The 57,835-nt window shown below is 54.4% G+C and overlaps 2 long non-coding RNA genes across 2 annotated transcripts in view; both read left to right on the top strand.

Annotated features, from left to right (window-relative positions):
* The first annotated feature begins 12,775 nt into the window (after nt 1-12,775).
* Nucleotides 12,776-17,524, top strand: LOC112130506 (uncharacterized). Its single transcript, XR_002912764.2, has 2 exons — nt 12,776-12,941; nt 17,235-17,524. It is a non-coding gene; the product is annotated as an uncharacterized LOC112130506 (long non-coding RNA).
* A 39,513-nt stretch (nt 17,525-57,037) lies between these two features.
* The window catches only part of LOC103888915 (putative uncharacterized protein encoded by LINC00205), a 1,248-nt gene continuing 450 nt past the window's right edge, over nt 57,038-57,835 (top strand). Inside the window, exons 1-2 of the long non-coding RNA XR_010138814.1 lie at nt 57,038-57,221; nt 57,779-57,835. The exon at nt 57,779-57,835 is cut by the window's right edge and continues 450 nt beyond it. This is a non-coding gene — a long non-coding RNA (putative uncharacterized protein encoded by LINC00205). The remainder of the gene's footprint in view (nt 57,222-57,778) is intronic.

The raw sequence follows: 57,835 nt of genomic DNA, 5'->3' as shown, positions 1-57,835 counted from the left end.
TTGCATAAGGTCGGCATTCCACCATCACATCTGATTTTAGCTGTAGGCTCCTCATACGTGGCCCATATCATATGGAGAAAGTTTCACTTTGTTCTTAGCCTGTCTCGAGTTCTTATCTGTGATAATGGGTGTTGCTTTTTTGTTGAATGATTTCTCTGCATTTATTGAGATGATCATGTTTTCTGCTTCTGTGAATGATACTGATTGATGCTCAAATAGTAAACGGCTCTTGCATTTCTGGCGGAAGCACATTTGGTCGTGGTGCACCATTTACTTCCCTTGCTGGCGGTGATTGCTAACATCTGGTTGAGTGTTTTGTGTCTGTGCTGATGCGCAGGACGTTCTCCAATTGTGTTTTATCACAATGTCTTTGTCAGGTGTCCTCTCAGGCTTACATCCGCCTGGTACAATGCACTGGGGATTTTATTAGTTTGTTTGGGCTGCCTTAAGAATACGCATAACGGGTGGCTCAAACAACAGACACTTCCTTCTCACAGTCCCGGAGCCTGGGGTCTGAGATCAAGGAGGGTCAGGGCTGGTGCCTGGGGTCTCTCCTTGGCTTGCAGACGCCATCTTCTCCCTGTGTCCTCACAGGGCCGTCCCTCTGTGTGTGTCCGTGCCCTCATCTGCTCTTCTTATGAGGACCCCGGGAGACTGGGCCAGGACAACCCTAATGACCACATTTTAACTTAATTACCTCTGTAAAGATCCCCTCTCCAAATACAGTCACCTTCTGAGATGCTAGGGTTAGGATATGAATTCTGGCAGCAGTGAGAGGGACAAATTCAGGCCATGGCAGAAGTTCTCCCTTCTTCTGTTTTCTGAATGAGTTTGTGAAAGATCGGCATTATTTCTTCACTATGTATTTGATACAACTCACCATAAAACCACCAGGGCGTGCAGTTTTCTTTGTGGAAGGCGTTTGATAACAAATTCAGTTATTAAAAGTAGACATAAGGCTATCCAGATTTTCTATTTCATTTCATGCTGATTTTGGTAAGTTGTGTTTTTCAGAAATTTGTGTCACCCATGTTGTTAAATTTACTGACATAAAGTTGCTCATAAAGTTTTATTATTATCCTGTATTGATATTCTTTCTTTCAGTCTAGATATTGGCAATTTGTGTCTTCTCTCTTTTAAATCAATCTTGCTTGAGAGTTAACAATTTTAACTAAAAAAATCAATTTTGGGTTTGTTGATCTTTTTATCTGTTTTGTATTTCAATAATTTCTGCTACTACTTTCATTATTTATTTTCTACTTTTTGGGTTTAATTTGCTTATCTCTTTTATGCTACTTATATTGGAAACTTATATTATTGATGTTAAGCCTTTCTTTTGTTTCTAATCTAAGCATTTAAAGCTATAAATTTCCCTCTAAGCACCCTTTGCCTGCATTCTACAAATTCTTACATTCTGCATTTTCATGATCATTCAATTCAAAATATTTTCTTGAAGATTTCTTCTTTAAAAAATTTTTTTTGTGGCTGAGTCTTGCTACATTGCCCAGGCTGATGGACTCCTGGGTTCAAGCAGTCCTCCCACCTCAGCCTCCCGAGTAGCTGGGACGATGGGCGAGAGCCACCTTGCCTGGCCTGCGATTTCTTCTTGACCCACACATTATTTAGACGTGTGTTGTTTAGTGTACAAATAGTTGAGACTTTCAAAAATATTTAAAGCACGTATAGGAGACACTGCAGCCCCTCATGCCAAACCCAGGGCAAAATGTCCCGGCTTCTTGCAACAACCCTGGAAGAAGAAACTATTATGATTCCTAGTTTTCGGGTGAGAAAACTGAAGCTCAGAATCATTAAATTACCTTTTCAAGGTCAAACAGGTGGAATATGGTCCAGCCAGGTCCTGAGCCCTGCTATGCTGGACTTCAAAGTTGGTGCTACTGACTACCTGCGAGTTGTGTGCACCTGTGTTCCTGTGCCTGTGCGCCTGTGCCTGTGTCTGTGTGCCTGTGCCTGTGTGCATGTGTCTGTGTGCCTGTACCTGTGTGCCTGTACCTGTGTGCCTGTGCCTGTGTGCGTGTGCCTGTGTCTGTGTGCATGTGTCTGTGTGCCTGTGCCTGTGTGCATGTGTCTGTGTGCCTGTGCCTGTGTGCATGTGTCTGTGTGCCTGTACCTGTGTGCCTGTACCTGTGTGCCTGTGCCTGTGTGCGTGTGCCTGTGTCTGTGTGCATGTGTCTGTGTGCCTGTGCCTGTGTGCCTGTGTCTGTGTGCCTGTACCTGTGTGTCTGTGTGCCTGTACCTGTGTGCCTATGCCTGTGTGCCTGTGCCTGTGTGCCTGTGTCTGTGTGCCTGTGCCTGTGTGCCTGTGTCTGTGTGCACAGTTTGCTAGGTCTGTCATAAGAAGCCACCACATACTTGGGGCTTAAACAACAGACATTTATTATCTCACAGCAGGCTGGTTCCTCCTGAGGCTGTGAGGGAGAGGCTGCTCCAGGTCTCCCCCAGCTTCTGGGCATCCCACAGCCATCGTGGCTCCTCAGCTTGCAGATGCATCTCACAGCTGCCTTCACACTGTGTCCAGACCTCCCCCTTTAAAAGACACACAAACACACCCTAATTACCTCATTTGTACTTGATTAGCTGCAGACCCTATCTCCAGATAAGTTTATTCACAGATCCTGGGGGTTAGGACTCCAACATATGACTTTGGGAGAGACACAATTCAATCTATAATGGCACGTATATGTATATGCTTGCCTGTGCATGTGTGTGCACATACGTGTGTATACCAGCGTGTGTGTGTTTGTGTGTAAACTGCATGACTCCGCATAAAATCCTACCCTGAGGTTGACAGGTGGTGAAACCGGGCCCAGAGCAGGGCCAGGACCTGCCGGGATCATAGGAGGCTGGGCAGTTGCCTCCCCCGAACCCTCCCGGCTGACTCACCCTGTGCTGTGAGGTCAGGCTGCCCCCACCATGAGCACAGGAATGGGCAGCAGGTTACCAAGCCAAGGGTCTGCACGGGTCCTCCAGCCGTCTGTGGAGGGGCCCCACAGGCAGAGGGGGGAACGAGGGCTGTGTGTGCCTGGATGGAGGTAACTGCTGAGCGGGGGGCTGATTGTGGGCACCAGGGATAAAGCCTTGAAGCCAGAGCTGGAGGAGGCCGAGGAGGGGCTGGTGGGGTGAGCACAGAGCTGCCGCAGGAGCCCTCGGGACTCGGTGTCTGGGTCTTTGGGAGGGACAGGGAGCAGGACAGCATGGCCTGGGCGCCGGGTCCAGGCAACTGTCCAGTCTCTGGGGGCCAGGCCGAGGAGCTGGACTTCTTCTCCCATGAGATCCCTTGTGTGGTGTGGATTTCTGGCTTCTCTTTCTTTTTTCTTTTCTTTCTTTCTTTCTTTTTTTTTTTTTTGAGATGGAGTTTTGCTCTTTTTGCCCAGGCCGGAGTGCAATGGCACGATCTCGGCTCACCGCAACCTCCGCCTCCAGGTTCAAGTGATTCTCCTTCCTCAGCCTCCCAAGTAGCTGGGATTACAGGCACCTGCCACCACGCCCGGCTAATTTTTGTATTTTTAGTAGAGACCAGGTTTCACCTTGTTGGCCAGGCTGGTCTCGAACTCCTGACCTCAGGTGATCCACTCGCCCTCGCCTCCCAAAGTGCTGGGATTACAGGCTTGAGCCACTGTGCCTGGCCCTCCTGGCTTCTCAAGTCTGGCAGATCCTCCCCAGATGCCTAGGCCCCCACAGCTCCCCGCATGCTGAGGTCCAAGCTGGAGGCAGCGTGGTTTCTGTGTGGGCTGCTGGCTGCAGGGCTGACCAATGGCCGGGGCTGCCCTGGACCTGCCAGCAGTGGCAGCCGGCAGGAAGTGGGTCCCAGGTGCAGGCTAGTGGAAAGAGGAGGTTGAACCACAGCCAAGCTGCTCAGATTTTCCAGGGTTGGACCCCCAGGTCATCCACGTGGGAGGAAGGAAGTGGTCCTGGGAGAGGCAGAGGAGCCCTCTGGCCCCCACAGGAAGGGTGGGCTCTACATCCTCAGCCCGTGCCTCTCTTTCCTGGAAACTATGGGCCCAGGTTAACCCCAGGGGCCTGTGGGGGCTGGTGCAGAGCTGAGGATGAACACATCCCCACGGCAGGGGCTCCCCACTCAGACCTCGGAGCCAGAGGGGAAACTAGGGATGCCTCCCCATTCCACTGCCAGTGCCCAGGCCATGCTGTCGGTGGACAAGTGGACAGGCAAGTGGGCAGGCAGGTGGGTAGGCAGCAAGGCCAGGCCTCTGCTGGCCTCAAACCCAAGGTGTCCAGGAGGCCCTCAGCGGAGCGGAACGCCTGTGCAGCATGAGGTTCTAGTACTACATGTGCCAGGGCGCGGGCATCTTTACCCACCACGCAGAGAGGTTATTTGCTGAGTTTCTTCTATTTTGTAGCAGCAGGACATTTCCTCGTTCTGCGAAGAGCTGGTGCAGAACCTCCCTGATCCACACTCTCCGTCAGTCTTGCCCTGTTTTTGGGGTCCATCCGGCCACCACCATGTCCTGGTCCCTGCGGAGCCCCAGGTGTGCAGAGGCCCTTCCCCCATCCTGGGATCCGGCCACCACCATGTCCTTGTCCCCGCAGAGCTGCAGGTGTGCAGAGGCCCTTCCCCCTTATCCTGGGATCCGGCCGCCACCACATCCTGGTCCCCGCGGAGCCCCAGGTGTGCGGAGGCCCTTCCCCCATCCTGGGTCTTGTCATTGCAGGGAAACTCTGAGGCCCCCCAGCCTCGTGGTCCTGCCGCCCTCCCTGGCAGGTTCTTGTTGACTCAAGCCCAGTGAACAAGGCAGCTGGAGGACAGAGTCGCGGTCAGCGCTGGGACCGAGCAGCCCTGGAGGGCTGTGCTGCCCACCTCAGCTTTGCCTCCAGCATCAGCTGCTCGGCTTGCCCCTCACCCTGGGGTCCTCTGTAAGTCCCAAGCACTGCAGCCCGTGGAAGGGGGCTTTCTCCCGGCCCCAATCCATCTCCTGATCACCACACTTCTCTCACAACAGCTTCTGGGTTCTGAGATTTTCATTTTCACACCTGGTTTCTATGGCAGGTATATATGTAAATGCAGGTTTATGTGCAGATATGTGTACATACGAATCGTGTGTGTACATAGCTATGGTATATGTGAGTGCATGCACCTACGCACAGGTACATGGTGTGTGTATGTGTGTGGCATGCACCTATGCACATGTATGTGGTATATGTGGTACATGTGCACATGTATGCAACACACATGTCTATGTGGCAGTGTGTGTGATGCATGTGGGTATATAAATGTATGTGGTGTGTGGGAATGCATTGCACATGTATAAGTCTGTGTGATATGTATACACATGTGTGTGATGTGGTGTGTGGTGCATGTCTATATGCACATGTGCTGTGTGATGCAGCTCTGTGTGCACGTAAATGTGGTGTGGCATGTGGCGCATGTCTGTATGCATATGTGTGGTGTGGTGTGTGGTGCATGTTTATATGCATGTGTGTTGTGTGATACGTTTGTGTGCACAGGCATGTAATGTGTGTGGTGCATGTGTCTACACATGTGCTGTGTGATGCAGCTCTCTGTGTACATACATGTGGTGTGTGCCTGTGTGAATGCATGTACATGTGCAATATATAGCATGTGAGGATGTGTGCCTACGGACATGCATGTGGTGTGTACACACGTGAATGCATGACATGCGCATATACGTGTGTGGCCCATATGCATGTGTGAATGCTTGTGCATGTGTACATGTGCCTCTTTAAATTCAGGAGCTGCTCACTTGAATGATGTAGGAATGAGCAGAGGCAGGAGCTCTGGAGTGTCCCTGAAGGCAGTAAGTTCTTCCAGTTCTGGAGCAGAGCTGTCGGCGAGGGAGCCCAGCCCTGCTTTCTCCTTCCTCCAGGGCGATAATGTTCCCATGAGGCTCATTAAAGAAGATGGATGAATGCTGGCAGCTTGAAGCCTTCCAGAGTCACGAGCGTGCACACACACACACACGCACGGCCCCACCAGTCTCATTACCAGCAGTTACGTAAAGCACGCTTCCTGGGAACAGCTCGCCTCATTAGTCCACCGGGTTGATTAAGCTGCAGAAAGAAGCCTCTCTTCCCAGAGTGGGGCACACCGTGCCCAGTTGGTGCAGCGCAAACCACACTTCGTTCCCAAAGGCTGGAAGCAATTTTCCAGCTCTGAGGGAATTTCCATGGACTTTTTGTTCATTTGTTTTGTTTTTAGAGACAGAGTCTTGCTCTGTCATCCAGGCTGGAGTGTGGTGGCACGATCATATCTCACTGCAGCCTCGAACTCCTGGCCTTAAACAATCTTCTTGCCTCAGCCTCCTGAGTAGCTGGGACTACAGGCAAGTGCCACCACCCTCAGCTACTTGTTTTTTGTATTTTTTGTAGAGATGGGGTATCACTATGTTGCTTGCGCTGGTCTCAAACTCAGGGGCTCAAGCAATCCTTCCACTTGGCCTTCCAGAGTGCTGGGATTGTAGGCGTGAAGCTTCCGCTGAATTCCCATGGATTTTATGCCAATTGGTGTTGAGGACTTTGAGGCCGATGCCAGTGGTGATTCCTGGAATGTGGTGACCACCCACCTTGGGGATGATGATCCCAGGTCCCCTCCCCCAGCCCTAATTAGAGCAGAAGCACCAAGGATTCTGCCTGGGAAATGGCTGGGAATACTCCTCCTCCCCAGCCCCTGAGGCTGGTGTACAGCACGGGCATGGGGGCTGTGGGGACCCAGACATGGCCTGACTCTGGCCTGCGGGGGACCTGGGCAGTCTGTCTCCCAGAGACTGGTGGTTCCGGCTGCCAGACCCCTGGTTAATGTGGAATTGGCTTCCAGCGACCCTGGATCGATGCACTGGGCAAATGCTGCCGGCCGGCAGTGCTCCCATTGGTTCCTCACATCCACAGCATGACGCTCGTCTTACAGGTGAGGACTTTGAAGTCCAGCAAGGTCACTAACTTGCCCAGGGTTGCACAGCAGGAAGGGGAGAGAAGAGGTTGGGAGTGAGGCAGCCTGGCCCCAGACACAGGCCCCAGACACAGGCCCTCACCCACTGTTCTGTCCTGCCTTGGCCTAAGCGTTCATAGGAAGCCGATGATGGGAGGGCCTGGTGTCCCGACGATGCCCTGGGCCCAACTCCTCGGCCCCAAGGAGAACCCAGAGGAGGGCTGGGCCCTCCCACTCCAGATCCTGGGATCCTGGCTGACAGGATGCTAGGACCCCTCTAGCCTGTGCTGCTGCAGAGGGTCACCCCGCAGAGGGGGTCTGCAGACCGCCTTGGAGCCCCCGCCCTCAGCCCTCGGAGCCTGCGACTCTCAGCACCCTGACCTATGACCTTCAGTAACGATGATGTATCAGCTGGAATCAGACAGACCACCCAGGGACTCCGTCAGTAAGGAGATTTCCTTTTACTTCCTTTGTTTAATGTCCTTCTTTTATCCACTCTTACATAATTTTATAACTTTTTATTAGGAAAATAAATCCATTAATGCATCACCAAGCTTCAGTGATAGCCAGCCTCCCTCTAGCCTCATAAATCCTCCCGTGGGGTATTTGAAATCAAATGAAGACGTCCTATCACCGCGTCCATAATACTGTGGTATGTGCCCCCAGCAGATAAAATCTCTCCTTTTTAGAAAACATAGTCACAATGTAATCATCACAATTGATCCCTAAGTATTCAGCCTGTTCACATTTGCCTGACTGAAAACGGCTGTTGTCACGTCTTTTCCTTGCTGCCCCGGCCGAGGCGCGTCTTCCGGCCCCGCGCCCTCTGTCCTCTCGCTTTCTGGGCATCTGTATGTGGATCCCGGGCCGTTCGTCCCGTGGGATGCCCACTCTCGGGCTGCTGCTGCTTCTGCCTGGCCGGATTTGACAAGCTCCTCCATCCCCGCATTTCCTCCAGCCTTGGGGTTGCCAGGCAGTGCCGGCCTCTGCCCTTGGCATCTTGTGGGGGCAGAGGGCGTCCTGGTGCCTCTCTTCTGGGGATGGTCAGCCTGGTCGCATAGGCCCCCAGAGGAGGACTGGGTACTCCTGCCCCTGGTCCTGGGATCCTGGAGGGCAGGATGCTGGCACCCCCTCCAGCCTGTGCTGCTGCAGAGGGTGGCCCCGCAGAGGGAGTTTTTGGACCGCCTTAGAGCTCAATACAGCGGAAGGCTGCCTCGGCTCAGGCCCTAACTGTGGTCTCAAGCTGGCTCTCTCCTCGTAGGGACTCAGTTTCCCTGTGTTATCCTGCTCCCCGCCTGACAGCTCAGACCCTCTCGTGGCAGTGGCTCACCTCTGGTGTTTCCCGAAGGTTTGCAAAACGGCGATCTTCGTATCCCATCACTCTTTCTGCGTTTACTCTCTGGATATCCTCTGGAAAGAGCTTTCTCCCGTGAGCTGCTCGGCTGGGTGAGAAAGTTCCTGCAGGAAAGCCGGGACACGTGCTTGCTCCGTCCCCCTATTTGCCGGTTCTCAGCATCATGGCTTGGTGCCCTAACAGCAACCCAGGGGGACAGGGGGGTTTGAAAGTGGTTTGATAAATTCACGGAGTTTTAAGCATTTGATGTTTTCTACCATCACTACGATTAGTTTGTTCAATGCCTGTAGTGCCCCAGCGGGCGCTGGGAGCCCTTCAAGCTAGGGGCTGCCCTCTCGACAGGGGGACGCCGGCGTGGCAGGTGACACTGCACTTGCTGGTGCCTCCTGGGCTTCCGGCTGCTCCCTGTGCCCCTGCCCAGCCTGTGCTCAGTCACTTCCCAGAGTCCTGGTTCAGGTGAGTGGGGAGAGGTGCTCAGAGCCAGCCTGGGTGCTGGGGACTGTGGCTCCTGAGTCGTCTTTGCTGCGGGGCAATTCCAGATGACACAGCGGAAAAAATGTATTTTTATGAAAGAAACATATAGCATGAGTTCAAGAGCTTACATGGATGCCTTCCATTCAAACTGGAGAGTTTCTTCAACTTCTTTGACTTTATACTTGTATGCTTTTTTCTCTAACCCCGAAAATCTTGGCCCCTGATGGTATTAACATGTTTTGTCTTCATTTGCTTTATTTGAAACTGTATATATTCTAGTTTAAAATAAGAATACCAATATTATGGCCAAGTGCAGTGGCTCACACCTGTAACTCCAACACTTTGGGAGGCCGAGGCAGGAGGATCACTTGAGCCCAGGAGTTGGAGACCAGCCTGGGCAACATAGTGAGACCCCATCTCTACAAAAAATCAAAAATTAGCTGGGCATGGTGGTGCACACTTGTAGTTCCAGTTATTTGGAAGACTGAGGCAGGAGGATCTCTTGAACCCGGGAGTTACAGGTTGCAGTGAGCTGTGACTGCACCACTGCACTGCAGTCTGGCCGACAGAGTGAGACCCTGTCTCAAAAACAAACCAACAGGCCTGGCACGGTGGCTCATGCCTGTAATGCCAGCACTTTGGGAGGCTGAGGCGAGTGGATCACATGAGGTCAAGAGTTCGAGACTTGCCTGGTCAACATGGTGAAACCCTGTCTCCACTAAAAATACACAGATTAGCCAGGCATGGTGGCGGGTGCCTGTAATCCCAGCTTTTGGGGAGGCTGAGGCACGAGAATGGCTTGAACCTGGGAGGCGGAGACTGCAGTGAGCTGAGACTGCGCTGCTGCACTCCAGCCTGGGCGACACAGCGAGGCTCTGTCTCAAAAACAAAAACAAAAAACAACAACAACGGCCAAAAAAAAAAAAAAGGGAATACAAATATTATTATCAGCAACCCAATTAGAGACTGCAGCCCGATATTTCTGTGTGGGTGTGGCTCCTCTAATCCTGCAACACACCCCGCCAGGGATGTCTAACCAATTCCTTGTGTTTAAAATCCAGTTGGAATCCTTCTCCAAGCGGTTAGGCCACCAATAGGACATGAAATTCTGCCTGTTGGTCATTTGTCTCCCATCTTCAGGGACTTCCCTGTTTGAGTCTTCCTTGTGCCTGCTTTGTTTTGTTGCTGAATGACGCACACGATTCCTGAGGCAAAACCGTCAACCACAGCTGCTTGGCTTAGCTGGGCTTTCGGGCAAGGGGGCAGGTTCGGCACTGGGGACCAAGGCACTATGAAACCACCACGTGGTCCCGCTGATAGGCACCTGCTCTGAAGGCGGCTGGAGGCCGTCTCGCCTGAGACCCTAACTGTCATCTCAAGCCAGTTGTCCCTTGCAGGGACTCGCCTTTTCTATGCTCTCCTATTTAAACAGACATAGTATCTGTGCTATGCTGGGCCCCAAGGGTAAGTCACAGAGGCCTGAAATCGAGGATGAGGCCGAGTGGAGCCTGGGCAATGTGGGCACAGCCTAGAGGGCTGCGCTGCGCTGTGTTGGACGTGGCCTGCAGCGCCATGAGCGATGCCTGTGCTCTCACTCCCACGGGGCAGGTGGAATCCCAGGGACAGAGTCTCCTCACCCGGCCTCCCTGCAGCTGTGTGCCCGGGGCCCACAGGCATCAGTTGGACCAGCTGAGCTGGTGTTTGTTGACCAGGAGCAGCTTTAGTTTGCTCTGGGTAGAGCCCAACTTGTCTCATCCACCTCTAAAGCCAAACTTCATCCGATTGACCAACGATGAGCTGGAATTCCACAGGACAGTCCGTGGCCATCAGAGAAGCCTCCGTGGCCTCTGCCACAGGCTCTGTCTGACTGTGGAGCAGATGGATGTTTCCGTGAGCACAGGTCAGAGTCCTGCCTCCCGGCCAGCCCTCCTCATCACAGCCCTGGCACTTCATCCAACTCCCTCTGTCCTCCGAGTTGTGGCAGGGGCAGAAAACCCCACCGTGGAGTGCTGAGCCAAGACTGGGTTCGCGGATGGGTCCCGGCCACTGGCTGCTACACCACGCTGCCTTTCCACCCTCTGCAGCACTGCGTGGAACGCGCACATCCTCTCACATTCACACGGACACACCCAGCGCCACTCCCGGTGTGGTTCCTTCCACATTCCAAACTCATTCGGACCTTTATTTTATTTTATTCATTTTTGTTTTATTTATTTATTTATTTTTGAGACTGAGTCTCACTCTGTCACCCAGGCTGGAGTGCAGTGGCGTGATCTCAGCTCACCGCAACCTCCACCTCCCAGGTTCAAGCAATTCACCTGCCTCAGCCTCCCGAGTAGCTGTGACTAAAGGCGTGTCCCATCATGCCCAGATAATTTTTGTATTTTTAGTAGAGACAGGGTTTCTACTAAACCAGGCTGGTCTCAAACTTCCGACCTTGTGATCCGCCCGCCTCGGCCTCCCAAAGTGCTGGGATTACAGGCATGAGCCACTGCACCTGGCCAGATAGACCTTTATTTTAACAGCTGCACATCATCCCACTGCCTGGATAAGCCAACGTCTATTGGTTAACGTGATTGCTGTTGCCCAGCTTTGCTTTGCAGATCGACATTTGGTGTCCTTGCACACATGTGCCTGCCAGTGTTCCCCACCTTGGCCTATGGGAGCGCCCACTTCCGAGCTCCCTGTTTCACTCGCTTGCTTGGTTTTTTTTGGTTCTGCACCCCCTCCGCACCCCCAAATGAAACCCCATCCGGACAGGGACCCTGTCTTGCTCACCCACGGATCCTGGGCACAGCAGGGAAGATGCTCCCGTGTGATTTCTTCCAGACGTGTTTGTTTCAGCCTCTGTGTTTGCATCTGCAGACTGCATGTGGGAGAACGTGGGGCCCCGGCTTCCTGCATTCCGTATGGATCTGCAACTGAGCTGGCACCACTAGTAAAGAGGTCCCCCGTTCCCTTGATCTGCAATCCCGAATCTGTTGTGAATCAAGCGTCCCGTGTGTGTCTGTTTCTGGATCTTCCATTCCACTTCACTGACCACTGTGTGGCCTGGTCCGGACTCCTGGAGCTTTGTGGTGGGCATTGGGACCTGGGGGCCGATTCCCTCGCTTTGGTCGTCTTCAAGGTCGTCTTGCTGTTCTTGCCCCGTCCATTCCCATGTAAACTTTAGCTTGGCAACCCCCCCACCCCCAACACACACACTCACACACATCGGCCTGGATTTTAATGGGGATTACATGGAATTTATAGATCAATTGTTGTGTTTGTTAACTTGTTTTTAACTTGCTTTTAATCCATAAACATATCATATCCCTTCCTTTATTTTTTTTTTCTGTCACTCAGGCTGGTATGCTGTGGTGAGATCTCCGCTCACTGCAACCTCCACCTCCCAGGTTCAAGCGATTCTCCTGCCTCAGCCTCCCAAGTACCTGGGATTACCGGTGCACACCTCCACGCCTGGCTAATTTTTGTATTTTTAGTAGAGATGAGGTTTCACCATGTTGGCCCAGCTGGTCGCGAACTCCTGACCTCAGGTGATCCGCCCACCTAGGACTCCTAAAGTGTTGGGATTACAGGATTGAGCCCCCATGCCTGGGCTATTTAAATCTTCTTTAATGTACCTTAGTAAATGTTTTGCTGTTTTTGGAATATTTCACTAGAACAATTACTAGGTGGTTGACGGGTTTTGATACTACTAAAATGGTATCATTTAAAAATTCTCATTTTCTAATTATTAGTTGCTGGTCTGTATAAAGACAATTAATTTCTGTATATTTAGCTTGTATCCAGTGTTGTTGCTAAATTTGCTTTTTAGAAATAACAGCTTTATTAAAATATAATTCACACACCATACAGTTCACCTATTTAAAGTGTAGAGTTCAGTGCTTGTTAGTATATTCACAGAATTTCACAACCATCATCGCAATCAATTTTGGAACATTTTTATCACCCTCCCCCACAAAAAGTACAACAAACAAAAACCTGTACCAACACTGAATTCATTTTTCATCCTAACACTCACCTAGAGATTATTTTGGATTTTCTACAAACACAATGCAGTTCCTGCTGTGCTTGTGTTGGGAAATCTACCGGAACCCACAGGAGGGAAAGTTTAATGAAAGCACGCGCCTGCTGGAGAACGAACTGGGCTTTTGAAAAGAGAGGGGCTGTGTTTGTGCTGACACGAACAAGGTACAGAGAGATCTAAATGCATGGTATAGTGCGTGTGTGTGTTGTCCAGAATGGCTAATTCAAATGTTCATTCTAACCTTAGACGTGGATTGAGAATTAGGCAGATGTACATAGAAATGAATTAGGACACTCAGGCTACTTGGGAATTTTGAGTGATTCCAGTACAAGCTCCTGAGGGCCTCATCAGCAGAGGCATTTCTGAATGCATCCTCTTCCCCTCCCCAAAGAAGAAGATTAAATGTGCCAGGTCTGTAGGGAAGGTCAGCAGGGGTGCTTGTGGCCAAGCCTGCGTCCCCTCACCTGTGCTGCTGGCAGGCTGGGTCCCCAGGCAAACCCTAGCATCCGACTGGATCAACTGAGCAGAACAACCCTGAATTAAGCTTCTGCCCTGAGCTGGGGAGAGCCAGCCACAGAGACCCCGGGTGGGAAAGCTGGACCAGGCACGAGCCTCCTTCTGTGGGGGGCACAGTGGTGGCTGCAGGGGTCATTCCCAGGGGTCGGAGGCATCCACCCCAGGCAGGAGCTGCCTCCAGGTGACTTGAGCAATGAAGAGAAAAAATTCTTTCTGTGTCAAAATATGTTTCTGTGTTAGCCTAAGGTAAACTGAGAAAAAGAATCCCAGTTTAAGAGAATTTCTGCATAAGTAAGGTTCACAAGTGTATCTCAGAGCTTGTGATTCTCTGGAGGAAAATGTCATAACAATGTAGGAATCTTCGTTTAGACAAGTTTGCCCATTTTATAACTTTGGTACACATACTACTATAAAATGTCAAGTTTTAACACTGAAAATTAAATTTCCGAGGGTGGCACGTGAACAATTTCCTCTGAGGAGAGGGAAGAGCCACACTCGATAATTTCTTTTCCACCTTTCTCTCCTTTTCCCTGTCCTGGGACTTCCAGAAACTGCGGGAGGTGGGGCCAGAAGAGAACAAGGATCTGAAAAACGCTCTCACTCTAACTCCCACATGGCATGTGTGAGCCAGTCTTAGCTTTGGTTTGCACTTTCTGAAAGGAAGGAATGATATTGAAACCTTACTTTGAGAGATGATGGATTCCTGGGGAAATGAGCAAATGGAGGGATGGATGGATGGATGGATGGATGGATGGATGGATGGATGGATGGATGGATAAACAGATGGATGGATGGATAGATGGGTGGAAGCTTGGGTGGATGGATGGATGGATGGATGGATGGATGGGTGGATGGTTGGGTGGATGGATGGATGGATGGATGAATGGATGGATAGATGGGTGGATGGTTGGATGGATGGATGGACGGATGAACGGATGGATGGATAGATAGATGGGTGGATGGACGGATGGGTGGAGGGATGGAAGGATGGATGGACAGGTGGGTGGGTGGGTGGATGGATGGGTGAACAGGTGGGTGGGTGGGTGGATGGATGGATAGATGGATGGATGGATGGATGGATAGATGGGTGGATGGTTGGGTAGATGGATGGCTGGATGGATGGATGGATGGATAGATGGGTGGATGGATGGATGGATGGATGGATGGATAGATGGGTGGGTGGTTGAGTGGATGGATGAATGGATGGATGGATGGATGGATAGATAGAGGGGTGGATGGTTGGATGGATGGATGGATGGATGGATGGATGAATGGATGGGTGGTTCGGTGGATGGATGGATGGATGGGTGGGTGGATGGATGGATGGATGGATGGATGGGTGGATGGACGGATAGATGGGTGGGTGGTTGCGTGGATGGATGAATGGGTGGATGGATGGATGGATGGATGGATGGATGGATGGATAGATGGGTGGGTGGTTGGGTGGATGGATGAATGGGTGGATGGATGGATGGGTGGATGGATGAATGGGTGGATGGATGGATGGATGGATGGATGGATGGATGGATGGATGGATGGATAGAGGGGTGGATGGTTGGATAGATGGATGGATGGATGGATGGATGGATGGGTGGGTGGGTGGGTGGATGGATGGATGGATGGACGAGTGGGTGGATGGATGGATGGACGAGTGAGTGGATGGATGGATGGACGGGTGGATGGATGGATGGATGGGTGGACAGATGGATGGATGGGTGGATGGATAGACAGGTGGGTGGATGGATGGATGGGTGGACGGGTGGGTGGATGGATGGATGGATGGCGAGTGGGTGGATGGAAGGATGGACGGATGGATGGGTGGATGGATGGATGGATGGATGCATGGATGGATGGATGGATAGATGGGTGGATGGTTGGGTAGATGGATGGCTGGCTGGATGCATGGATGGATAGATGGGTGGATGGATGGATGGATAGATGGGTGGATGGATGGATGGATAGATGGGTGGATGGATGGATGGATGGATAGATGGGTGGGTGGTTGGGTGGATGGATGGATGGATGGATGGATAGAGGGGTGGATGGTTGGATGGATGGATGGATGGATGGATGGATGGGTGGTTCGGTGGATGGATGGATGGATGGATGGATGGATGAGTGGATGGATGGATGGGTGGATGGATGGATGGACGACTGGGTGGATGGATGGATGGACGAGTGAGTGGGTGGATGGATGGATGGGCGAGTGAGTGGATGGATGGATGGACGGGTGGATGGATGGATGGATGGGTGGATGGATGGACGGATGGGTGGATGGATGGACGGGTGGGTGGATGGATGGATGGGTGGACGGGTGGGTGGATGGATGGATGGATGGACGAGTGGGTGGATGGATGGATGGATGGGTGGATGGATGGACAGGTGGATGGATGGATGGATGGATGGATGGATGGATGTGTGCAGAGGAAAGAGGCACTGTCATCGGTCTCCATGTGAATTCCAGCCAGCAAGACTACAATGCTCCTATGAGACCAAACTGTATTTTGAATTAAAGTTTCCATATTGAGGATAAGCTTATGCTCAGAAGAAAAATCACAGCTTCTGAGCGACTGGTCTGTAAATTGGCAACAGCATGAAGCAGGTAAGAGAATATGCTTGCTATGGACATGTGCCCAGACACAGAACAGTGGCTAATTGTTAAAACATTTCCTTCCAAGGCTAATATTTTCAGAAGGAAAAATATAACAAAGGTGATTACTGCCACATTTAAATTTCCGCAAGGCCCCGTTTTATTTTTAACCTGATAAAAGGGACCAGAACTAGTGGATCCATGTCATGACGCACTTGTCAAAACCCATAAAATGTTTGACACAAGGAATGAACCCTAATGTGAGCTATGTGTTTGCGTGACTGATAATTGTAACAAACGCAGCACAGGAAGCAGGATGTCAGTCGCAGAGGAGCCGAGGCACTGGGGCTCCCTGGACCTGATACTCAGTTTTTCTGTAAACCTAAAACTGCTCTAAGTAACAAAGTCCACTAATTAAAATGTTTAAAAAGGAGCCAAACCATGCTTCTTCTTTAATACATCTTATATGCTTTTCCTAATAATAATATGAATCATTTTAAATGTCCGATTTGGAGATTTTCATATCGTTTTTGAAAGACTGGGCGTTTTGGAAATCCCCTGTTGGGTCATGTCATTACCTGAACAGCTCATTGAACGTTTTGTGAGTGACTCTGACACACACGATGGGTCCCTTGTTGTTGTTCATAAACGGGATTTTATAGAAGCATTGATTATATCATAACATTATAAAGGCCTATAAAATTGCTCCTGAACCTGAATTGCAGGGTGAAATTTAAGGGCAACTATCTCTAATAATAGCAATGTGGAAAGCTATTGTATTTTGATCTTATTTCATTATAGTTTCTGACATTCTCAAATGGCCTTTGCACTTTGTAGGAATAGGGCATTAAGAAATAAATACCTGGCCGGGAGTGGTGGCTCTCGCCTGTAATCCCAGCACTTTGGGAGGCCGAGGCGGGCGGATCATGAGGTCAGGAGATTGAGACCATCCTGGCTAACATGGTGAAACCCCGTCTCTACTAAAAATACAAAAAATTAGCTGGGCGTGGTGGCCGGCGCCTGTAGTCCCAGCTACTCGGGAGGCTGAGGCAGGAGAATGGTGTGAACCCGGGAGGCAGAGCTTGCAGTGAGCCGAGATCACGCCACTGCACTCCAGCCTGGGGGACAGAGCGAGACTCCGTCTCAAATAAATAAATACTTGAGTGTCTTTTAAAAATTAGAATTCAACACCAAATTGTGGGTTATTTTAAAAAAACATGTTAAAGACAAATTCCCTCGACCTGGGCGTGCCCGTTTCTTCCCTATGTTGGTCACTTCACATTAGATGTAAACACCAGCGCCGTTCCCTGACTATTCTGAATATAAAGACACCTTTTTTTTCTCTTCTCAGAGACCTGTATTGCCTTAAAACCACACTCCCAGGAATGACCACCTGCAAGCTTGCGCTATGACTCCCATCCCGAGACATGTGGGCCAGTATGAGCGGAGAGGCTCCCAACACAGTCACAAGACCCTGTGATATTTAGACTCACCTGTGGCTGTTGACAACACCACACACATGAAATGATGCTCACCAGAATCGAAATGTTCAGCTAAACAAAGAATTGTATTGGTCATGAAATTATTAACAGGAGGGATAAAACTCCAGGGTGGGCCATTAAAGAATCTGAATTCAAATCATTCTCATGTAAGATGTTGGAGCTAGATTTACACCTATGCGTGTGCACCCACCAGGTCAAAGTCTCACTTCTGCCCTGTCCCTGCCACACCCAGCCCAGAGCTGTCAGAGGGACAGGCTGGTGGGGACTTGGGTGCGGACAGGAGGTGGTGCCAGTTCAAGGGGTCCCCATGGTCAAGTTGTGGCTACCTGAACACTGAAAGAAAACGAAAATCATAGTTACTTAAAATAAACTTATTATCTAAAAACTGCAAACCCCCAGTGGCACACAAAGACAACTTCCTTTTTTCTTGTCTAATTAATAGTACTAAACAGAGGCCAATTGATTCAGTACAAATGCTGCTCACTTGAGCTGGGTTTTGATTGTCTTTTCTTTTCCTTTTTTTTGAGATGGAGTTTTGGTCTTCTTGCCCAAGCTGGAGTGCAATGGTGCAATTTCGGCTCACTGCAACTTCCGCCTCCTGGGTTCAAGTGATTCTCCTGCCTCAGCCTCCCAAGTAGCTGGGATTACAGGCACCTGCCACCATGCCCAGCTATTTTTTGTATTTTTAGTACAGACGGAGTTTCGCCATGTTGGCCAGCTGGTCTTGAACTCCTGACCTCGGGTGATCCACCTGCCTTGGCCTCCCAAAGTGCTGGGATTACAAGCATGAGCCACCACACTCAACCTGTCTTTGCTCTTAAAAGGTGCAGAAATCTGCATTCGTTTTCTGAGGCTGCTGCAACACTGTTCCACAAACCTGATGGCTAAGAACAGAGGTTCTCTCACAGATCTGGAGCCAGAAGTCCCAGATCAAGGTGTGGGTGCGGCCTCGCCCCTTCCAGAGGCTCTGGGGAGGATCCCTCCTGCCTCTCCCAGCTCCCAGCAGCCCCCAGTGTCCCCTGGCCTGTGCATCACTCCAGTCTCTGCCTCCATCTTCATGTGGCCTCCTCCTTTTGGGTCTGTGTCTGTGTCCACATTTCCTCTTTTGGTGATGACACAGTCACATTGGATTACAGCCCCTCCTAATGAACTCGATTTAACGTGATTAAATCTGCAAAGACCTTATTTCCAAGTAGGGTCACACACACAGGTATGGGGGTGTAGGGCTTCAGTGCATCCTTTTTTGGGGGGAGGGGACAGCACTCAACCCATAACAAAATGTGTCTGTGTGTGAGGCTGACTCCGTCCCTGTAAGCACAGGCTCCCCTGTGAGACTTTCTCCCCAGTTTGGGGGCTCCTGACCGGTCAGTGGTGTATTTGCTATCCGTTGTGTCCTAACAAAGCACCCCAAGTTTAATGGCTTACAATAACCTACAATAAACCTTCCTTATCCTCACAGTTCCTCTGAGCCAGGAAATCCAGCACAGCTTAGCTGGGCGCTGGGGCACAGGGCTCTCACGAGGCTGCAGTTGGATGCCTCTGGGGCCACTGTCATCTGAGAGCCTCCCCAGGGCTGCAGGGGCCAGGTCCAGGCACGTGGCTGGCACACTAGTGCTGCTGGTGGCGGGAGGCCTCTGTTCTCCCTCTGAGACCCGTGGCTGGCCCATGGCTGCCTGGGCTGGCTGGGCTTCCCTCCCACCCCAGGCAATGTCATCAGCGGACCATGAGCTCAGCAGCTGCCGGCTAGGGTTCCTTCATTCTCCTACAGTCTCCTGGAGAGAAGGGGCTGGCGCTTCCTTCTTTGCTCCTTAGAGTCTTCCTGTGACTTCTGCAGCAAGGTTTGTGCAGACAGCAGGGTTTGTAGGTGTACCTGTGGCCAAGCATTTCTCATTTTTCTGGAACTTTGAAGTACCTGGGAGGTTTTCCTTTTCTCTTCCCAGGTGTGGAAACCACAGAATCTTCTGTGCTCTGTGTCTGAAGGGTGGACAGGCTGCGCCGTGGCCCCCAGGGCAGTTTTCCTGGAAACCAAGATGCCGTGTTCCAGATTTCAGTGTGAACCAAGGCAGTGTGCAGGGGCCTTGGATGAAGCTCCCACTCCTGCCCATTATTTTGGGAGTCAAAGGGCCCAAGGCAGGGGCCGGAGATGAATGCTGGTGGCTTACATCCCAGCTCAGGAGCTCCGGAAACCGGAGAGGCGTCGTGGAAACTGTGGGCCACTCGAGGCAGCAGGAAGAGGTGCTCCAGGATCCTGATGAAGTGAAAGCAACTCCATGCTCCCTGCAGACTGGTGGGGAGCACATGGGGGAAGCAGGGACTGTGTACAGCAGGGCAGGTGTCCCCCTCCTGCCCCTCCAGGTGCCCTGGGCACCTCTCCCCACCGCACTCTGCCTAGGCTGACCCTGGGGCTGTCACAGGCTGGGGAGGGTGGGCTTGGCCTCAGGTATGGCAGTCTAAGGTCGGGCGGGGGGCTTCTTCTCGGCGGGTGTACAGGCAGCCTGTCTCCCTGCACTCAGGCCCCAGGGGCCCCGCCCTCACCTCACCCTCCTGGTGCGCTCCAGCCATGGGCTTGCTTTCTCCCTACTGCCTGACCCACTGTTGCCAGTGGTCCCTCCATCGACGTCCCCCTGGGGCTGCCTGAGGTTGCTCTGCTTCCAGGACCCTGGGCTCTCTTTGGGACCCTGCTGGCCCAAGCCAGCCTCCTTTCCACGCTGGGGATGCAGTTACACCTGTTTCTTTGACGGCTGCCTGGTACAGTCACATTCCACCCCCGGCACCCCATGGCGCCTAGGAGGCCCTGCGAGCCCCGTTTGGTGACCCGGGGAGCCTGGGCTTCCGGCTGGGTGGTCTCTGAGGGGAGAAGCCTGGTACACCCTGGATGGAGGGGAGGAAAAGGGGCAGCCTGGACATATCCACCAGGACTGGGCCTGCCTGTGATGCCAGTGTGGCCCTGGTTTTCACCGAGACCCATCTCCCCAGGCCAGGGGTGGGGCCTCCCTGGACTCCCCTCCTCGCCCTTCAGGGACGGGGGCTGACATTCCTCACACACACGTCTACCTCAGAGTGGTTTCCATCCCTCGCACACACTGTAAACCCCCCAGGGTTATAGGACAATTTTGAACCTGTGAGGACCCAGCTTCTCTCCATGGGGTACATTTGGGAAAACACAGGCCCAGAGAGGGGGCACAGGCCCGGGAGGGGGCACAGGTCCAGGGAGAGGGCACAGGCCCGGGGAGGGGGCACAGGTCCGGGGAGGGGGCAGAGGCCCTAGAGGGGGCAAAGGTCTGGGGAGGGGGCACAGATCCAGGGAGGGGGCACAGGTCTAGGGAGGGGCACAGATCCAGGGTGGGGGCACATGTCTGGGGAGGGGGCACAGATCCAGGAAGGGGGCAGAGGCCTGGGGAGGGGGGCACAGATCTGGGGAGGGGGCACAGGCCTGGGGAGGGGGCACATGCCCAGGTAGCACAGGCAGCTGAAGGCCCAGTGGGCCCCTGACACCTGATAGCAGAAAACATGAGGGTGACAGGCTGGCATCATGGCCCAGAAGGGCCCCCGGCCCTGCCTTCACCTGCAGGCCTGACTAGCCACCCCCACAGGCCTTTTGGCTGGTGTGGGACACAGAACAGAGTGTTGACAAAAACCAACACAAAGGCAGCAAAGCTGCCGGCCAAGTCTCAGTGACTGTGAACGGATACCGGGGTAACGGTGAGATGTATCCACACTGAAGGGGCTCGGGAGTGGGAGTGGAGCCCTGGAGGCCCCATCTCTGCTGGGAAGGGCACGGGGGAGCATGGCCCCCATCGTGAGCAGAGACGGAGAGGAGAGCTTGGACTCCTCACTCCAGGGAAGGCACATGGTGCCCCACACTGCACCTGCGGGACTCGGCCACACCAGGAAGACCAGATGCATTTACCTAGAAATCAAGAAAGGTTCACATTCAATCAACCAGACACATCATTTGAAAATTTGGGGGAAAATACTAAAAGGAACCCAAAGATAGATAAAGAACAGCACTAGTGAAGACAGTGGGAGGTGGGGACTTGGTCAGATGAAGGCCTGGCTCTGAGGCCAGCGCAGTGCAGGGTGAGGCAGCCCAGAAACGCCCGGGAGCCCCCACGGGCAGACACCGAGGGAGGGAACCGTCCACAGCCACGGCTTTCTTGGCACAACATAAACCAAGAAGCTTTTGAAGCCTGCAAGACCCACGACCTTCTCCAGTCAAAGGCCGCTGACATCTGCTCCGTGCATGGAGGAACCAGACCCACAGGTCACAGAAACCGTGGCCGAGCATTTGAAATGATGAAACTCTTCCCCACCAGTTAATTGTTTCTCCAGGGCAGGGGCCTAGAAGTAGAATTTCTTGGTTGAAAAGATGGCATCTTTAAAAACTATCACATAAGAACAACCCTAACTGTCTTCCCTGCGCCAGCAGCCGCCTGCCTCACTCACTCATCCCCACACTGAAGGCTTCCGAGCTCCTTCTCATTGGAAGCAGTTCCAGACGCTGGGGATCCATCACCACAAAGCAGGGGGAAAATCCCTGCCGTGCAAACACATTCCAGTAAGAGACAATGAGACAGGCTGCTGGGTGCTGGTTAGGAATGTGAACGGGGTTGTCAGAGGGGCCTCGCTGAGAAGACCCCGAGAAAAGACTGGAGGAGGCCAGGAGCCAGGGAGGCCTGCGTGGTTGGGGGAACAGCATCGCAGGCAGAGGGAACGGCGAGGCAAAGGCGAGTCAGGTGCGTGTCCGGTGTTCCAGGATGGAGAGTCCATGTAGCCAGAGGGTGTGGAGGAAGGAGAGGACCTCAGGGTGGGAAGTGGGTGAGTTGGGAGCCACCCTGGTGGGTCTGCCAGATCCTAACAGGGTCACCAGGCTTCTGGCTCAAAAGCAAGTTGTCGGCCAGAGAGCAAGCTTTGGGGGCTTCAAAAGGGGTGACATTGGTGTCTCAGCCCAGCTCAGGTGGGACAGGCCGGCCTGGCTGACCCTGGGGTGTCTTGTCTGTCTGAGCCTCGTCCCCGCCGCCACCTTACATGTCGGATGCACGTGTGGACAGTGATGACTGATGGGCCTTTGTGGAGTCTGGGCTCTGCACAGGGGCTTCGTGGTGAGGGAAGATGCGGGGATGGAAGGGAACCTGCTCTTGGTGAGAATGCGCCTGGGTCTCGTGATAGTCTCTCATCTTAGTCCCGCTGAGCCACCCCTCCTGCCTGCTCCCATGCACTGCAGGGCCCCTGGGCTCATGTAGACAGGAAGACGGGGGCACCCGCCACGGAGAGGAATGGCCCAGGTCTGTCAATGCTCTCCAGGTAGCAACACGTTGATGGGAGGGCGGGCTCCTCAGCCCCACTCACGGCTGACCCAGCAAAGCAGTGGCAGAAGCCAGTGGCTGAGGGCTTGTCTCAGGTGTGCATGCACTGGCTGGGAACTGGTTTTTGTTCCTCTAGGGGCCCCGCGGGCTGGTTTCCAGTCTCTGAAACACCTGGGACTCCAGACTCCTCTTACAGCATAGGTGGACGCTAAGCGGGTTGTGGGAGGCTTGAGAGACGCAGAGGAGGGAGCCTGCCGGACCCAGAATCCCCACTGTGTCTCCTCCTCAGTGTCAGAGGATCAGCTGTGTGCGTACACAGACACATATGCACAGACACACGGATGCACAGACACACGGATGCACAGACACAGTGACAGACACACAAGCACACAGACACATTGACACACATACACAGACATACAGATGCACCAACACACAGATACAGACACACTGACACACACACACACTGACACAGACACACATATACAGAGACACACGGATGCACCGACACACGGACACACATAGTGACAGACATGCAAGCACACAGACACATAGACACACACACAGACACACAGATGCACCAACACACAGATACACAGACACACTGAGACACACACAGAGACACTGACACACACAGACACACAGATGCACAGACACACAGACACATAGATGCACCCACACATAGACACACACACACAGTGACAGACACACACACAGGCACACAGACACAGACACATTGACACACACAGACACAGAGATGCACCGACACACAGATACAGACACACAGACTCACAGACACACAGACTCACAGACACAGACACACTGACACAGATGCACAGATGCACACACACAAATACCACACATGGGCACACACATGGCCCTGAACTTTAGGGAATTCTAAGAAAGATTTTTAAATGTTTATTTTATTATTTTCTTTTCTCAAATAGATTTTTGTTCCTGTAAAACCTGGAAATGGCTTTAAAGCGATTTGGGTTTTATAAATAATCCTCATTGTAAATAGTTCAAGGACAACATGAAACGTTTCCAGGAGGCAGCAGCCCCTGCCCTGGCCCTCCCTTTGCCTGCTCTCAGCCCCTGCTCCAGCCCTCCCCCTGCCTGCTCTCTGGATAGTCGGTCCCCGAGGGTGGGTGCCTGGCCTGCCAGCGCTTCCTCCTTCACTTAGGTCCCTCCTGATGTCCTGTGGGGGCCACCCCCCACCCTATCCACCATGTGTGTCCCCTCCCTCATTGCTCACTCTTGGCTAAAACCACAGTCACTTCTTGTCACAGCTGGGCCCCGTAAACACAGCATTCCCCTAATCTTCCAGCCCAACTCAGCTCTCTGGAGGCTCAGCCTCCTCCTTCCAGGACACGACCCTCACCCTCTGCCACACTCCACAGCATGCTGAGAGGGCCAGACCCATTCCCCGTGTCTTCCCACGGGGCAACCCCTTGGTGGGCTGTGGGCCTCCCAGTCTGGGTGGTCCTGGCCCTGCCCTTAGACAGCCTGGCGTCCCTGGGCCACCCTGTGCTGAGCGGCTGCCCCCACCAAGGCTGAAGCTGACCCCGGGCTGACCTTCTGCCTTCAGAGCTGGTCCCGCTGGCTCAAGGGGTATGGCCCATGGGGACAGTGGAAACGGGGGGTCTCAGCATTCCTTCCAAAGATGCACAGCCCAGTCTAGAATGAGGTGCTCATCTCCAGGGCAAAATTAAAGCAGGGAGCAGGGGGGTGTTCCAAAAACTCACTCATCAGAAAAGCGACATTTTAACGCAATTCTTTTCAAAACCAGGAGTAATGCAAAAAATATCGATGACAAAAAGTCAAAATAAAAAAGGACATTCTTCTTTTCAAAAGAAGTCTTGTTTCTTTCCAGTTCATTTTCCAAAAGTCTGAGGTGGTTTGGGGCTGCCGTGGGTCCTTCCCATCCTCTGCCCCCGTGTGGGGCTGTGCCATGGATGGAAGCCTCTCACCAATGCCCAGCGGCTCCATCCCAAAGGCCCCTCAGGCTCCTGGAGCGGCTCCACCTCCCCTCCCCTCCCCTTTCCCACAACCCCTCCCTCCCCATCTTGAGACCCTCCACTCTAGCAGAGGCCCCACCTCGCAGCTCCTGACCTGATGGGAGTCCACCCCCTCCCCTGCCTTGGCCAGCACCCCCTGCCCAGTTTCACCCAAAGTTCCCACTCCGCCCCGTGAGAGTCCTTTCCCCTGGGGCTGAGACAGAGGACACCAGGCAGTGTTTGAGGAGCCCCCTTCTGTGGAGACCTCCCAGCGGTTTTGTTGGGTGAAAAGAAGGAAAATGGTTGTGAAGAAGCCAGCCAGCTGTCCAGTGCCCTGAGGCCTGACCCCCTCCATCCTCAGGCCCTGAGCCCTGACCCCCTCCATCCTCAGGCCCTGAGCCCTGACCCCCTCCATCCTCAGGCCCTGAGCCCTGACCCCCTCCATCCTCAGACCCTGAGCCCTGACCCCCTCCATCCTCAGGCCCTGAGCCCTGACCATCCTCCACCCCGAGGCCCTGGGCCCTGACCGTCCTTCACCCCGAGGCCCTGAGTCCTGACCGTCCTCCACCCTGAGGCCCTGAGCCCTGACCGTCCTCCACCCTGAGGCCCTGGGCCCTGACCGTCCTCCACCATGAGGCCCTGGGCCCTGACCGTCCTCCACCCTGAGGCCCTGGGCCCTGACCACCCACCCTGAGGCCCTGGGCCCTGAGCATCCTCCACCCTGAGGCCCTGGGCCCTGACCATTCTCCACCCTGAGGCCCTGGGCCCTGACCATTCTCCACCCTGAGGCCCTGGGCCCTGACCATCCTCCACCCTGAGGCCCTGGGCCCTGACCGTTCTCCACCCTGAGGCCCTGAGTCCTGACCGTCCTCTACCCTGAAGCCCTGAGCCCTGACCGTCCTCTACCCTGAGGCCCTGAGTCCTGACCGTCCTCCACCCTGAAGCCCTGAGCCCTGACCGTCCTCCACCCTGAGGCCCTGGGCCCTGACCGTCCTCCACCATGAGGCCCTGGGCCCTGACCATTCTCCACCCTGAGGCCCTGGGCCCTGAACACCCACCCTGAGGCCCTGGGCCCTGACCATCCTCCACCCTGAGGCCCTGGGCCCTGACCACCCACCCTGAGGCCCTGGGCCCTGACCATCCTCCACCCTGAGGCCCTGGGCCCTGAACACCCACCCTGAGGCCCTGGGCCCTGACCATCCTCCACCCTGAGGCCCTGGGCCCTGACCATTCTCCACCCTGAGGCCCTGGGCCCTGACCGTCCTCCACCCTGAGGCCCTGGGCCCTGACCGTTCTCCACCCTGAGGCCCTGAGTCCTGACCATTCTCCACCCTGAGGCCCTGAGTCCTGACCATCCTTCACCCTGAGGCCCTGGGCCCTGACCACCCACCCTGAGGCCCTGGGCCCTGACCGTCCTCCACCCTGAGGCCCTGGGCCCTGACCGTTCTCCACCCTGAGGCCCTGAGTCCTGACCGTCCTCTACCCTGAAGCCCTGAGCCCTGACCGTCCTCCACCCTGAGGCCCTGAGTCCTGACCGTCCTCCACCCTGAGGCCCTGAGTCCTGACCGTCCTCCACCCTGAAGCCCTGAGCCCTGACCGTCCTCCACCCTGAGGCCCTGGGCCCTGACCGTCCTCCACCATGAGGCCCTGGGCCCTGACCATTCTCCACCCTGAGGCCCTGGGCCCTGAACACCCACCCTGAGGCCCTGGGCCCTGACCATCCTCCACCCTGAGGCCCTGGGCCCTGACCACCCACCCTGAGGCCCTGGGCCCTGACCATCCTCCACCCTGAGGCCCTGGGCCCTGAACACCCACCCTGAGGCCCTGGGCCCTGACCATCCTCCACCCTGAGGCCCTGGGCCCTGACCATTCTCCACCCTGAGGCCCTGGGCCCTGACCGTCCTCCACCCTGAGGCCCTGGGCCCTGACCATTCTCCACCCTGAGGCCCTGAGTCCTGACCATTCTCCACCCTGAGGCCCTGAGTCCTGACCATCCTTCACCCTGAGGCCCTGGGCCCTGACCACCCACCCTGAGGCCCTGAGTCCTGACCATCCTCCACCCTGAGGCCCTGGTCCCCAGCCTGGCTGGGCCCCGGAGCAGTGAGCAGGGCAGCAGGGCGGAGTGAGCAGGTTCCCCCAGGTGACCATTAGGTGATGCCTGGTCCTGGGCACCCTGCACCCTCTGTGCTTGGCCAGTCTCCACTCAGCTCTCCCAGGGGCCTGGGCTGACCCCGGCTGCCCTAACCGTGTCGATGTATGGTGCCCGAGGGCTCAGGCCAAACAAGTGTCTACCAAGGGCAGCAAACGCTGGGGCACCTGGCCCGAGGCCACAGGGACAAGCAGCCTCCCGCAGAGCCTGGCATGTGGGGGGTTGAACGCTCTCATCTCCCTGTTTAATGATTTCCTCAGCAAACACATCCTCGGGATTGCTCAAGGCTGAGGTCACTGTTCAGCTCAGCTTCCCAGGAGCCTGTGAAGACATTTGCAAAAGGGTCCACTGAAAACAGCACAGGCTGGGCTGCCAGCAACCCGGAGGGTGGGAGGGCAACTTCCAAAAAACCCTCGGGTCAGAAAACAAAATGGCAAAAAGACGTCTCCTCTGGGGCCTGGTCCATGACAGATGCGCCTTTGAAATCCTGGGCCAGGCGTCTGTCCAGAGCAGTGAATTCTCCAAGGGAAGGCGGGGTTAGGACACTGCACCCATCCCTGGTGGGATTCCAGGTGGAGCTGGAAGAGCATCGCTCCCACCCACAAAGCTACAACAACTGCACGTCAATAGCGCGTGATCCGTCCAGGAGCCCGGAACCAACCTGGAAGAGGCAGGTTCCTCTGCGGGTGGGACCCTGGGCAGGTGCCCGGCCAGGACACCATGTCAGCTGGTGAGAAGTGTGAGCTGGGGATAGTCAGCAGACTGCGGCCTGGGGTGGCTGCTGGGCGGGGTGGAGATTGTGAATCTCCACCGCAGGGGGACCTGCTCACTCCGCCCTGCTCGTCTGGCCCCAGATGGATCGGGCTCTTCCCACAGTACTGGCTGAGGGAGGGGCACCCTCCGGGGCCACGGAGCCCAGAGAGGCCCGGGGTGCCGGGATGTGGAGATGTGTGCCGTGAGCAGCACTCCTGTAGGAGGGGCCGGAGAACGCGGAGCACACCTGAATCCAGGCCCTCGGCGGACGATGTCCCTCTGGGCTCTGCAGTGGACAAGGCCAGGAGAGCTGGGAGGGACAGGTCTCTCTCTCTCCACCCCCTCAGGAGGTGAAGCCCCAGGGCCAGGCAGAGACAAGCACAGGAGCGGCTGGAGCAGCCTGAGGGTCGCCGTGGCCACAGCAGACATCAAGCCAGGGGACTCCTGTGGGGCTGGGCTCAGCCCCATGGTAAAGGCAGGCAGAGGGTGGGGGCTGTTACGGGCTGAGCAGTGTCCCCTAAATCCATGCATCAAAGCCCTAACAGCCAGGACCCCAGAAGGTGACTGTATTTGGAGACAGCTTTTAAAGAGGTGATTAAGGTAAAATTCAGTTCTTAGTCTGCCTGGGGTCCTTGTAAGGGGAGGGGAGGATACAGACACACGGAGGGGTGGCCCTGGGAGGACCCACGGAGGAGACACCGCCCACAAGCCAAGGAGAGGTCTCGGGAGGAACCAGGCCTGCCACACCAGGACCTGGGACGTCCAGCCTCCAGGACGCAGAGAAATAACGGTCTGCTGAGGAAGCTGCCTGGCATGTGGCATTTGTGCTGGCAGCCCCGAGAAAACTTGAATAGGATGCTCCGCTGCTGGCACGAGAGATGTTTTCCTGCAAGGCTGGGCGACTCCTCCACCGCTGGCAGATGGAAAATGGGGCGGCCGCCACATGCCTGGTTTATCCCAAAGAGGTGAGGACCTGGGTACGCGCAAGCACACAAGTCTGTGTGGCAGTGTCCACCGTGGCGATGCCAGGACAGTGATGGCTGGAAGGGACCCGAAGTGCCACCCTGGTAATGGGGTGACAGACGGGAACATCTGAGGCAGGAGGCGGGGCTCAGATACTGGACCACATTGAGGCCTAGCTAACACAGGGCAGGGGCAGAGGTAGCTTTCCATGAGACACGCCCTCCAGTGCGCCATGTCAGTTTACGGTTGCCATGGCAATACTTGGGCGTTACTGCCCCTATCCATGGCAACTACCCGACCACCCAAGAGTTACTACTCCTTCCCTAGAAGGAGCGCCCACCTCACACAAGGACTGTGCCCGGGCAGCGTCCGAGATGTGTGGGGCTGTCTGCGGCCTTGACGGCCTCGTGGGCGCAGTGCAGACTTGGACACAGGTGGCAGGGCCAGGCACTCAGAGCTGACGGGTCCAGGAGATGCTGACACCAGCTGAGCTCCTGCTGTGAGACCCCGACCCCGGGGCGTTCAGGAGCTCCACCCTTTCTGATCGCATCACCCTCGTCGACAGCCTGCAAGTCCAGTGACATTGTCTCCATTTCACAGCTGGAGAGGCTGAGGCTTGGTGCCGAGGGCTTCCCACACATCTGGGAGTGGGAGCTGTTCTCAGGCCAAGCCACCCTGGGTCCCTGGGAACTCACTCCATCCTGTGGGTCAAGGGATTCCCTGTGTGTCCCCTGCCCAGACCCCCTTAGAGCCAAACTCAAATGGCAGCTTGGCACCAACACCTCCCCTGACTGCACAAAGGGAGCGCCCACCGTCCCAGAACCCGCCCACCTCATTGCCCCGCACTGCTGCACACCCAGCCCTGCAGGCGGCAGCCCCAGGTGCAACAGACACCTCCTCACACACCTCCAGGTCCCCAGTGTGGCACGCAGCCTCCAAGCACCTGACCACCGTGCCAGCTCCCGGTCCACCTTGCCCAGGCCCACTTCCCTGGGTGTTGGCAGCAGCCCCACCTGGACTCTCACACCCCAGGCCTCCAGTCTGCACCAGTATCTGCAGGCCCAGATCCTTCTACGGCCCTCCCAGCTGAGGACACACCCCAGGCCTCGCAGGGCCTGCTGGTCTCTGCTGGCACCTGCAAAGCTCTTTGCGTCTCTGCCCGGCAGCCTCCTCCTTCCCGCAGCTCCACCTCAGCCTTGGGACATTTGCCCAGCGTCCCCTCTGTCCCTCCACTCTACCCTGGGTCTCGGTGCCCCCGGTGTCACCGGAACATCCCCTCGCTGACCTGCTGTGCAGCCACGTCCCCACCATAAGCACTGTCATTACGCCACTGTGTGGGTCTCTGCCTTGGGTCTCTGTCCCCGGCCGCCCCCTGGGCCTGTTCCTTGAGAGCAGGGCAGGTTCTGTGTTTCTTCCCCATGGTCTATCCCCAGCACCAAGCGCAGCGCCTGCCACACAGCAGGTGCTTCCCAAATAGAGTGGGGCAGGGTTTGCACCGTTTGACTCCTCAGGCCACCTGTTTCCATTGCACACAGAAGGGGAGGAGTCATTGCCACCCAGGCTGTCAGGGGAGGCTTCCTGGAAGAGGTGATTGGGGAAATGGGCTTTGAAGGATGCCCACACCTCACCAGGCAGCAAATTCCATAGGTAGCAATGCAGCCTGTGAGCTGTGCCGGGGTGAATGCCGGTGGAATGTTGGAGTCAGCTGCAGCCAGGGGTAGGGCAGGAGGGAGAGAGGAGAAAAGAGGGGGCAGAGGTATCAGGAAGGGCCAGTAAGGGCCTCCACACCCAGCCACAGAGCGTGGGGCTGTCCTGTGAGCAGTGGGCATTGTCGGGGTGACTAAGAGATGACCAGCGTGGGTGGTATCGGGGGAGGCCAAGGCCAGGAGTTAAGGGGACCCGGGGCCCTGAACACATGGCTGCAGCACATCTGGGGCAGATCGATGGGACCGTATGGGCCAGGGCAGACACCGGGCACCGGGTCAGGCGGTGACCTCTGACAGTGCATCCCCACGGCCCATGCGCTCATGTTTCAGTGCTTTGAGGGACATCGGAGGATGCCGTGGGGGCAGGAGCAGGGAACTGGACCCAAGTCCCACCCCAGGCATGTGGCGAGCCTCCTGCGTGCATTCTTCCGGAAGCTTCCCCAAGGTGTCCATACATGCTTTTCTGTGGAATTTCTCATCCTCTGCACCTCAGCGGCTGACTGGGGCCCATGCTGCAGCCTGGGGAGATGCAACCCCCAAGGACGAGCTGGCCAGACAGTCCCAAGGGCCACAGCTGGAGGAGGGTCTTCCAGGCTTGGGCTGGGGACAAAGCCCCTTTGTGCCTTCCTGGCCGAGGCCCCATGGAGGACAGAGCTCCTTTCAAGGCCGCTCTGCTCCTCCACAGTGAAGACTGACTTGGCTTCGGGGATCCTGGGGCAACACCATGTGGTTGACACCAGAGAGTAATTAGAAACAGCTGGCAAAGGCGCCAGAGCCCTGGGTTGTAGGGAGTGGTTTCAGCCTTTTCTAATCTTGGCTCTGACTCAGTTAGGAACAGAGTGGGCCCAGAGCCTCCCAGGGGGCTGGTTAACCCCCCCAACCTCGATACAAGGGCCCAGAGCCTCCTGGGGCTTTGCCAACTCCACGTGAAGATGTCTTCAAGGCAGGGGCCGCGTGGGACGAGCCCGAATGGCAGGGGAGCGGCAGCCAAAGCCGAGACACAGACAAGTGCAGGGTCAGAGGAGACAGCGGTCCAGCCAGGCCCCTCGGAGGGCAGATGAGAGCCACAGCACAGCCCATAGGGACCACAGCCCACTGGGACCATTGCCCATGGAGCCAGGTAAAACCAGGTCGGAGACACCCCCAGGTGCACCGTGAACCTTGCTCCTGGGATGCAGGCACAGCAGTCCCACCCCTCACGGGGGCAAAGCCCGGAGTCTGCTGCTCACTGAGGCTGCTTGGGAATCCCAGGGTGGGAAAGTGAGGCTGGGCAGCAGAGGGAAGCGCCTTCTCCTGGGGATCAGGTATTGCCACCTTTTGTGGGGGTTGGGGAGAGGATGCTCTCCCAGGAACCACTGGCTCCCACCCTCTCCATTCTGCCCACGGCTCAGGCCTCCCACAATCTTGGGCACCAGTGTCCTGCAGACAAGGGGGGTGTGCGGGTTTTCCCACCGGAACAGGCCGGTGGGACTTGCTGGGGTGTAGGTGGCTGAGCCACAGGTGTGGACGGGTGTCGTGGGCGATGGGGGAAGCTGGAGTGGGAAGGACTTGCCTGCCTGCCACGCTGGGCCCTGGCTTCTCAGGGCTGTCCCGCTGGGCAGGGGTCCCGCACCCGCAGGGCACTCGCTCCTCCCGGCACGGTTCCTCCTTGGGGTCTTCCCTGCACCCCAGCCTCGAGACCCCTCCGCACAGGCTCCTTGCAGCCCTGCCTCCCACAACTGTTCATCCCCCAGGAGCCCCACGTGATCTGTCCCCTGCCCTGCTGGCACCGACTCTCTAGGATGTGAGTGAGCCCGAAGCAGGGGCACCAGGATGGGAATCGGGCGCTAGGCGCCGTGGTGGCTGGGGATCCGCATTAAGCCGGTGCAGGTGAGGAGGCCTCAGGCTGAGATCCGGGTGGCAGCTGGAATGGGACCCGCCGGCCTGAGGTGTTGAGGGGGGTCCTTTCCCCGCTTCAGGCCCACACTCTGTGGGGCTCACAGCCACACTGCGGATGGGCACTGCCCTCTGCACTCAGCCCCACCCAGCGGCCACTTCTGTCCACATCTTGCTGGCCAGAGGCCCAGGTGTCAGACACCCCCAGACCGCCTGCCCCATGGGTGAGGCGCACCCCTCATGTCTGGCTCCCTGGGAGGGTGACTCTGTCCTCAGCGTCCTGTCCACCTCCACTGATGTCCGCTCACTGCCATTCATTCAAGGCTCAGCCTTCTCAGCCCCCTGGGTCGGACGGTGCCTTCTCCCATCACTGCCGGAACTCCCCAGGCAGTTTGCATGGGTTTCTCACCGGAAGCTGCTGAGCCCCACCTGGGTGGGGTCCTGGGGCTGCCCCCCCCTCACAGCAGGCTCAGCTCATGGTGGGTGCCGGCCGGTGGGGAGGCTGAAAGAAGGAACTATAGGTGAGGCACCTGCAGGTTCGGAGGGAGGAGGGGCGGGCGGAGGAGGCGTCTTTAGGATGAGCCCAGCGAGGGTGGCCCAGGGGAGATGGTGCAGATTGCAGGAGCCCACATCAGCTGGAGACCTTAGGGAGTGCTCCAGGCCCAGCACACCTGCCCCAGCCTCAGCCCAGGAACCCTGCCCTGTCGGGGGAAGGAATGTGTGGAATGTTCCAGCAAAGAGGAGGTGAGAGGCACGGAGACCCTGGCCAGGTGAGGGACAATGAGACCCCGGTGACCCCCCAGGAATGCTGTGGCCCGGGAGGAAGCAGAAGGGAGCTGGCCAGTGAGCTGCAGGCCTGCCCACACCCATGGCCCTGCTGGGACCCCGCGGGGGCTTGGGGAGGGCCCTCTGGGGCTGGCCCTCTGGGGTTTGGGGAGGGCCCTCTGGGGCCTCCCGGTTCGGGGAGTTGATGTTTTCACTTTCAGAGTTCCCACAAAAACAAGCTCGCATCCCTGGGGATTTTCTGCTTGACCAGCACCCCACGAGGCTGCCCTTGTGCAGCTGCCAGCCCAGCCCTCCCTAAGCGCCTTCCAGGACCTGGCCCCAGGCCTGCAGGCAGGAGCCTCCCTTGCGGGCAGCACCTGAGACCTTTAAGGTTTATTAAGCAGAGGTGATTTTGATGAGTGAAGCACAGGGGTTGGAGGTGATTTTGTCCCAGGTGGGGGGGTCCTGAGCTTGGCAAGGTGGCAGAGGGGCAGCTACATGGGTGCCCATATGGCTGGCACAGAGCACCAGCCTCTGGGGACCCACCCCGGGCTCAAGCTCTCAAGTCAGGGACAAAGACAATGGGCAGAGCCATCCTGGCATCAGGGGGCACCCAGACGGCTCCTCCTGACAGACAGCCAGACTCTGCATGCGAGTTTGGCGGCACTGGCTCCGGGTTCTGGGCCCGCCTGGAGTACCCGCTCTGGCTGGGATGGGGCCAGTTCCCTGCTTCCGTGGGTGTGGGCCAGGGCTGGGCACAGGGGTTGGTAAAGTTCGGGCATCTTGAAGGGGAATGCTGAGGCCCCCCGAGAGCCGCGGGCAGGACGGGACCTGGGTGGGGGCGAGACGGTGGGCGTGGCTTCCCCCCACGCTGTCCTGAACGCCTCAGGGTTTGGGAAACAGCTCAGCAAGGGGGAACTCTGACCCTGCCCCCGACTCCATCCTGGGGCACCGCCAGACGCTGTGAGGCTCGGCCAGCCCAGAGGTGGCATCAGAGGGACTTCCGTGAGCAGGGGGCACCACACAGAGATCCGAAGAGTCCAGTCCCTGCCTGAGGGGAGGGTGGGCTCAGGGGACAGAGTCTGGGCCGTGACCTTGACCTGAGGACTAAACACAGAGCAGGGGGAGGAGGGTGGGGCCGGGAGAGCAGAACCCACGCGACGAAGAGGAGGTGGGTGTTGTGTACACACAAATGTCATACATATGAGCACAAATGAGCTGTGAGGAAACGTACAAATCTGCATAAATGAATCCAAAAAGCCAAAGTGGCCATTCAGGGAGAGAACACAGTAAACAGAACAGCGCAGCTGAGCTGGTGCAGCCCCGTCAGCCACATGGGGAACTGCGAGCAGCCTCCACTCACCCGTGAAGATAAAAGTGACTGTATGGGCTCACCCAGCAAAACCCAACTCTCCTGTTTACACGAGACACCCCCCAGACCCAGCTCTTCAGAAGCTGCAGGGGAAGAGTGTGCAGGATGGGGTGCGGAGGTGCAGGAAGTGGCCATCCCAGGAGACCCTCTGTCCCAGGAGCCAGCCTGCCTCGGCCAATAGCCCTCCTTGCCCGCTAGGAAGTGTGGCTCTCAGAGCCAGGCTGGGGCTGAGGTCTGGCCGCCTTGTTGGGGCTGCCAGCATGGGACAGGTCAGAAACTCAGGCCCACAGCAAGGAGGAGTGTCAGAGAAGGGGAAAGGAAGGACAGAGAGAGCCTTCTGCTTTCTTACGCTTTTTTGGGGGCGGGGAGGGGGGACAGAGTCTCGTTCTGTCACCTAGGCTGGAGTACAGTGGCTCAATCTCTGCTCGTCACAACCTCCACCTCTCGGGTTCAAGAGATTCTTGTGCCTCAGCCTCCCGAGTAGCTGGGATTACAGGCACCCACCAACACACCCAGCTAATTTTTGCATTTTTTTTTAGCAGAGACGGGGTTTCACCATTTGGCCAGGGTGGTCCCGAACTCCTGACCTCAGGTGATCCACCTGCCTCAGCCTCCCAAAGTGCTGGGATTATAGGCATGAGCCAAGGCCCCCGGCCTGTTTTCTGATTCCTAATTGTGCCGGGTGGTCACGGTGTGGGGCTAAGTGATGAGACAGTGACGTTGTCATGGGGTGGGAGGGGATGGGAGCCTCTGTCGTCTGGTCCCCGCTACCCCACAGTGTTATTTGGAGGTGGTTGTGGTGGCTGAACCGGGCCCCCTAGGGTATCTCCATCCTAACCTCAGGAATCCGCAGACGTCGCCTTGTGTGACACAGATGCCATGAGCTTAGAATCCACAGTGGCGGAGTTGAGTTGTTGTGACTGGCCAAAATAGCCTAAAATATTCACTCTCTGGCTCGTTACAGAGCAGTTTGCTGACCCCTAGTCCGCCTGCCCGCTCCCCGGCTGGCCTGTGGCAGGACCTTGGACACCGCCTGGGGTTCAGCAGGGGCGTGAGCTTCCCCCGAAACCAGCCCTCCACCTTCTCCCCCTTCAATGAGCCACAGATAAGCCAGGATCTGACTAAGTGCAGATGTGGGTTCTGGAGGTGAGACCCCAGGATGCACACGAGGGGACCCTGACCCCAGGATGCACACGAGGGGACCCTGATCCCCACCCACACATGAGGGGGCCGTGACTCCCCACCCACACGAGGGGACCCTGACCCCCCCACACACGGCGTCTGAGTCCCCCTCCTCAAATATGACTTGCTCAACCACCAGAATCGAGACAGAGACTTTCTGGGGTTCCCAGGGTTACATCTTAAGGGGCCTGGCAGCATCTGCCTGGGTCTCTGGGGATGTTCCCGCTTGGATCCCAGCTGCCGCCGGCTGTGCAAAGCCCCAGTGTGGCCAAGTGGGGAGGCCTCAGCCAAGAGCCCAGGCTGAGCCCCACCCCAGCCGCCTGCCCTCCCTGCCCTCCCTGCGCTGAGCCACTTGGGTGCCCTTCAGGAGTCCCTGAGCGAGAGCCACCGGCTGAGCCTCGCAGCTGCAGAGCCTGGTCTGGGAGGTTTTATGGGATCCACCACCCGTGTGATGGGCACTGAGGGTCCGTCTGCATCTCTAACAAGCCACTGGTGATGGTGATGTGATGACATGGAGCAGGGGCCACGGTGGTGGGGCGAGGGCTCAGCCTCCAGTGGGGTAGATGCCTCTCCCAGGACAGGGAGGGCCAGCTGTTCTGGGTGCCTACTGCATCTGGGGACTTCCTAGCAGTGCCTCCTTCACCCAGTCCTGGGGAAAATTCGGCCCGCTGGCCCACCCGTCCGCCAGCTGCTGATCCAACGCAGCAGGGAGCTCCAGGGGACACTGGGCTCAGTGCCAGGCCTCGAGGCTCTGATAGCAAACCAAAGGCTGCCCTGCCCTCCTAGGGCCAGGATGGTCATACTCTGGGTCCTGGCCTCCCATCTTCAGTGTGTGCTCCTGAGCCCGAGTCCCTCCAAGAGGAGGGATACATTTCCCGGGTTTATAGCCACATGCTCCAGCTAGTCAGGTGCACCTGTGCCACCTGCAGGAGGAGGCCCGTGGCCCCAGGAAGCCTCTCACTGCGCTCACTGGTTTGGCACTTTCTCTGCATCGAATGACTTACCATAAAGTTATATTTTTGAACCACTAAAATACATGCGTTATTTGGGGCCAGCCCTGGTGTTGGAGTAAGAGCTTCTAAAAATAAACCCTTGCTAGGCTCCCACAGCAGAGCCTCCAAGGCGCGGCTCAACGGGACCAGACGATCACCATGTAAGGCTGCCGAGGGCCAGCTCTGAGCTCCATCCCCCTCTTCTCTCCCAGGTCCCCCCAGGCCAAGGTGTTGGTCAAATTCCTTCAAATCTTAGGGGAGACTCACAGGAAACAGGAGGGAGTCTGGACCCCAGGGTGAAATGGGCCAGAAGCAGCCAGGTGGCCGTGTGGCCCCACGTCCAGCCGCAGGCCATTGTCAGGGCAGACCTTGTCGCTCAGAGAGCATCTTGAGCCTGGACAGAGCCTTATAAGGCGCTCCTGGGGCCGTGACACATGCTCCAAGAATAGCCTCCAGGCTTTGTCTTCCGACGGGCTGGCGCCAGGGTCCTGCAGAGAGTGCCCGGCGCCAATCAGGGGCCAGTCAGGCACATGCACACTGGCCTCCTTCCTGCCAGCCCACTGGGCTGGGGTTTCCCAGGGCTGCGGGAAGGGAAGTGGAGGAAGGACGCGGCACCGCAGCTGGCAGGTCTGGGCTCTCAACCTGGTGCTGACCCCCCCTGGTCAGGCAATGCCTGCACAGGACCAGACTAGGACCCTTAACCTTTTCTACTGCATCTTGCTGGCTGGCGGGCAAAGCCTCTGTGCTCATGGAATGCCGTTTAAAAATGTGTCATGTAAGACATACAGGACCCTCACCCAACCATACTGCCTTGCGGTCATAAAACATTTTAACTGTGTTGACGGAATACATGTGAGTGGAGTCTGGCTGCCACCACTGTCCTCTCCCGTCCAGCTTCACAAGGGGCCAAGCTCCTCCATGACCCTGCAGGAAGGACCAGCAGCATGGCGTCTCTCGGCATTGCCAATCAGCTGTCTGGCGGGGTCCCCACAGAGTCAGGGCCATTCCTCTGGCCCATCCACCTGACCTGCTGCCTGCACACAGGCCTCACACCCTCACTCACGCTCACACATGCTCCCTGAACCGACTGCAGCAGCCCTTCCCCTTCGGGGCCCGGGTGCCCCTTCCTGTCTCCCTCTGCCTGAGGAGGGACCGGAGTCTGGTGCTCTTTGACCTTGGCCTGGCTCTGAAGTGAGTCATGGAAAACCTCGCCACCGGGAAGGAAGGCGCTTGTCCTCCCGGACCTAGATCTGCAGCAGCTGTGACCAGGCCCATCCCAATGGCCCTGCCTGACAGCAGGGTGGCCAGTCCACCTCCAGGTAACAGGCCCCAATCCTAGAGCCCAGCCTAGGAGAACTGCCAGGGGGTGGACGCAGGGCCTCAAGGCTCCCAGAGCACGGCCTGCAGAGCAGATAGACACAGGGCCAGGGCAGGAAGGGGCAGGATGGGGGTGGGGGCAGGAGAGGAGGCCAGAGCCGGGCTCCAGAGGGGCCCGGCCTCACCCTGGAGCTGAGCCTGGGGAGGGGCTGTGACCTCCAGGTTGGTTGGGCCCTGGGTGGGGAAAGGCACCCTCCATGTCATGACCAGTGCATGCAGGGGTCCCCGAGAGGCCTGGGCACCCAGGGACAGCCCCCACCCCAGCCCACGGCCTGGCCTGGCAGCCACTGCCAGGTCACTGCAGGTGACCAGAAGGTTAGTCCCAGGCTGTGGGAAGATGGCCTAGGGTTTGGTGGGGAAGGAACATCAGGGGATGGGGCAGGAAGGGGAATGGAGCCCCTCTGGAGGAGCCTGAAGCCCCTGGGGTGGTGCACGTGGAGTTTCTCAGCCAGAGGAGTGGGGTCGGCCACCCACGTCCTGGAGACGGTGACTGACCTGGAGGCGGTAGGGGGGTTCAACTTTTCATGAGTGGAGGAGCTTGGGGCTCCCCAAGCACATGTCGGGGGGCACTTCCTGGATCCTTGACCTCTGGCCTGTGGGTGCCCAGCCCCTAGGACCAGCCTGGAGGTAACATCCAAATGGGGTGGGATTCCCTGAAGGCCACAGGGACCCCAAGGCCTTCTCCCAAGTACCCCCACCCTGGACCCTCTGAGCTGGCCTGAAGTAGGGGTCTTGGGGTGACCGTCTCAGCCCCTCCTCAGGTCCCCAACTCCAGGCTGAGCCAGGCGTGGCCTCCTCTGCTGTGGGTGCTGAGATTGCCCTGCTTCCTCCCACCCTGTTTCTTCTTGAGATCGGGGTAGGCGGCCTGGCTGGGGACACTTGAGGTCACCCCCGGGCCCCCAAGGCCATGCATGGCAGGACTAGGCGTCCTAAGAGGAGGCAGAGTGGGGATCTGCTCACCGAAGCCACCAAAGAGGATCCCAGGCTAACCCGGGTCCTTGCAGACTGACGGGAATCCATGAAGTCAAACAGGGTGAATTTCTAAGACAAAAGCTAGTGTTGTTTATTTTTTGTGACTGAGTCACTCTTCCCAGCCTCTTCCCAGGATGGAGATGCCAGCACTGTTTCTCGCCCCCTCGCCTCTTTCACGTGCGTCCTCAATGCCCCAGTGAGAGAGGGAGAGACAGACAACAAGCTCAGGTCCCAGCCCCCACCCTACCCACGTGCCCATTTCTGCAGCTGTCGGAAGCTGCGGTGCAAGTTCCACGCTAGTGGCTGGTGCTGTGAAGGTGCCATGGCCAGGAAGTGAGGTCCCAGAAGCAGCCTGGGCACCCCTGGGTGCTGGGTAGAAATGCAGAGTCCCAGGCTCCAGCCCAGACCTGCTGAGTCAGAATCTGCATTTTAACAAGAGTCGGGGTTCCAGGCCCCTGTTGAGGGGCACTCAGGAGGCTCCCATTGGCCCCAGCTCTAAAGAAGTTGTGTGGCCCGTCCTGTGTACAGGTATGACCATTTGGCCAAGGCTGCCCTTCTCAAAGACCTGGGCGGGACCCCTAGACGGCTTCTTAGAGGCCTGGCTGGGCCGCCCCCACACCAGGGTCCGGGTGGGCCAGGGCACTTGTATTCCTACAGCACCAAGGGTGCCCAGGCTGCTGGTTGGGGCGCACTTTGAGCAGCTCCCGGGCTTAAGACAGCAAACTCCACCCACAGGAGCTTTTGGCTGCATTTGGGCTAAGGATGGTTTGCACGTGTTTAAATGCTTGGAGAAAAATACAAATAAAAACATGGGCAGAGCAGAGTGGGTGCACAGACCATGTGGCCGCAAAGCTTAAATCCATTACTTTCCAGGCCTCGACAGAGCTGGCCGGTCCCTGCTCTGAGTAACAGAGAAAGTAAAAGAGCCCCTGAAGAGAGCCAGTTCCCTTTGATAACCACAGCCCCTCACGCCCCGGCCTCCTCCGCCTCCCCCGCCTCCAGAGATCACACTCGCGTGCCACTGATGCCTGGTGCTTTCACACTTTCCACTTTTGCCAGTATTTTCTCTGGCTACCATGAGCTGAGCATTCTTTAGCATCTATTATTCCCCCGTCTGCCACTGGCCATCTGACTTGGTTTCTGGGGTCTTTTATGATAAAGTTGTGTTAGCTTCTGTTACAGTCCACTTTATCTTCTCCTCCTCTGCTCCATGTGGGGCTGCATCTTCGTTTGGGAGAGCTGCTACTCTAAGGTCCATGTTCTCCTCTGATAGCTTTTTGTGTTAAGTTCCGGTGTATATGTGCAGGTTTGTTACATGGGTAAACATGTCCCATGGTGGTTTGCTGCACCTATCAACCCATCACCTAGGTATTAAGCCCAGCACACATTAGCTCTTTTCTCTAATGCTCTCCACCCACCCCTCCCCCAACAGGACCTGGTGTGTGTTGTTCTCCACCCTGTGTCCGTGTGTTGTTCTCTACCCTGTGTCCATGTGTTCTCATTGTTGAGCTCCCACTTATAAGTGAACACGCGGTGTTTGGTTTTCTGTTCCTGTGTTAGTTTGCAGAGGATAATGGCCTTCAGCTTCATCCATGTCTCTGCAAAGGACATGATCTCGTTCCTTTTTATAGCTGCATAGTATTCCATGGTCTATATGTGCCACATTTTCTTTATCCAGTCTATCACTGATGGGCATTTGGATTGATTCCATGTCTTTGCTATTGTGAATAGTGCTGCAGTGAACATACGTGTGCATGTATCTTTATAATAATTTATATTCCTTTGGGTATATACCCAGTTATGGGATAGCTTCTCAAATGGTATTTCTGGTTCTCAATCTTGGAGGAATCACCACACTGTCTTCCACAATGGTTGAACTAATTTACATTCCCACCGGCAGTGTAAAAGCATTCCTATTTCTCCACAACCTTGCCAGCATCTGCTGTTTCCTGACTTTTTCATAATTACCATTCTGACTGTCATGAGAACTCATTGTGGTTTTGATTTGCATTTCTCTAATGATCAGTGATGTTAAGCTTTTTTCATGCATTTGTTGGCTGCATGTATATCTTTTTTTGAGAAGTGTCTGTTCATATCCTTTGCCCACTTTTTAATGGGGTTGTTTTTCTCTTGTAAATTTGCTTAAGTTCCTTGTAGATTCTAAGTGTTAAACCTTTGTCAGACAAACAGATTGCAAAAAATGTTCTCCCATTCTGTAGGTTGTCTGTTCACTCTAATGATAGTTTCATTTGCTGTGCAGAAGCTCTTTATTTAGATCCCATTTGTCAGTTTTTGCTTTTGTTGCCATTGCTTTTGGCAATTTCATCATAAAGTCTTTGCCTGTGCCTATGTCCTGAATGGTATTGCTTAGATTTTCTTCTAGGGTTTTTATAGTTTTGGGTTTTACATTTAAGTCTTTAATCCACTTGAGTTAATTTTTGCATAAGGTGTAAGGAAGGGGTCCAGTTTCAATTTTCTGCATATGGCTAGCCAGTTCTCCCAGCATCATTTATTAAATAGGAAATCCTTTCCCCATTGCGTGTTTTTGTTGGGTTTGTTGAAGACCAGATGGTTGCAGATGTATGGTGTTATTTCTGAGTTCTCTATTCTGTTCCATTGGTCTATGTGTCTGTTTTTGTACCAGTACCATGCTGTTTTGGTTACTGTGGCCTTGTAGTATATTTTGAAGTCAGGTAGCATGATGCCTCCAGCTTTGTTATTTTTGCTTAAGATTGTCTTAGCTATGAGAGCTCTTTTTTGGTTCCATATGAATTTTTAAATAGTTTTTTCTAATTCTGTGAAGAATGCCAATGGTAGTTTAATGGGAATAGCATTGAATCTACAAATTGCTTTGAGCAGTATGGCCATTTTCATAACATTGATTATTTCTATCCATGAGCATGGAATGTTTTTCTATCTGCTTGTGTCCTCTCTGGTTTCCCTGAGCAGCGGTTTGTAGTTCTCCTTGAACAGGTTCTTCACTTCCCTTGTTAGCTGTATTCGTAGTTATTTTGAACTCTATGCAAATAAACTGGAAAATCTAGAAGAAATGGATAAATTCCTGGGCACACACATCCTCCCAAGATGAATCGAGAAGTTGAATCCCTGAATAGACCAATAACAAGTTCTGAAATTGAGGCAGTAATAAATAGCCTACCAACCTAAAAAAGCCCAGGTCCAGATGGATTTACAGCTGAATTCTATCAGAAGTATGAAGACGAGCTGGTACCGTTTCTTCTGAAACTATTCCGAACAATTGAAAAGGAGAGACTCCTCCCTAACTCATTTTATGAGGCCAGCATCATCCTGATACCAAAACCTGGCAGAGACACAACAACAAAAAAGAAAACTTCAGGCCAATATCCCTGATGAACATCAACGTGAAAATCCTCTATAAAATACAGGCAAACCAAATTCAGCAGCACATCAAAAAGCTTATCAACCACAATCAAGTCGGCTTCATCCCTGGGATGCAAGGCTGGTTCAACATACACAGTCAATAAACGTAATCCATCACATAAACAGAACCAATGACAAAAACCACATGATTATCTCAATAGATGCAGAAAGGGCCTTTGATAAAATTCAACACCCTTCATGTTAAAAACTCTCAATAAACTAGGTATTAAAGGAACATACCTTGAAATAATAAGAGCCATTTATGACAAACCCATGGGCAATATCATACTGAATGGGCAAAAGCTGGAAGCATTCCCCTTGAAAACCAGCACAAGACAGGGATGCCCTCTCTCACCACTCTTTCCCAACATACTGTTGGAAGTTCTGACTCCAGGGCAATCAGGAGAGAAAAAGAAACAAAGGTTTCAAATAGGAAAAGAGGAAGTCAAATTGTCTTTGTTTGCAGATGACATGATCCTATATCTAGAAAACCCTATCATCTCAGCCCAAAAGGTTCTTAAGCTGATAAGCAACTTTAGCAAAGTCTCAGGACACAAAATCAATGTGCAGAAATCACAAGCATTCCTATACACCAACAACAGACAAGCAGAAACCCAAATCATGAGTGAACTCCCATCCTCTGATATCTTATAGTTTCCCTTCCTGTTTAGGCTTTTACTGTCTGTGAAACATGTTTTTGGGAATGAAGTGAGGAATGGGAGGAGTGGCTATTTATTACTGCCTCAATTTCAGAACTTGTTATTGGTCTATTCAGGGATTCAACTTCTTCTTGGTTCAGTCTTGGGAGGGTCTGACTTCACACGTACTGGGGAGTCCATCGCACACCCCTCATTTGAGAAACCGCCCTTATCACGAATGGGACTCCCACAGTTGCGTGGAGCTTTTCCTGCCCTCTCAACTCCACTCTGCTGGTTTATTTCTCTATTTCTGCTCCATTTACTCTCGCTTTCTTATGCATGTCTATTAACGCAGCTTGTCCTTCTTAGTTTTTTTTTTTTAAATAGACGTTATTTTTTAGGGAAGGTTTAGGTTCACAGTAAAATCAAGCAGGCAGTACAGAGTTTCCATGCACCCTCTGCCCCACCACAAACATGCAGCCTCCCTCACCATCAACACCCACACCGTAGCGACCCATTTATTACAAGCCGTGAGCCTGCATGGCCCCATTGTCAGCACCCAAAAACCCTGGTTCACACGAGGGCTCGCTCTTGGTGCTCTTCATGCCGTGGGTTTGGACAGATGTGCAATGGCATGGATCCATCATTGCAGTCCCACACAGAGCGGTTCCGCTGCCCTGAAGATCCCCTGGGCTCTGCCTGTCTGTCCCTTCCTCCTGAGTGCTGGCGACCACGATATTGCCTTTTCCAGAGTGTCACATTGTTAGAATCACACCGTCTGAAGCCTTTTCTGTGTGGCTTCTTTCACGTAGTAATACGTAGTCAAGGCTCCTCCATGTTTGCTCCTCGCTGCTTGACAGCACATTTCTTTTTAGCACTGCATCATATTCCACTGTCTGGGTGTGCCATGGTTCACCTACCCCTTTCACCTACTGAAGGACATCTTGGTTGCTTCCAAGTTCTGGCAATTACGAATAAAGCTTCTATAAACATCTGCATGGAGGTGATTGTATGGAAATAAATGTTCACTTCCTTTGGGTAAGTGCCAATAAATGTAATTGCTAGAATGTATAGTAAGAACACATTTAGTTTTGTAAGAAACTGCAAACTGGCTTCCAAAGTAGCTGTGCTGTTCTGCATTCCCACTAGTGATGAGCGAATGCCAAACTTTGCTCCACGCCCTTACCAGCATTCAGTGGTTAGTGTTCTGGAATCTGACTTCCTAACAGGTGTGTGGTGGCATCTCATTGTTGTTTTAAGTGCATTTCTTACAATCTTTACATGTGCTTCTTTGCCATCTGTGCATCTTATCCAATGAAGTGTCTGTTCAGGTCTTTTGCCCATTTTTTAATCGGGTTGTTTGTTTTCTTACTGTTGAGTTTTCAGAGTTCTTTATATATTTTGGATAACAGTCCTTTATCAGATGTGTATTTTGCAAACACTTTCTTTCAGTTTGTGGCTCATCTTCCCATTCTCTTGACTTTGTCTTTTGCAGGGCAGAGGGTTTTAATTTTAATGAGGTCCAGCTTATCACTGATTTGTTTTCATGGATCAGTCTTTGATGTTGTACTTTAAAAACTCATCACCAAATCCTAGGTAATCTAGATTTTCTCTTGCGATACCTTCTAGGAGTTTTATAGTTTTGCATTTGACATTTAGGTCTGTGATCAATCGTGAGTTAATTTTTATGAAGGTTTTATGGTTTGTGTCTAGATTCATTTGTTTTTTCTGCATGTGGACGTCAAGTTGTTCCAGCACCATTTGTTGAAAAGCCTATCTTTAGTCCATTGCACTGCCTGTGCTCCGGGGTTGAAGACCAAGTGAAGACATCTGTGTGCATCTGTGTGCATAGTGCTCTCCAGAGAAGCAGAACCAAGGATCCATGGATGGATGGGTGGATGGATGGATGGATGGATGGATGGATGGATGGATGGATGGGTGGATGGATGGGTGGATGGGTGGATGGATGGGTACATGTCTTCGTGCTGTCACTGGGCCCGGAACATCCTCCCCACACACCTCCACCTGCGGACATGCTGTGTGTGTGTGTGTGTGTGTGTGTGTGTGTGTGTGTGTGTGTGTGTGTACACATGTGTACACATGTTTTCCTGGGCCATTCTGGTGTGGGTGTTGATGGTGAGGGAGGCTGCATGTTTGTGGTGGGGCAGAGGGTGCGTGGGAACTCTGTACTGCCTGCTTGATTTTACTGTGAACCCAAACCTTCCCTAAAAAGTAAAGTCTATTTTAAAAAAGCTAAGAAGGACAAGCTGCGTTAATGGACATGCCTAAGAAAACTAGAGTAAATGAAGCAGGAATAGAGAAATAAGTCAACGGAGCAGAGATGAGAGGGCAGGAAAACACGCACATGCATGTTTATACGTGTGTGGTTGCATGAGAGAAAGAGAGAAGTTTATTCTGAGGAGTTGACTCACATGATTTTGGAAGCTGAAAAGCCTCATGATCTGCCATCTGCAAGCCAGAGACCCTGAAGAGCCGGTGTCGTGGTTCCAGTTTGAGTTGAAGGCCTGCACACGAGGGGGGCTGTGGGTTCAAGTCCCAGCTGGAGGACAGGAGAAGGTGCCACCTCTCAAGCAGTCAGGCAGAGAGAGAGAATTCTCCCTTCCTCTACCTTTTTGTTTGTTTGATGTTTTGAGATGAAGTTTTGCTCTTGTCGCCCAGGCTGGAGTGCAATGGCATGATCTCTGCTCACTACAACCTCCACCTCCCAAGTTCCAGCAATTCTCCCGCTTCAGCCTCCCAAGTAGCTGGGATTACAGGCACCTGCCACCATGTCTGGCTAATTTTTGTATTTTTAGTAGAGACGGGGTTTCACCATGTTGGTCAGGCTGGTCTTGAACACCTGACCTTAGGTGATCCGCCCGCCTCGGCCTCCCAAACTGCTGGGATTACAGGTGTGAGCCACTGCTCTGTGATGGGCTGGTGGGCAAAGGCCTCTCGCGCATCTTCAGGAGACTCTAAGCCTCTGAGGGTGCCTGTGAAGCCCTGAAGGAGCCTTCTCAGAGCCATCTGACGCTTCCTAAGTTCAAGAGCCAGGGAGCTGACTCATCCCTGCTCCCCGGGAGGAGAGGCAGGTGCCAGGGGGCCAACCAACGGTGACAAGCCTCCCACAACCTCTGCCAGGTGGCGGATCTGTCTCCCGTAACTGCAAGCCTCTGCCTCCAGAGCAGACCAGGCAGCTGGTGGACACGGATTTACCTGGGCTGACCTGGGCTGAAAGTCATCTTGGGACAGCAGAAGCAGATGAGTCTGTTTAGGCTTCTGTCTTTCTGCAGGCTCTGGGACAGGCCAGGGTGCCCAGCCATGCATCAGGGTCTATAGGTCTGCTAAGGAGCAGCCTGGTTCTCAGATGTCCTCAACCAGCTTCTGGGGATTTGGTCCTTAGGGCAGCACCCAGGAAGCAGAGGCTGGGCTGAGCTCAGGCACCACCATCCTAGAGCTGCCCCCACCTGCCCAGCTCCCCCAGAACACCCGTGTTCAGAGCCAGGAACACCCTCCCCACCCACCTCCACCTGTGGACATGCTGAGTGTGTGGGGGCTTGTATGTGTGTATATGTGTGCGCACATGTGTGGGCACATGACTGTGTGCATGTTTTGCGTGTGTACACATGTGGATGTGTGTGCACATGGCTGTGTGTGCATGTGTAATTGCATGTGTGTGCATGTGTGTGTAAGCGTGTGCATGTGCACATATGTGTTCGCAGAGTGTCTCCATTACGCAGGACAGTGCCTGGCAGGGAGTGCAGTCCCATCTCTAGCCAGGGCCACCCCTTGCAGTCCAGGCCTAAGGCCAGCATTGCTCACAGGCCTTGAACCTTTCCCTGAAAGTATCTGGGGATCCTGGGCTCTCCAGGGCAGGCAAGCTGCCTTGGGGTTGAGAAACGGCTGGTTTCCCGGGGGCAGCCCTTTGACCCTAGTTGGGTCACTGCCCCCTTCTGGGATTCCGTCTTCTCTCCCATTTAAGGATAAATAGGTCTTTCCCATGTGAGATGCGGTGCCTGGCCAGGGCAGGGATGCAGATATTGACCCTAACTTTGTTCAGAGGCTGGGCTTCCCCGGCCCTGAGCCAAGAGGAAGCCCTGTCCAGAAGCCAGGAAGCCGCAGCAGGGCCAGCCCTGGCACTGCCCAGGTCTCCCCACCTCGGCTCTGCTCAGCACTGGCCTGGAGAAAATAGAACGGCGGCTGTCAGGGCTGGTCCACGAAGTGTTGTTGTTTTGTTTTTAATTTTCTGATCAGGGTAGAGAGAAGTAAAAGTTCAGGAAAAAACAGGTATTTTCGAAAATTGTAAAAGCCATGATTCATTACTGGTAACTCATCTTCCTACAGATGAGTCAGATGAGCTTTTCTCTGAGCAGCTGGAATGTCCCCTCATCCTCAGTTTTGTGAAATTTGAATAAAATGTGCTCCTTTGGGTCAAGGTGAGAGTCTGCATGTGTCCTGGGGCTACGGTAACAAAGTGTCATGAGCTTGGTGCTTTCAGCATTAGAAATGTGCTCTCCAGGTCCAAGGCCAGAGTCTGAAAGGAAAGTGTCACAGGGCCGCCTCCCTCCAGGGGCACCAGGGGCTACCAGACGGATCCTTCCTGCCTCCTCCAGCTCTGGGAAGCCCCAGGGTCCCTTGGCTGGATCGCACCCTGTTCTCTTCTCTCTCCTAAGAACCCTTGAGATGTCATCTAGGTCCCCCCTCCAATAGACCAGACCATCTCCTTGCCTCAAGAGCCTGACCTCACCTCACCCACAAGACTCCCTCTTAGACAGGGTCCCATCCACAGGCTCCAGGGGTCAAACATGACGTAGGGGCGGCCAGGCTGGAGGAGGGCCGAGGCTGCTGGATGGCACCAGCTCTGTGGACTTCAGGAAAAGGGTCCCTTTGGGGCAGGTGAGAGATAGGCCCTGAAGTCCCATTGCACAGCAAGCCCCTGCTTTCATGAGGCTGCAGTTCTGCTGGGGCCAGCCGGCTGGGCTGTGGGCGTGAACATGTGAATAAATGTCCTTAGGGAATGGGTTGCGTGTCTTCACTATTCCACACAGAGCATTTCATCTTTTTGTGCATTTCTACGTGTGCATTCCTGGTGTGTATTTGCACATCTGCCATCTGTGTGTGTTCTGGAGTGTGTCTGTGCACGTATATTCCTGGTGTATTGTTCATGCATATTCCTGGAGCGTGTCTGTGTATGTGTCTTCCTGGTTTGTATATGTGCTGTGTTTTCCTGGAGCGTGTCTGTGCACGTGTGTTCGTGGTGTGTATTTGCACATGCATGCATGTTCCTGGAACGTGTCTGTGTACATGTGTTCCTGGTGTGTATTTGCACATGCATGCATATTCCTGGAGCGTGTCTGTGCACGTGTGTTCCTGATGTGTATCTGCACGTGCACGCATGTGTGTGCTTGTGCACCCCAGCTCTGTCTTCCTCTCGTCCTCTCTGCCCGCCGCCCTCCTGGGCCAGCCTCTCCTGTTCTGAGTGGAAGGCAACAAAGGCCGGGGCTGCACAGGCCCATCTGGGGTCACAGGCATGTCAGGGCCGCCTGCTCCTAAACCTCCTGCATTGAGATGGGAACGGGAGGGCAGGCTGGCGAGGGCGCCTTCGGTTCAGACGCCTCCTCCCAAATGAACGGCAAATGTCAAATGCAGCCCCAAGGAAAATAGTTCCCACACCTAATCATGTCCGGGAGAGGTCGGTGGGGGGGCGCCGGGAGCACATGCTGGGTGGGAACAAGGGCCCTTTGTGTGCCGTGGGCAGCTGTGGCTGCAGTAGCGAAGCTAAGTGGACCGGCTGTCTGGCCGCCTGGCCTGCCCAGAGACAAGCGCTCTCCTTGTTGCGTCAGCGCCTGAGCCCAGCCCCTGCCTGGGCTGTGGGGGAGTCTGGGACACTGGCTGCAGGGAGGGGCATGCTCTCACTCGTGGAACATTCTCAGGCCAAGACAGTCACAAATGGGGTCACTTCTGATGGCGCTCAGCTGCCGCAGCAACGAGCCATGAATCGCCCACGCTGGCTTTGGCTGGGGCAGAGTCCTAGGGCCTGAGTGAGAGATGAAGCAGGAGGGACAGTGGACCAGCCAGGCTCCCTGCGAGGTCCTCCCCATGGCACCTGAGGATGGGGCAGCAAGGATGGCAGAACACGTCCCCCCGACACACACCAGGACATGGCTCGAGGCCCGGGCCTCCCACACACCCCTGGGCTTCCAGCATGTCCTTCCCACGTCAGACACCAGACAGAGCTGGTGCAGGTGGCTTCCAGGTGGCATGTCCCTTCGGATGGGCTCTGCCATCCCTGTCATGTGCACCAGCTGCTGTGTCCACCCTTAGTGCCAGCTCTGGGGGCCTAAGCAGGAGCTCAGGGACATGGAGACCATGCAAAGGAGGCATTCACTGTAGGGTGTCCCAGGGCTGGGCACCAAGGCAGGACCTCCGTGTGCCCCAAATGCCGGCTTCCCTGGAGACTGCAGCCAGCCGGGATCTCTCACGTCAGCCTCCCAAGACCACCGTGAGGGGGGCGCTTAGGAGCAGAAACACCCAGGCTGAGCAGGATGAGCAGGTGAAGCTGCTCAACGCAGGGGACGGGACACAGAGGCGACTCACGAGCCTGGGGCTCCAGCAGCAGCCAGGCAGGTCCCGCCACGCCTTTCGCTCTCAGCTACCAGTCTGCCTGCCACCATCACCTTTGCGCGTGTGCCTGGGACCCTGGCTCCCCAAGCAGCCGCTAACTCCCGGACGCCTGCTGGCCCGGCCCCGGTCATGAGTGCATCCGGGGAAGGCTTCGGGCCTACAGGAACGGAAGGAAAAGCCATCCAGCCTCCCTGACCCTCCACACGGAAGCTGATGGGTTCCCCACACACCGGCTGCCGGGGACTGCCTCGACTCTGGTTTTGGCACAGACAGGCCCTGCTGCGTCCGTCATCTCTGATGGAAGTGACAGCCGTTTCCCCTGCAGAAAGGCCAGAGCGGCCCATCCACGCTCCAGGGTGTGAGGCCAGCGGTAGCGTCCCCAGGGCCACAGCCCAGCGAGGGTGAGGTGGGGGAGCGTCCTGGCTGAGGGCTGGGCCGCCTCCCGCGTGCTCTGGGGAGCAATGCTTCCGCACCACCCCCGCCCCTTCCTGGCTGTCTGTGAAACTGAACATCTCCAAGTAAATATTTTAACAGCTAAGCACAGGCAGCGCTTCGAGGCTTCATGACGAAGATGTGGAAACCGCAACCCTGACCTCGCCGTCAGAGCCGGGCCTGCATTTCCCAGTCAGCACGTGTGTCCCTTCTCCTCAGCAACCGCCAGCCCTGGCACAAGCCCCACACCACCCTGGTTACCCTCAGCTGCGAGACGGGAGGTGCCGGGTACAGCCGGGACTGCGTCTGGTCCGTGCTGCAGGGATGCGGCCATGCGTGGGGCCGGGGCTTAGATCAGCCTCCTGTCGGGCTGAGTGGGGAGGCGCACACCTGCCCCAGACTGCAGCTCAAAATAGGCAGAGGCGAGGGTCAAGCGTTCCATACCCCGAGGTCCCCAGGGCCCCATCAGAGAAGGTGGGGGTCTCAGGGAGCTTTGGGTTTTGCTCTGCCTCCTGGGCCTGACCCTGGCCAGAGCTGAACTTTCTAGAAGACAGGTAAAGTCGGTACCAATTCCTGGACTAGACTCCCTGCCGAGCCTGCCCGAGTGCCCGGTGGCCTGGGTGTGGGAACCCAGAGGGAGACTGTGCTGGTGTCACTGGGGGCCTTCTGGCGGTCGGGATGGCTCACAGGGAGGCACTGGGGGGCTGTGGCCAACCCTGTGGGACCCGTCCACCCCCAGGGCTGCTGTGAGGCCTGAACGTGGCAGGGGCTCCCCAATGTGAGTCCCTGTGTCCTCGTCCTACAATGCTCAGTGTCGGATGGCAGGCAGGACCCACAGGCCCCTCTCAATGAAACCTACAGAGGCCCCTGCAGGTGACCTCGAGGGAGGCCACAGAGAGCAGGACCCACGTGGGGGAAGAGAGCACCTGCCCCGCAAAAGACAAATCAACTTGCTGCCAAGGAGCCAGAGAGTTTGGGGCGGATGAAGTCACAGGATCACCCATAGCAAAGACAGGGAGGCAGCCACAGACACCCCCACCCGGGGAGCCTCAGGGGTGGCCGGGGCCACGGGGGTGGCACGAGGCAGGTGACACCAGGCAGCAGGCGGGGGCGGCGCTCCAGGAAGCAGGGCCTGACCGGAGACGTGGGGATCTCAGGGCGGTTTCGGGTTTTACTCTGCTTTGCCTGGGGCTGAGCGGTGCTGAAAGGTGGTCTTGAGCTAATGGGATGCCAAGGCGGAGAACGGCGGAGAACGGCGGAGGAGGGCGGAGAACGGCGGAGGAGGGCGGAGGAGGACGGAGAATGAGGGAGGAGCAAGGCCTGGAGAAGGCAGCAGGGGAAGAGCGGAGGCCCCGGAGGGGAGTGGATGGCTGCAGGTGTGGGGGGCTTCTGGGACAGGTGAGGGTGCAGGGCGGCCCTCTGACCCGAGAGCCACCTGAGAGGCCCGAGCGACGGTCCTGGCGTCTTCAGCTCCTGCAGGCGGCACCCAGGCTCACTGGAAGTCAGGAGCTGCCTGAGACCCCGCAGGGGCACCCACTGCGTGCCTTGGGGTGAGACGTTCTGGGTAGGGGGGCTCCAAACCGCACGCGGGTCTGAGGGACAGGCTACGTGGGGCTGAGATCCTCAGCAGAGACCGTTTCCAGGCTTGTCCCCCTCCCCCAGCGCCACGCAGTGCCTGCCGGTGTTCAAAGCCATTTCCTGACTTTCTCATGGTCTGGGATTCCCAGTTTCATGAGATTAAGATAGAAAGCTGTGGTTTGCAAAAAATTGTGCAGTTAGAGGATGAACATTCCATCGATGGGAGCCTCAAGTGGTCTGAAGGGAAGGCCAGCTGTGGGAAACCTCTCCCAGACGACTGTCATTGTGCAGGGGGGCGGGGGCCCAGGGACCCCGGGGTATGGAATGCTTGACCCTCACCTCTCACCTCTGCAGGTCCTGGGCACAGACTTCACCTTCTGGACCTTCTCCTATCCAGAAAGTACGCGGCCCACACGGTGGTGCAAGGAGCCCTGGGCTGGGCAGCTGCCGGCCTGGATCCAAGTCCTGCCCTGGCGAAAGTGCTGATTACTTTACATACTTCTGTCTCTGCAGAACCAGGTGATTGATCCTCAAAGCCCGGCCAGCTCCAGCAAGCTCTGGTACCTGCAACCATGGGCCGCCCTGTGCCCGGGCCACCTTCCTCGAACCATGTTCCGCTCACCTGTGGCACGGCCGCCCCCAGAGCAGCGCATGCCGTGTGCCAAGGACAGAGGCAGACCCGGACAGAGATGTGGAGGGGTAGCCAGTATCAAGGGCACCCCCGCTTGCGCTCACTGCCCCACCCGCCTGCTTTTGCCTCTAACGTCCAGACATTCTTCTCTTAACCCCAAAGCCCCTGGGGTTCAGTTCCTGCTGTTGCAGCCCAAGGGCTCCACCAAGAGCTGGGGGCAGTGTCCACCTCCTGGGGGTCTCGAGGGGCTCCCTAAGAGCCCCTTGTCCTGCGCCCCCACCCAGGCTGAGCACTGGCAGCTATTCAGTCCAGGCTGGCTTTAATTGTTGTCGTTTAATATTCAATATTTGACATAAATTCTATTTTGATTATGAAACCACTCAGCATTCCATGTCCTTATTCCTGGATTTTGATTCTAAGCCCCTTTACGAAATATCTGCCCCAAAGTGACCATCTTGTCTGGAAGGTTCCCACAGAGCAGGGTATGATGAGAGCCGGACGGTCTTCCTCCCAGTGCAGACACTGCTCCAGCGGCTCTGGCAGGAGCACGTTATCATCCGCAGAGGACAGACGCTGAAACGTGCCAGGGGCCTGTAAGCCTGCGCAGTGTCACACACACTCAGCCCCAGTGAGCTGCACGCACACATTACTGTGTTTGAGATTACAGTTTTACAGTGTGTTGACTGTTGATGTCCCCTACTTTTCTGGATGTTCCTCCAGTTTTTTTTTTTTTTTTTTTTTTTTTTTTTGAGATAGGGTCTTGCTCTGTCATCCAGGCTGGACACTATCTCAAACAAACAAGCAAACAAAAAAAAAATTAAAAGTGCAGCCCTCACCTCCTCGGCTCAAGCCATCCTCCCACTTCAGCCTCCTGAGTAGCTGGGACTACAGTTGTCTGCCACCACCCCTGGCTAATTAAAAAAATTTTTTTTTTGTAAAGACGGGGTCTTGCCATCCTGCCTAGGCTGGTCTCGAACTCCTGGGCTCCGGCAATCCTCCCACCTTTGCCTCCCAAAGTGCTTGCCTTACAGGCATGAGCCACCACACCCAGCCGTTCCCCAATTTTGAATTGGTATTAGTAGCTTTAACTCTGTTATGTTTCTCTTACAATAAGCACCTTTCTCAACATATTTCCATCCATTGACAAAATAGGGATAAAGGGGCATTTCCAGTGATTTAGGTGGGTTACTTTAAAAACATCTGTGTCATCTCTTTAAACTGTTCAAGAACTTCGTGTTGACAGTGTTTTCCTCTGTGCCATCAGACACATCCTCTACTGGTTTATAGAAATCAAGTTAAGAGCCATCTCTGGAATCAAGGTAACCTGGGTAAATGCTGAGACCTGGAGGGATGTGGTGATAGCAACTCTCCTTTCAAATTCTGCAGGAGGAGTGGATGTTAATCTGAGATGGCCACAGAGCTGAGGGTTCCTACAGGGAATGGTAACATGAGGTGTGTTTGTGGACTGGCCCCTGCTCCCCAGTCTCCACCCAGAAGACCTCGGGGAAGACATAGGCAGACACCTGGGACACACAGAGTCCCCGGATCACAGGGAGAGAGGGACAAAGAACAAGCAGGGCAGGTTTTTTCAATTATAAAACCACCACGTTCTGGCTTATACTGACACATTTTAAAAGCCAGGTTAAACAGATGATTTTCTTAGAAAATATAAAGTATGGCTGGGCACAGTAGCTCATGCCTGTAATCTCTGCACTTCGGGAGGCCGAGGCAGGTGGATCACTTGAGGTCAGGAGTTCGAGACCAGCCTGGCCAACATGGTGAAACCCCGTCTCTACTAAAAATACAAAAATTATCCGGGCGTGGTGGCGCACACCTGTAATCCCAGCTACTCGGGAGGCTGAGGCAGGAGAATTGCTTGAGCCTGAGAGGCAGAGGTTGCAATGAGCACAGATCACTCCAGCCCGGGCAACAGAGCGAGACTCCGTCTCAAAAAATAATGTAAAATTTAAAAACAACAAAAATGAAAATATAAAGTATAACATTGACTCAAGTAGAAATAGAAAATCTGATTAGCCCTGTGGGACGTGGGCAGGAAACAGAAAGAAAAAAAAAAGTAGTCAAATGATATCCTTTTAAAAAGCACCAAGCTCAGGCAGTTTTTACAGGAATATGCAGGACGGATCTCTGCAACAGAGATGCAGAATGACCGTTTAGGAACCTGTCCCCTGAAGGCCAACGGCTCAGTTCAAATTCCTTCTTCGCCCCCATGGCTGGTGACCTTAGGCAGACTACTTAAACTCTCAGCCTCTTCATCTGTCAGATGGACATGAAAGCAATACCTAGTTCACAGGGATGACTTCCAGGTTAAAGACTTAACTCACGTAAAATATATAGAATTGTGTTTGTTGCATAGGAAGAACTTGATACAGGTGAATTTTTACTAAGAATTACTATTATTTCCAGGCACAGAAAAAGACAAAAGTATCACAATTCATTCTGTAATATATAGTTGTATGAGCCCATTCTCACATTGCTATAGAGAAATACCTGAGACTGGGTAATTTATAAGGAAAAGAGGTTTAACTGGCTCATGGTTCTGCAGGCTGTATGGGAAGCATGATGCTGACCTCTGCTCAGCTTCGTGGCGGCCTCAGGAAACCTTCAATCGTGGCAGAAGGCGAAAGGGGAGCTGGTGCGTCTTACGTGGCCAGAGCAAAAGCAGGAGGGTCAGGGAGGTGCCACACACATTTAAACGACCAGCTCTCACGAGAGCTCACTATTGCGAGAACAGCAGCAAGAGGAAGATGCTAAACCATTCATGAGAAATTCACTCCCATGATCCAATCATCTCCCACCAGACCTCACCTCCAACATCGGGGATCGGGGGCTACAGTTCAACATCAGATTTGGGTGGGGACACAGATCCAAACCATTTCAACAGTTAACCAAAAACCTGAGCAACTAATGGCAAGAATAACACACACACATCTACACAAAATGATGCTGACATATTATTTATAATAGGGATGTAACTACCCAAAAATAAAAGTATTAACAAACAGAATCCAATCCATCAGGAGCAAGTAAAGTCTATCTCCGGAAAGCAAAGATGGTTCAACATTAGAGAATCTGTTAGTACAACTCACTACATGAAGAGACTGAAAAAGGGAAACTTTGGGCATCTCAAAAGATAGGCCCCTAACAAGCATCTGGTAAATTTAATACTTAGTCCTAATTTTAAAGCACACACAACCACAAGATATTCAGAAAGCTAAAAATAGTCAGAAACTTCCTTAACCTGTAACAAACGTATTTAATACATGAGAACAGATATTAGCAAACTTTTCTGCAAAGGCTCAGATCGTGAATATTCTAGGTTTTTCAGGCAATACTGCCTCTGTCTGGACTATTTAACATTACTGCTGTGGCGTGAAAGTAGCCATCAGACAATATGTAGAAGAATGGGCGATAACTGTGTTCCAATAAAACTTTATTTACAAGAAGAGACCATTGGCTGGATTTGGCCCCCCGGCCACCAGTTTGGAAACCCCTGCATTAGAATCATTTGCATTAGTCAGAAACAAGAGAAAGATGCTTGATTTTATACTGGAGTCCTGGCCAACATGCTAATATATACAAAGTATAAATATTAGAAAGGCAGAGACACAACTATAATTATTTGCATAATTATATGACTGTTTACCTAAAAAGTTCAAAATAATGAATGGACAAACTATTACAAGTGACCAAGTGTAACATCAATATACATCAATCAACAGTGTTTATTAAAACAGCAATACAGAATTACAACATTTTATGGGAAAGTGTCCCACTCATTATAACAAAAACTGTGGATTTCATAAAAATCCATAAAATACTCAAGAACAAACCAAGAAATGAGCACATCGGACATCAAAGAAATCTTAAAAATTTTGCCAAAGCTCTAAATTCGTTGAGAGCTGGAATCCATTTTCAAGTAGTAGGACTCTAAGTCACATGAATGTCAGTTTTCCAAACTGTCCCCATAAACTCCGTGCATCCCTTAAAACTCCCACAGGACTGCTGTGGGTCTTGACACTGCTTCTAAACTTGACATGGGGGAGGAAACGTGTAGGACCCGCTGAGGAATGCTTCTGAACGGCCTCGGGGAGGGAGCCTGCTGTAAAGCTGCCACAGTTAATGCCAGTGCTACTGTGCAGAAACAGAACTCAGCCTGTGAGTCAGGACTGAGACAGCAGAGACAGCAAGTATTTACGGGAATTTTGTTTACGATGATGGTAGCATTTCATGTCAGTTGGTGAAGAAAAGATTCCTTTTTCAATAAATGATGTGACAACTGGCTAGGTATTTGAAAAAGAAAATGTTAGACCCGTATCTCACACAACCCCAAACAAAATTCCGGCGGATTAAAGGGCTAACCATTTGTGATGGAGTGAATGCTGATGTGTCCCCCAAATTCCTGTGTTGAAGCCTCATCCCCAGTGACACGGTATCAGGAGAGGGAGCCTTGGGAAGGTGGTTACGTTAGCCAGGAATCCCACCCTCACCAGGAACCTGACCATGCGACATGGTGATCCAAGACTCCCAACCTCCAGAACTGTGGGAAGTAAGTTTCTGCTGTTTAAGCCCCGCAGTCTATGTTATTTTGTTCTCAGCCCCAGCTGATGAGAACGCCATTAGAACATCAGAAGCCACAGCCATAAAAGGACAGACGAGATGCTGAAGTTTGTTTTAACCATCTTGCCATAAGAAATACCCTATAAGTCACACCTGAGACTCAGGCGTCCTAAGAAAGGGGGGTGTGGACACTCCCCTCAGCACCTCTTGTGGCCGGGCTGGGTGACAGGCACACAGGAACTCATGGCACTCACCTCATAACTATTGTTCACATTAAACATGCACCAAAATTTACAATAGAACACCATCGACAAAGCTAAAAGGCAGGCAATGGATGGAAGAAACCATTTCCAAACTACCAACATGGTGTCTCAACAGGAAAAGACTAACTACTGGGCAAAAGATGCGGTTAAACAAGTCACAGAAGAACCCACAGGTCCCGCTCCTGCAGAAGCTGGCGACTCTGCCGACGCCGTCAGCGTGATGCGGAGGGGTCTCCTCCCCACACCCCCAGCTCCCCGCATCCTCCTCTGTGGGCCCGAAGTGGGTGTGTAGTGATTCATCCACACCTCCGTCTGCTCCTGAGAGCAGCGCCCTTCACATCTGCGTCCTGGCCCCACTAAACGCAGGACACGGAGGCCCTCGCAAATTTCTCGAACGAATGAACGAATGAAGGTCGTTTTCAAGACCTCTGGCCCTTCTCCTCTTAGAATCTCTAAATCTCACACTTGCACTTGCTCTGGAGGGGATGAAACAGACACTGCCAGGGCCAGGAGGTTTACGATGTTTATGCTGAGGCCCAGGGAGCTATGCGGGCTCAGGATCCATGTGGATTTGTTACCCTGAACTCTGGTCAGGGCCTGCTCGTGAATCAGCAAAACCTCCGGCTGTGCTTCATTCCAGGGATGAAACCCAGCAGCCCCGTCCCCGTCTGCATTTCCGCTGATGCTATCATTGGAGAGGGAGACAAGGAGTCCTTGAAACCAGCCCTCTAAACATAAATAAGCAGCCGGGTTCAGAGAGGCACATGACGCACTCTTCACCTCTGCCAGTGTTTCCATCCCAGAAAGTCCTGCGGGACAGATTCTCACAGTCCCCAGTGAGCCCCGTCCGTGACCCCTGCTCGCCCCCCACGTTTCCCAGATGACGGCAGCTGGAGAG

Source organism: Pongo abelii, chromosome 22, assembly GCF_028885655.2.
Source record: "Pongo abelii isolate AG06213 chromosome 22, NHGRI_mPonAbe1-v2.0_pri, whole genome shotgun sequence".
Classification (NCBI taxonomy): domain Eukaryota; kingdom Metazoa; phylum Chordata; class Mammalia; order Primates; family Hominidae; genus Pongo; species Pongo abelii.
The sequence above is the reverse complement of the archived record's forward strand: the minus strand, read 5'-3'. Positions and strand labels throughout refer to the sequence as shown.